This window comes from Amphibalanus amphitrite, unplaced genomic scaffold (genome assembly GCF_019059575.1).
Source record: "Amphibalanus amphitrite isolate SeventyFive unplaced genomic scaffold, NRLGWU_Aamphi_draft 000086F_arrow, whole genome shotgun sequence".
NCBI classification, from domain to species: domain Eukaryota; kingdom Metazoa; phylum Arthropoda; class Thecostraca; order Balanomorpha; family Balanidae; genus Amphibalanus; species Amphibalanus amphitrite.
In genome coordinates, this window is record NW_024881582.1 from 144,853 (window position 1) to 216,941 (window position 72,089).

The 72,089-nt window shown below is 47.5% G+C and overlaps 1 protein-coding gene across 1 annotated transcript; it reads left to right on the top strand.

Annotated features, from left to right (window-relative positions):
• The first annotated feature begins 13,794 nt into the window (after window positions 1–13,794).
• Window positions 13,795–34,237, top strand: LOC122379884. The gene is made up of 5 exons (XM_043362464.1): window positions 13,795–13,815; window positions 20,417–20,607; window positions 20,848–20,964; window positions 32,334–33,806; window positions 34,030–34,237. The coding sequence occupies exons 1-5, from the start codon at window positions 13,795–13,797 to the stop codon at window positions 34,235–34,237; spliced, it is 2,010 nt and encodes a 669-aa protein (XP_043218399.1).
• The last annotated feature ends 37,852 nt before the right edge of the window (window positions 34,238–72,089 follow it).

Here is a 72,089-nt window from a genome sequence, read left to right on the forward strand (position 1 = left end):
CTCGGAGTCAAAATACGAACAATTTCGAAGACTTCAAATCCGACTCTGGCCAAAACTCTCAACTCCGACTGACTCTGGCCCCGACCCCACAGTTCAACAGTCACACTACACTAAATTTCCAGGTTCTAAAAATAAGCTATACCTACCTACGGGAGACTTGACAGGACCGCAAAACTTTGAGGCGACTTGACTACTTGACTTGGTGACCTGACCTAATGTTTTCTGGTATCAGCTTGGTACATGGGCTGCAAAATTTGTACTTTGGAGCAGTTTTGCCAGATGTTTTTTGCCAATTTTGCGGCGCTTCGCGCCGCCGATTCATACGCAAGTAAAAAAGAGACAGTAGGTACCTACTTCAGTTCAAAACCCAATGTTAAAAGTGACATATTTCCTTTTAAACATTAAATGCATCGGCCCGAAAAGGCACGGTAAGAATGCCTTCTTTTGGGTTTTCAGTCGGTCAGTCCGTCCCCCCCCCAGTCGAAAATCCGTGGCGGCGCCCCTGCCTAAACTAATGCAAATTCATAGGCGTAGGAACCGGGGGGGGGGGGGGGGGCAGGTGGGCTAGTGCCCACCCACTTTTTGAGGTGGGGGGGGGGCAACCATGTGTTTTGCCCCCCCCCCCCCCACTTTTTACTCGAGGCCCTCCCGACTCAAGTTGAGAGGACGTCGTCACCTTCCAGAATAAACAAACTCGGTAAAAATAAGTTCCACGAATCCCCACGCACGGAATCCAAGGGGCTCTAGTGGGTCCAAGGAGGCCCTCTATCCATACTTGTCAGCGGAGGCCTCTGAGACTTATGGCCTGAGGGGCCCTAGTGGATCTGAAGAGGCCCCAATATCCACACTGGTCTGGGGAAGCCCCTGACACTGGCGGTCTGGGAGGCCCCTCTATCCATACTAGTCAGAATAGGCCCCTGACACTGGCGGTCTGGGAGGCCCCCTAGTCCCTACCCTCACTAGTCAGAGGAGGCCCCTCCATCCTCAAAAGTCAGAAGAGGCCCCTGAGACTGATGGTCTGGGAGGCCCCTCCATCTACACTGTAGTCAGAGGAGGCCCCTGAGACTGATGGTCTGAGAGGCCCTTATAATCACACCAGGCAGAGGAAGCCCATGAGACTGATAAACTGAGAGGCCCTTCTATTCATACTGACCACAGGAGGCCCCTGAGGCTTGTGGTCTGGGAGGGCCCTCTATCCACACTAGTCAGAAGTCACCTGAGACTGATGGCCTGGGAAGCCCTTATATTCACACTAGGCAGAGGAGGCCCCTGAGACTGATGGTCTGAGAGGCCCTCATATTCACACCAGGCAGAAGAGGCCCCTGAGACTGATGGGCTGTGAGGCCCTTCTGTTCCTACTGGCCACAGGAGGCCCCTGAAACCGGTGGTCTGGGAGGGCCCTCTATCCACACTAGTCAGAAGAGGCCCCTGAGACTGATGGTCAGAGAGGCTCTTATATTCATACTGGCCACAGGAGGCCCCTGAGACTGGTGGTCATAGAGGTCCTATAGTTAATCTGAGGAGGCCCCTCTATCCACACTGTTCTAAGGAGGCCCCGAGACTGATGGTCTGAGAGGCCCTTTTATTTACACTGGCCACAAAAGCCCACTGAGATCAATGGTCTGAGAGGCTCTTCTATTTATACTAACCAGTGGAGGCCCCTGGAATTGATGGTCTAACAGGCCCTTCTATTTATACTAGCCTGAGGAGGCCCATGTGACTGATGGTCTGAGAGGCATTTCTTTTCATACTGACCAGAGGAGGCACCTGAGACTGGTGGTTTGAGAGGCCCTACTATTCATAATCGGCAGAAGAGGTCCCTGAAATTGAGGGTCTGAGACTATTCATAAGTAGCCAAGAGACGACCCTGAAATTAATTATATGAGAGGCTCTTCTGTTTACACTAGCCAGAGCAAGCCCCTGGGATTGATAATCTGAGAGGCCCTTCTATCAATACTTGCCAAAGGAGGCCCCTGAGACTGATGGTGGCCAGAATAGGCCTCCGAGACTGATGGTCTGAGAGGTCCTTCTATTCAAACTAGGCAGAGGAGGCGCCTGAGAATAATAGCCCGAAGAGCCATGTGGCGGCAACTGGCCGTTGAAAAAAAACTCGGGCCATATTTCGGCTTGTTAGGGCCCCACAGAGCTCATGAGAGCACCTCAAGGGCTCCTAAGTAGACACGCTTATCTCCATAAGGGTGCCACGCCGGCTTCTGAAGGCTCCTTGTAGGCATCTAAGGGCCCTTTCCGGCCTCTAACGGCTCCACCCGCCCGTGATGGCTCCACACCAGTGTTTATGAGCGCCACACATCGGCGCCTTTGAGGGTCATACCAGTGTCTCTTAAGGCCCTATATCGGTGGCTCTGGGGGCCCCACACCGGCGCCTCAATGGGCCACACACCTATGCATCTCAAGGCTCTATAGGTGCATCAGAAGGACCCACACCGACACCTCTGAGGGCCCCACACCAGTATCTCTGAGCTCTGAAGGCCCCACACCGTTGACTCTGGGGACTCACCGGCGCCTGAGAGCACCATGTTGATGTTTAACGGCTTCAAAGGCCACTGAAGGCACCACACAAGCTCTCACTGAGCTCTTATGTCCCATACCGGCGTTCGTGAGGGTCCACATCTGTCGGGCACTCATCGGCGACTCTGAAGGTCCCACACTGACACTGTCGACTCCGAGGGCCCCACCTGCGTCTGAGAGCATTATGCGGTCTCTAAGAACCACACAGGGCTTCTGAAGGCGCCTGGCAAGCTCTATCGCCTTAGCTCTGATAAGTCTCATGCCACGCTCTGCATATAAGAGTCCAACGCCGGCGCTTAGGTGATAAGGGCGCCTATGTACATGCGAAATAGAGTTGATAATTGATATGAATTCATAGGAAAAAGGGCGCCCGCCTGTATGCAAGAGAAGGGCGCCTGCCAGGGTCGTCGCCATGGATTTTTGACTGGGGGGGGGGGGATATATCGGCAGACTTAAAACCCAAAAGTAGGTATTGTCGCCGCACTCTTAGCCCAATACACTATCTGTGTTAAAGGTAGTGTGCCACCTTCCAATGATTTCCCATTTTATTTTTCCTAGGATAAGAAGCTTCTGTTTTTACCTAATATCGCAAAAAAAAATCAAAAATGGGCCTGGAATAGTGCCTTTTTTGCCTAAAAGTTTATCGGTTTTTCGATATGTATAACAACTGTAGTGGGCTGACCTGCAAACAGGCGTCGGCAACAATCGCGAATGCGGCGCACATGTGACAATAAGCAAAGGTCATTATAGAGTTACGACGTACGGGAATGAGTTATCAGCTGTCTAATCGTAGACAACACAATGTCGAACTTAAACTGTACGCCTGTATTGGTATTGTTTCTTTAATTTGGCTGTCGAACATTAATTTATGGTTTGAGATATGATTTTATATAAAATAATTGATATGAAACAGCCGTCTCTTAAGTTATGACCCCATTTCACCACACGCAAGTGGCAGAAATGACAATGATCAGCTGACGCATTTTTCTTGGCCGAAGTCAGAGCGCGCGGCCCGACGCACCACGCGTATTTGGAAATTCCGACCTCGACGAGCATCAGAAGCCACCTAACAGGCGTGTTCGAAACCGCAGGAGATGATGATGAACGGGTTTATCGAAACTTGATTGGATGAGCCTATCGGTAATAGCGACTTTAGTGTGTGCATTTATTGTTCATAGTGGTGTGAAATGTGGTTGGGGTACGACCGACAACCCGTCGGGGCGAATTTCGCACTGGGGTACTCAAAATTTGAAGAATTTAAGACGTTTCCATGAGTTTTGAAGGCATGGGTAAGTTCTAAAAATCCGGTTCTCCTTATCCGGGTCATTAACTCCATATGGTCCAAGAAAGCTGGCACACTACCTTTAAAGGTCGTACAAGCCGGATTTTTTACAGTACACATCTGAAGTCCGATTCAATTTGACAAAATTAGGGACAAAGCCGCACTCTTCTTTTAGGGTGTACCAATTGTTGACGCATGCCACCAATCTGAATCTGATACATAATGCATTCATGCCCGTGTAGGAGGAGGGGAGATTTTACAGCCACAATCTCTCTATTTGACTGCTGTAGGAATCGGCGGCGCGAAGCGTCGCGAAAAATGGCAAAAAACATTTGTCAAAATACAGCCCCAAAACACAGACTTTGCAAGCCTTGTAGCATGTAAGAGGTCAGAGCACCTAAGGTCGGGTCACCGAGTCAAGCAGCCTCTAAGTTTTGTGGTCCTGCATCAACCGTGCAGCTTGTTTCCTAGAAGTTGGGGATGCACGCCTGCATGCGTAAGAGGGACGCACTGCATTCGAAAGAGAAGCACCTGTGAGGCCGGTAGGGGCGCCGCTGATGCCCATTGGGGCGCCTGCATGCAAAAGAGGGACGCCTATGAAGCTAATAGCGAGAGAGTCGTTTGTGAAACGTTTCTCACGGGTGGTGCGCTGTGTGCAGCAAATATAAAGGTACTGAAAAGAGGACGGAGAGGAGGGGAGCCTTCGGCGCCCGTAAAAAAAAAATGGTGCGGACTTTCCGCAGTGTCCGCTTAGGTGGTTACGCCCCTGACTGGCTGATGAGAGATTCAATTTCTTGACTGATTCAGTATTTAGATTCCTATTCCCTAGTTTGGCAAACTGTTTTAGGGGCTCCTTAGAGGGACCCTCACTTTCCTAAAATCTAGGTAGGTACTCATTTTTCACCAATCACCCACTTCATTTCGGAAGGGTCAAGTTTTGTCAAAATGAATCAAAAGACAAAGTCTCGGGTCAAACTCCAACGCCCTCAGAAAACCGATCCGACCAAGAGACCTACTAAATCCTCGGACGAAATTACCTACCTGAGTCTCCCATACATATGTAGATGATAGCATTTCGGGCAAAATCGAGAGCATTGTCAAAAAGTCAAAGCTACCAATTCGGATTGCTTGGGAGAGTGGTCAGATGCTCTGCAGTAAACTCAGTCGATCCGCACTAGAGAAGCCTCCATGCCCAGCAGGCGGCCGGAAATGCAACTCCTGCTTGTCGGGATTAGAAGGCAGGTGCCACACAAAAAAATGCCGTTTACCTGATCAAGTGTAACCTATGTCCAGACCAAAAAAGCACCTACATAGGAGAAAGCAAGCGAAGTGTAAGGCTCAGATACAATGAACATCTTCGGGACGCCAAAAACAACACCAAAAACACACCATTTGGAGAACATTTCAAACAGTGTCACTCAGACGCCAACACGGATCATTCTTCGCTCACCATCAGCATTCTTCAGGTGTGCATAGATGACGCTGAACTCAAAATTGCTGAGTCAATAGAAATTCGAAACCAAAAACCCTCACTCAACATCATGAACTCCTCATGGTCCCTGATAAAGCCAGTGCCATACTCTGAAATTTAGCTTAACCCGCGCCCTGCTGGGGGGTGTTTGAACACCTCCCCTTGTGGTTTTTCGCGAATATCTCAAAAACGGCGGCGCGGAGCGCCGCCGTTTTTGGTACACCTTATCATACATCAATTCTACACATGTTGTAAAAATTTCAGACCAAGGTCATTCAAGGTCAGGTCACCAGGTCACTTGAAGTGACCTCACCTCATAACAAGTTTCAATGTCTGCCATAGCTACACCGAGTGACCGATGGCTTTGAAACTTTTAGCGATTGCTAAGAGCAATAGCATGTACAAAATGTATATCTCAGAATTTTGATATCGATGACCTAAGGTCAGGTCAATTTTGCGACCTCCCCATTATAAGTCAATGGGAGAAAATTGAAATGCGTCTCTTTAGGACAAATGACATCATAAACACTCCCAAACACTGAATTACAAGTGGTTTAGACACACTGAACATGAAAATGGTGTCTGTGACCCCTGTTTATGCCCCTGAGGTCATCTTAGGTCACGAATGGTATCTAACAGTTTTTCGCAAATAACTTTTGATAGCGGCATGCTAGAGCGATGAAAACGCCTTAGATGTGTTCAGCTCGACGATACGGATCGACTGATATGCAACATGACCCTTTCCGGTCAGGTCATGACCTTGACCTGAGGTCAAATTTTCAAGTTGACCTTTCAAGGTCAAATTATAGTTCATTTGATGCGTCTTGACGAGAGGAACACGATGCCGGTAAAAGTAAGCTCGTACAAGGCTTGGGTCAAAAGTTATTGCAGAAAAACTGTTTCCGAAAAATCGTCTATTTTTGCAGTTTTTGCCCCCTGCAGGCAAAACCGTTGACGTTAGGTCAAATCTGAGAGAATTATTCAGAAAGGGCGTTAATAGGGCTATCGAATGCGCTTTTCCGCGGCGCTGTAGCTCTATTGGTTCCCGAGTTATGCGTTGGCTTCTTGCTGAGCATGAAACTCAACTGTAAATGAACTAGACAGCACCTGCTGTCATCCTAAAACATCTAAGTACACTTCCAACTAGTTTCTGACCAATAATCGGCCCTTTATATTCGGTCTTATATATCGGATATATCGTGAGGAAACTGAGAGTCGCAAACCTATTATTTGACTTCTGACGTCACTGTGACGTCATTTTGAATGGAATCGACACCAAATTTAGTCACAACCTCGGCTAGGTATTCAGGAAGATGGGTGCAAAGTTTCGCGTCTCTATCTCTTCGCGTTGCGACGATATCGTCGCAGAAGTAAAGGGGGGGCAACTACATATATGCCCCCCAGCGGCCGGCGGGTGGCGCGGAGGCCCAGCGCACAGTGTGGCCAAACACCAGTTTAGCACGAATTTAATCCCAGCGCTGCTCGGATCCGTTGAAAATGGTTCCCTGGTTTCAAAATTGACACTTAAACCTATGTGAGACCTTTTACGATGCATTATAAATGCTTGCTGACATATTATGGCATAGTTCCGCCTCTAAAAGTAAGGAGAACTAGCTTACGACGGGTGATGTGCTTACTGCTTACCAGGGCTGTGAAGTCGATGGAGTTACTCCGACTCCGACTACGGCTTTCAAAAGTCAATTTCAACTCTGACTCCGGGCAAAATTGTCGAGTTATACGATCGACTCGGACTCTGACTCCGCAGCCATGGCAAGTCCACGCAGTCGATGGATTTTCGGTGACTCAGACTACGAGTCTTGGTCCGGATTCCAAAATCGATTCCGATTCCGACTCTGACTGGGGTCAGAACTGTTGACTCCGAACGACTCCGACTCTGATTACGAAATCCTGGAATTTAACCGCAAATAAGAGGCATAAAATTGTGAGTCCCAGCAATGATGGGCATATTAGGAGGAGGAATCGTTTACGAAATTCCCATCATTTCTCTGGTAAATTCTTATGATTGTCCAAAGTTTGCTTGAAAAAAATCAACATCTAATTATGTTTCTGTGTGAATGTTCCTGGTGGAACACATGAATCGGGAGACAGTTGCTGAAATACACGCACCGATAGGACTTAAACTCAGCAATGGGAGTAAAAACAAAGACTTACACCATAAGCACCTTCATGTCATTGACCCTCGCCCGTAGGTATTGGTGTTTTGCTATCCGCGAACGTAGGTCGGGTCAGGTCAGGTCAGGCCAACCAGTAGGCGTCCTGCCGGGTATTCATAATTAATAGGTGTCAACCGCCAGTGACAGCTTCGTTGCATGTTACGAAGGCACCAAAACTTCTTCCTAAATGTTCAAATGGCTACTAAATTCGAAATCAGGTCCAAAAAATAGCCCGGAAGCATGTAAAACTAAAAAAGGTGAACCGAGGTCATCAAAGGTCATTGAACTGACCTGACCTTCAAGTGATCTTGACACCGACCATAATGCATGGGACCAACATCATAATATCACATGTTTAGACGCTTGAAACCACGAAAAGACTGCAAACGCGCGGCTAATGCAAACAAACATACGCCCAATCGCGATTCCGGCCAAACATGGTCTCGAGAAATAGGTCACAGGTCAAAGGTCATTGGGGTCAGGGTCGTAAAATTTAAAGGGTAGGTGTAAAATTGATAAACTCGAGGGTACTGAAAGTTTCGTCGCGATCGGCCGCTTTTTACATGAGCTTTTTGCGAAAAACCGAAAGGGGTCCTTTCGACCCCCACCCTCACCCCCTATATGGGCGAGGGTTAAAAAATTGCCAAGATTTATTCATTGGCGACCGTATTCTGCAATATAACAAGTCAGAAATACAGCGGTTGAGCCATACACGTAACGTTACGGAGCCGCCGCCGCGCCCACCCTGTAGCCGGACCTCCCCGGGCGGGCCAACCCGATACGTTCAAAGCTGAGCCAAAGGCCGGGGGGCAGGTTGGGGCAGGGTTTCTTGAATGGATCATGTCCAGAAAAGTGTGGCGAATTTTCTCATGGTAGATTTGGCGTGGAGTTTTTTGGCCATTTTCTTATATCTCTACGTTTTTAAGATAGACAGTGTTTTCAGGGGATGTCTGAAAAGGTCATTTTCAAATGAGCATAACTCATCGGTTAGTCCAAGGATACCTATAGAATTCGGGTATACTATCAAATATAGGCTCAGTAGTCATATGCCACTCCAATTATTTCCAAACCTCTCCGACAATTACGCCAAAATGTGTTGTAAACGTGACACGGGTTTTCGACGATTTCAGCACAGCCGGGACCGGCATTGCGTATGTCCACTTTAGCTAACGTTTTGGACACCGAAAGGAAGACATTGAACCAAAGTATTTTGATATTGACATACTTTGGACAATTTCCTATCGACTGATAGGTGTAAAAATTCAAAATTCCAAAATTCGTTTTTTGATTAAATTCGCGCTAATCTGGCATTTGGCCACACTGTGCAGCGGCCGCCGGGTTAAGTCCTGGGGTTAAGTAGCATCTGGCCAGCCGGCAAATGTCGTGAGGGCTAATGTTCGTATCTAAGTAGCATTTGGCCAGTCGGCAACTGCCGTGAGGGCTGTACATATTTACGCGTGTTAGATTAGGTCAGGTCACGTCAGGTCAGGCTAGGTTTGCTTTGGTTTGGGGTAGAAAGAAGCATCTCCGGGCAGCGCCTCTCCTTGATTGCTAAAACGAAACACGCGAGTGCCAGATATTACGAAGTCCAAAAGACAGTTACGTAGACGTCGGCCCATTCTGGATTTTTTATATGATATAGCTAATGTATGGGAGAATAGAATATGTAGAAATCAGCGAAATCGAAGGTAAAATCAAAATTTATTTTTTGAATTTTGATTAAGTTCACTAAATAGTTAATTACGTCAATATTGTTATCCTCAAATTAAAGCCTGATCTATTCCCTCCATTTCACACTTTGCCTCGTGGTGATATGTCTAAAACTTCACTTGGTTATGACGCTTTAAAGATGATAATATGCCTTTCTTAAAGGGACCCTCCCACCTTCAAAAAAGTTAATGAATTAGCATAAAAGTGATCTCACGTGGTTCGGAAAGAGAAAAAATCAATATCTACAAAATTTCACCGAAAAATATTCACTGGTTTTCAAGATAATAGGCTTTTACTTTTGTTTACTTTTTGGGATCCCCGCTATTCCTAGCGACTTTATTTGAAAGTGCGGCACTTGTTGCGCGCAAAACAGCATATACCGCCGCGTGCTACCAAACGTTTTAGTAAAACATTTAAAATCGTTAGATCTCCGCTGACGTCACAAATTCTAAGGAGGCATTCCAATGCATTAGCCCCTTAGAATCCGAAAACTGCAAGTTTGAAATTCCATATCTCCGAATTAAAGCATTTTTCGATGTTGTGACTTGTGAGTGCCCAAACCGGTATTTGCAGGCCATGGCCACCAATTTGGCTACCTCAACTCAAAAGTAATGTTAAGGTGGGATGGTCACTTTAAGTCAATGTTTGATGACGTGTATCTCGGAAACGTGACGTCATATCTTGACAAGAAATGTCTCCTTTCTTTTCACATATAGATAATACCGGTTTATACCGGTATCTGCAAATACCGGTTTGGGCACTCACAAGTCACAACATCGAAAAATGCTTTAATTCGGAGATATGGAATTTCAAACTTGCAGTTTTCGGATTCTAAGGGGCTAATGCATTGGAATGCCTCCTTAGAATTTGTGACGTCAGCGGAGATCTAACGATTTTAAATGTTTTACTAAAACGTTTGGTAGCACGCGGCGGCGTGATGATGATGATGATGATGATGATAAGTAGTTTCACAAAGTTTCGCAAAAATAGGAGGAGGTGGGGTTCAAAATGATCATTTTTTGTCACACTTGACGTGGAATGAATGCCCCCTCAGCTTCTTGGAGTCCGATTGACACGGGGCAAGCACCGATTGATCCCAGCTGCTAAAGAGATGTTTTTTTCTAGTACACAGGCTTGTCCATTAGGAGCCACATTTCTTTGGTAGAAAATTTGGTCAGAGCCACCGAAATCATTTGTACCAGCCATATCCCGGCGTTCATTACGGTTTACGGCGCATTTGTATCCATCGACGTTGGCCTTTACGAAAGAATCGCTGCAGTGCCATGCTGCGCCGGATGGCGGCCCATGGACTTGGAGTGACCAGCGGCTCCCCGCCGGGCTGCGCTCGTCTGACAACCGTTCTGCTGCCAGTGCTGCCAGCATCAGGGTATATAGAACAACGGGTACACCAACGACGCGGAAAGCGCCCATTTTACCTGGATGAGTTACATGGTAGGTGATATATTTTTTTTAATATGGAAAAAATAGAATATTCTATTCTGACGAGTAAAGCCAAATTCATAAAGCAGTTATTTTTAAATTATATGTACCAGAAATAACATACTAACCATAGTTTAAAACTTGGTCTTAAGTTAGCTGAAAAGTGTATAGTTGATACTAAGATGGAAGGAATCAATGACAGGCAAAAATGGCGCAGCTGTTCCCGATTCTCAAAACGTGTTCGCAAGCAGGATTTACGTGATGCTAGCGACATCATTTAATAAAAGCTGGGACGCTGATTGGCTGATCAAGTCCGTGAGCAGTATCACTAACTTACGCCAGTACAAGATGGAGGCAATGTGCGCATGCGCAGGAACTTGTGCTCTCATGGAGGGGCTTTTGGTACCTCGGGCAGCGCCCAATGCTTTTTGGACCTGTTATGGCCTCGGCATCGAAAAACGCTTGATAAAAAAGTTGTAGAGGAAGCTTGAGGCTACCTTTCCCCACAATAACATTGGCACCTTATCTTTTGTATTGTATTGTATTGTATTGCATGTCTTAGTGGGATCCAACAATGTTGGCTTTTACCGCCACAGTGTCAAAGTACATAAAGGACACGTATATCACACAGTCGTTGAAGCAGATTTCAGAGAACATGAGATAAAAATAGGTATGCCCACGCGAGTGTGATAAAACGTATAAAATCATATAAAAGTACACACATGGCACAGCTTGGCTAGAAATCACAGACAAAAAAAAAGAAGAAAAAAACGGATGATAGGTAGCGCGTCTATGACTGGCTCTCGTATGCTGCTCTTACGCTGGCTCGGAAAGTGGTCGGGTTGATGTTTTGTCCCTGCTCGTTTCTTTTTTAACTTGTGTTTTGTAACTAATGTTTTGTCGCACCTTATATTTTAACTTACGTGTGAGGCTCGCTTGAAAAAGGTCGATTTAACATGGAAACCCTATGGGGTAGTAGTTTTTGAGCGCCCATTTGGCCTAATGCTACCAACTGTTACTGGCTACCCCTGGCCAGCATGGCCGAGCGCACGCCCATAAACGCCCAAGCAGCGGGTCAGCGTGAATTAGATGATGTTACAGGGTGTCTGACAGGCGTATTTGGAATTTCCGACCTCGACGAGCGTCTGTAGTAGAAACCACTACTTTGGTAGGGGAAACTACTGCTGTCTGCTACCATTTGCGCTGCCTTGTCGCTACAGTTGCGACATCTATGCACAGCACACACATATGATAAACATAATATAGGTAGTAGGTACATATTAAAGATGTCAATCGGATACCAACTTTTTGGTATACCGATACCAAACCGATACCAACTTGGTATTTGGTATTTCAATCGTAATGCGTTTGGTATTGCGTTGGTATCATAAACCCTCACGTATGTATAAGAGGCTAAGAAATCGGTACAAAGTAGGTATTTCCCTCATTTTCCCAAGTTGGTTTGGTTTCGGTATTTTCCCGTGGTTTTGGTTGGTATTTGGTTTGGTATCGGTATTCCGATTTTCCGTGATTGACATCACTAGTACATATAACTACGATAAGGTGCAACTGGTCTGGAAGGTCGTAACGTGATGTATAAGTAGTAACGACAGCGTTCCGCGTCGTTTTTTTAACTTTAAGAACTTGGGTCTGAAATTTTAACAGCATGTGCGGAAAATATGTAAGTTTTCAGTTTTCTTATAAATTTAGTCCACTGCTGCGGATCTTTTGAATGGTAGGATTCACAAGGAACTAAGCAGATCTTGTTGCATTGGCCGGCCCCTGCCCTCCATCTTCCGATCGCGCAATTCTTGATATATGACAGAATTTAGAGTCCGAAGTCGTACGAACATATAGCCGCACACGGCCGGTCCCCTCACTGACTTAAGCTGGCTACGGCCTGCCACCAACCGCAGCCATACCTGTCAGGAGGCTCATAAACATCGAGTGTCCCTGGCGCTTCAAACCCGGACTGTTTTATGTTATGACCGGGACGCGAGATCTCACCTCGCGGAGTCCAAGGCTCTACCGACTGAGCTACGGGACCGGCTCAGTCGGTTCCGGAAGTTGAGGTTAACAAAGTTAAAATTGTCAGGCCACCAGGTCAGTCCAACTGACCTCACCTCGAAAAAAACTTAAAATGTTCGGCTATAGCTACACCGACGGCACGATCGCCTTGAAACCTTCAGCGATTGATATGAATAATGTTAGGATTAGTATGCATAATATATTATTATTTCTTAAGTTTAGCACTTTCAGGCACTTCGTATTCCAAAATTATCAAGCATGGGGTCACTGGCGGGCTCCTGGGGGCCTACACCATTCTCTGGGAGCCCTAGGCGGGCTCCTTTGGGTCTTTCCAGTTGACTAGCATATAGGGCTTCACGCGCGACTCAACTTCTGAGTTATTAAACTGCAGCTACAATGGCCTCTGAGGAGTCCTACCTGTCTATTTTTGGAAGAAAACGTTTCATTGGTTTTTATGTTTTCTTGGATGATAGGCACTTTGAGAAAGGTATCCTCAAATCGTCAACTCGATGAATCGATAAAAATCACGAACATCTCAGGAGGCACACTGCTAAATGCTAATACCAATGCATGCGTACCTATATAGCTATAGCCAAGAGGCATGTCTTTTGTGGCATCATATTGGACCTTCCTCCTCCCCCCCCACCCCCACCGCTCAGCAACTTTGACTGCCGGGGATCGGGCCGGCCATGAAATCAGAGGGTGCGACTCGCTCGTCTCAGTTTACCGGCTGCGCGCGCCACAAACACGGCCCATCGAGATCTCCGCCATCGGACGGCTCGTGCTGCACCAGATCGAGTCCCAGCACCTGGCCCCGGAGCTGCCGTCGGCCACACTGCGGCGTCCCCTCCCCCTGCCCTGCCAGCGAGAGCGACAGCCGGAGCCGGCGCGGCGGCCGGTGCTCCGAATCGACACGGGCGCCGCCTGCTGGCCGGCGGCGCCGGCTCGGTGAGCGGTCAGGCCGGCCAGTGCTGACAGACGTGCCGGCGCCGCGCACTGCACAGGCTGGCCGCCGCCCCGCTCGGCGGCGCGCGCTCGTTGGTGGCCATGCTCGGGTGCCGTGCGGCCTAGCCGTGCTACGAGAGCAGTAGGCTGCTATGTTGTGCCTCTCGGTGACGGACGAGCTGACATATTCGCAACCAGCGTCCAATCACGCCAGGATGGCGTTCTTCCAGGACTTTGTAAGTACACGCAAGCCGCTTGGCGCCGACCGCGGCCCCTGCTGCCGCCTCTGTTCAATGATAGCTCGGGTGATAGAGTGCTGCGATTAGAGTGCGAGCTATATGTGATCGTCATTCACTGTCTCTTAATTATTAGTCACCCGTAAAGGTCTTACACAGATTAATTTATTTATATACGATCATAAGGGCCTCCACGTGGTGGGTTTTAAAGCTTGAGTCATTGTACATTGGGGTGTCATGCATACATAGGTGCAAACCATGGTCACAAGTTCATCGGTACAAAAATCACCGCCTATATAACGCACTATGCCTATTGATTATATACCTCACGTCGTACACTTTAAATGCAGTCAACACTGATCGCAGTCTAGCACGACTGACGTGGCGACAACTACTGGCTGCCTGACAGATTCCAAGGTCTCCAATTCCAGCTCTTGGCGTCGTTATATAAATAAGACATCGTTATAAGATATGTCAGATTTGAAACGAAAAATGGCTTATTATACATGTCGTTGAGCTGGGACGTATTCGTATTTGATGTGAAATTCTTTACACACCAGCTTAAAGCTTTTTTATCGGGAACTTTCAGAACCATTACAGCTTCCTCTCCCTTCCCGCTTTTCCGCAATATCTTCGCTGTATATCAACATGAAGCTCGGATACATCAGTTTGAGTTGGACACATTGTATCAAAACAACAATGCCGTATGCTATCGGAAATAATTTCGTAGCTCGGACGGAATTGGTGTCAGAGTGATGTCTTGTCCAATCGATTTGCATTTATTTCAAGGGCTTATGGAAATCGTTCAAGAGCCTAGTTTTCAAGCTAGCACCAATAATCACCACGCCATGTGTGCACAGAAATAAAAAATGACACCCTTTCTGGTTTCTCGGCTCTGGCAAAAATACTACCATTTTTGGGGGCCAAAATAACATCCAATATGGGCGTCCAATATGCTACGAAGACACCAAAACCACTTCGTAAATGTTCATATGGCTGCTAAATTCGAATTCAGCTCCAAACACTTGCCTAGAAACATGTAAAACTCGAAAAAGTGAAACGAGGTCATTAACGGCCAATGACCTGACCTGGCCTTCATGTGACCTTGACACCCACCCTAATGATCTCGAAAAGTAGATCACAGGTTAACCCTCGCCGGCCGAGGGGGGGGGGGCGGGTGCCGCCCCCCCCCATAGGGTTTTTTCGCGATAGCTCCGAACACGCTGGCGATAGAGAGCTGAAACTTGGCATACCTGACCTTTGATCCAAGCCGGATCTTTTGACACCAACCAAATTTTTGGGTCAGGTCAGGTCACTGACCTATGACGTCATAAGTGAACCTCTGCACGGTCTTCAGATGTCGCAACTTCGCAACGCCCTCACTGCCAGAGTAGATGTCACAGGGAAATGAAACTTGCAGGATCTAGTATCCATTATGAGTCCCACAACTTGTATATCTCGGATTTTTCCTAAAGGTCATATGAGGTCAGGTCATTTTCGTGACCTCACCATTATAAGTCAATGGGGAAAAAATGAAAACTGCTATCCTGGCGCCGGGAAGATCTCCAACTATCTCAAGCACACAGAATCGTGATTTGATGCACTCCTTGCAAGGTTAGATGCGTCACTTTTGCAATGTTGACCTTGCGTGACGTCATTTATGACGTCATCAAGGTCATATTAGTTTTTCGTCAATAACTCTTGATCAAATTGAGCTAGCGAGTCGGGAAAGCCACCAATGGACTCAGGAAGGCCTGCCGAATCGAATGATATGCGACATGACCTCTTTCGACCAACTTTGTGACCTGGGGGTGCTGACCTGACCTTGACCTGAGGTCAACACCCCAAGTTGACCTGACCCGGACAAAAAGTATATCATTCGACGCGCCTGAGCGAGGCGAACACGATGCTGCCAAAATCGGCGCTCTGCGGCCGTTTTTTGCGAAGTTATTCACCAAAAACTGAACCGTACCTTGGGGCACTTGACCTGACCTCAGAGGTCACCGGTTGACCTAGGACCTTAAAATCGGGTACCAATCTCTGCGTCTCGTAACGGCGCACACGCTCGTTTTTTCCGCGACGCGCTAGCTCCACCAGGGGCGAAACGGCGAGGGGGGGGGGTCGTACCCGCCCCCCCCCTCGGCCGGCGCGTATGTAGAAAACCAATAGGTCCGGCGAGGGTTAAAGGTCATGTGGGTCAGGGTCATTAAATTTTCAGGGTAGGTGCAAAATTGATTAACGCGAGGGTACTGAAAGTTTCGTCGCGATCGGCCGCTTTTAGTTACGCGAGTTATTCGCGAAAATCGAGAGTGGGGGGGGGGGGGTGTCCGTTCGATCCCCCCCTATACAGGCGAGAGCTTAATTAGTGATCTGTTTATTGGTTTATTAATCATGACACCCTTACAGCATTCGAATTTGACCCATTAAACGTGTTTTCTAGAAAATGTTCGCCGGCAGCGTATCATAAGTTGTATTGTTCACTGTATGGTATTAGTTATAACATAAAAAATATGTTTACAAAAAATACCCATCTCCGATTTTTGGCATACTTGTCAGCAATTCCATAGGCCAAAAACAACATCTTTTAAGTGGCCACCTTAAAAAATTGAAAAATAAGTTTGTACTTAAAATTTTGAAAATCAAGAAACAAAATTTTCGAGAAAAAAACTAACTATACGAAAATAATGCTTGGGATGTTGCGATTCCAATTATATACAATTTTCTACTTCAGATTTAGCTTTATGGGAGTAATAAATGCTCAAAATAAAGCAGTTTTTCAACTTTGCAAAATTGCCCGAGGTTATAACTCGATCACCGTTACTCTGACGTACCTGAACTTTTCAGAATCGGCTTCTGCGCACGGGAGTACTACATGTACCAATTTTCAAGAACATCCGAGATGAAATTAATGGTGTGAGTGCGAGGAACATAGCGAGAATAATTATGTGAACTATGGCAAGAATCATTTGGCATCATTTGGCATTTCGCATTGTTTTTACTTCTTCGAGGTCAATGATTCTTAACATCCGAGATGGTCGGGTTTTAATTTGCACCCCCGAGCTGCTGAATCGTCCTGGAATGCCCCACCTGTGAATGTGCATAATCAACATAGTTATCAGGTCATTTGGACCTCCGGCCCAACTGTTTGGCCCCTGATCAAGCTAGAGCTTCGCGGAAAAATTGAGCGTGTTGCGTATGACGAGAGAGGGCCGAAAATATCCAATTTCTATGTTTGAGGTTATTAGTTGACTTTCCAAGTCAGGTCAATGACCCAAAAGCTTGGGAAAATCGGGACCTGTTAGAACTTCGTAAAAGGACGGTGGTATGGGGTATTTCGGGGTGCTGATCGTGAATTTCATGTTAATTTTGATCACAGACGATGTCTTCATGCATTTAGGCCAGGTCAAGTCAGGTAAAGTCAGGTCAATCATAAACATGTGCATGGATCCGAGAAAATGGATCTGGGATCTGATCCCACGGATCCTCATCTTGGATCCAACGGGATCATAGATCCAGCTCTCTCATTTATCGAGAGATCCGTAGGGATCACAGATCCGAGCCCTACAGAGCGCCCTTCCTATTTGAACATTTACGAAGTAGTTTTGGTGCCTTTGTAACATGCTACGAGGCTGTCAGAGGCGGTTGACAGCTACTACGAAGACCCGGCAGGACCCCTACTGGTTGACCTGACCTGACCTGACCTGACCCGACCTGGCCTAAATGAATGAAGACATCATCCGGGATCAAAACTACCATGATATTCGTGATCATACGGCGACAAAACTATTCATATCGGCAATACAAAATGCCGCCAACGCCTCGATCCTCAAAAAGTACAAAACAATATATCAACGAGAAAAACCATGGATGACCTCTATGCTAAAACAAAACATGAGAAAACGGGAAAGACTTTTCATGATTGCAAAAAAGACGCAGACAACATTCAATTGGGACAGATGGAAATACCAAAGAAACCTAGTTACATCATTAAATAGAAAACTTAAAAACAAACATTTGCAAAATCAGATAAATAAACTTATTTATAGTCACCGTGAATAAACTGTTGACTCATCAACTAAGCACTCATAAATACCACTCAATACTTCGCAGCACATTAGGACGAACTCGCAACGACGAAATTCCGCCTTTAGAGTCAGAGCACGGAGAAATTATCAACGATGACAAAGAAAAAGCAACTCTTTTAAATGAAGACTGCCACATAATCGTTACTCAACATTCCCGAAGCACAAGAACCCCCACCATTTGAGCCACCAAATGTGCCCAGGCCAACATTAGAAAAGAGTCAGTCAGTCACGTCAGAACGAAACGTACTGATAATGTTAAATTCACTTAACCCGCGCCCGGCTGGGGGTCCTGGATTTCCACGCCCTGCTGGGGGGGGGGGGGTGTTTGAACACCCCCCCCTTGTAACTCGGCTCCTGGGCCACGTAGCGATACGCGGAAGGCGGCGTTCGAAAGAGCGTCAAAAATAATGACGAAATCACTTCGGTCAATTTTTTTAATAAGGTCAAAGGTAAGGTCACCAGGGGTCATTGAAGGCAAAATTTCGCCGATTTCCAGGTCGAATGTCGAAAATTTCCAAGAAGCCAACGCATAACTCGGGAACCAATAGAGCTACAGCGCCGCGGAAAAGTGCATTCGATAGCCCTATTAACGCCCTTTCTGAGTGATTTTCTCAGATTTGACCTAACGTCAACGGTTTTGCCTGCAGGGGGCAAAAACTGCAAAAATAGCCGATTTTTTCGGAAACAGTTTTTCTGCAATAACTTTTGACCCAAGCCTTGTACGAGCTTACTTCACCGGCATCGTGTTCCTCTCGTCAAGACGCATCGAATGAACTATAACTTGACCTTGAAAGGTCAACTTGAAAATTTGACCTCTGGTCAAGGTCATGACCTGACCGGAAAGGGTCATGTTGCATATCAGTCGATCCGTATCGTCGAGCTGAACACATATAAGGCGTTTTCATCGCTGTAGCATGCCTCTATCAAAAGTTATTTGCGAAAAACTGTTAGATACCATTCGTGACCTAAGATGACCTCAGGGCACAAACAAGGGTCACGGACACCATTTTCATGTTCAGTGTGTCTAAACCACTTGTAATTCGGTGTTTGGGAGTGTTTATAATGTCTTTCGTCCAAAAGAGGCGCATTTCAATTTTCTCGCATTGACTTATAATGGGGAGGTCGCAAAATTGACCTGACCTTAGGTCATCGGTATCAAAATTCTAAGACATACATTTTGTACATGCTATTGCTCTTAGCAATCGCTGAAAGTTTCAAAGCGATCGGTCACTCGGTGTAGCTATGACAGACATTGAAACTTTGTATGAGGTGAGGTCACTTCAAGTGACCTGGTGACCTGACCTTGAATGACCTTCGTCTGAAATTTTCACAACATGTGTAGAATTGATGTATGATAATGTGTACCAAACACGGCGGCGCTCCGCGCCGCCGTTTTTGAGATATTCGCGAAAAACCACAAGGGGGGGTGTTCAAACACCCCCCAGCAGGGCGCGGGTTAATGAAAACATATCGACAGGACCGGATGAAATTCCAGTAAAATTAGTGAAGCTTATTGCAATATTGATCCCAAACCGTTGTCAGACTCATACAATAAATCGCAAGTAGAAGGACGTTACCCGAGTAAACTTAAAGAAGCCAAAAAAGCATACATTCAGTTCTCTCTAAAGTCTTTGAAAAAAAAATCGTGTACAAACACTTATATAAACACATCGCAGAAAATGCAATGTTATCAGACAAACAAAGCGGCCATGCAGACAATATCACAGCACTCAACAGCAACTACTTTACCTGACACATAACCTGTACAAAACATTAGACCAAAAAGAAGACTTAACCACAATATATCTTGACATATCAAAGGATTTCGATAAAATTTGGCACTTTACAAATGTTAACATGAATTCGGTATCACAACCACTACTTAAAGAGTGGTTCGCTTTGCCCCGGTGGTCCCCGCTATACCCCACTTTCCCCTATCTACCGCCAGTGGTTTCAGAGGGGCGCCAGCCATCGGTCTTGGATGGTGCGACTGTAGTCTCCTTTCAGGTGGGCGCCAGTGGCTCTTGAGGGGCGTCAGCGACTTTGGATGGGGCGACTGTGATCTTCAGAAGGGCGCCATCGATCTTGAATGGGGTCACTGTTGCCTTCAGCAGGACGCCGGACGCTCCGGAGGGGCGCCATTGAGCTTTGATGGGGTGGCTGTAGTCTCAAGGGGTCGCCAGTGGCGCTTGAGGGTGTTACGTCAATAACATGTTAACGATTGTTCTTGCCGGGTATTGTAAAAGGGACCAGTTACTTTAAATGACTGTATTCGAAATTCGTAAAACTATTAGCCAAGTGTCGATACAAATTCACCTCTTTTCACATCATCCATCGTTCACCCAGACTGTTCTACATTTTCATAATTTTCCATCATTGTTGGATTTCATGTGAAATCTGCACGGATCCTCCTCATAAGGATAATTAATTGGCACTTTCAGAAATAACACCCTCCCCCCGCCAACGGAGCGGACCAGGCGCACACGAGCTCATGACCCGGGCGCCTCCTCCAGCAGGCAGAGCCGCCGGGCGGGGCGGTGCACTTCTCCTCCACGGACCAGTACGTGCGCCGACCGGACGCGGCCATCAGGCCCAGGAACTGTCTCGGTCACGCGTCCCAGGGGCCACTGGCCGCGCGGGCTGCCGTTCTCCACGATGAGGACGAGATCCCCCACTGCCAGGATGCGACTTTCCGATCTCCACTTCGGTCGGCATGCCAGTCCTGGTAGATACTCTCGAAGCCATCTCCGCCAGAACTGGTCTGTTAGCGCCTGGCTCTGCCGCCAAACTCGTGTAGAGCAGCTCTCTTCGTCTCGGAACAATCCTGGAGGCAGACGCCTGACCGGACGCCCCAACAGCAGATGATTGGGCGTCAGTGCCTCCAAACTGTTCGGGTCTGTCGACACGTGCGTGAGTGGGCGGCTGTTGACGACTGCTTCCACTTCAGTCAGAACAGTGTGCAGTACTTCCTCGGAGACAAGCAGCCGCCCGAGGACAGCTCTCAGCGCGCGTTTGACAGTCCCCATCATCCGTTCCCAGGCGCCGCCCATATCACAGGCAGCCGGTGGGTTAAAATGCCACCGGATGTCGCGTTGAGTGAGCTCATCGCTGATAGTGTGCTGGTTCCATTGTCGCAGCAGCTGGCGTAGCTCTTTCTCTCCAGCCCGCAGACACGATCCGTTGTCACAGAAGACGTCTGATGGCGGTCCACGTCGTGCGATATACCTGCGGAAGGCCATCAGGAAGCTGTCGGTACTCAGGGAGGATGTCAGCTCCAGATGGACCCCGCGCGTGGAGAGGCACGTGACCAGCATACACCACTTCTTCTCGATTCGTCCTCCATGCACCTTGATCTTTAGAGGACCGAAGAAGTCGAGCCCAATTGAACTGAAGGCGTACTTCGTGTCGAAACGTGCGGTCGGCAAGTCGGCCATGCGGGGCTGACACGGCTTAGCTCGGCGTCGTCGGCAAAGAGGGCAGTCAGCCACTACCTTCTTGACTTCTTGCCGGGCGCGCGGCACCCAGTAGGCCTGACGGAGCTCATTTAGGACATGTTCGGTTCCCGCGTGCATCAGTCGTCGATGAACTGCGTCGATGATGAGCCTCGAGATGCAGCTACTTCTCGGGAGGATCACAGGGTGGCGGGTCTCTTCTGGCACAGGAGCATTGGATAGCCGCCCGCCGACTCGTAGCAGCCCCTCTGAGTCTAGCATTGGAGTCAGCTGCAGAAGACTGCTTGACGAAGGGAGCTCCTTACCTTCGTTTAGTGCCTCAATCTCTTGAGCAAATGCCTCCCGTTGGGCACATCGCACCGCCAGGTTTTCTGCTTCATGTAGCTCCTCGGCGGATAGTGGCTCCCGCTCGAGAGCGTTTGGCTGTGCGACTTGAGGCTTCAGCGCTCCCAACATGTTCCTCGTGAATCGCAAAATCCAGGCGACAGTTCTCTTGTAGCGGACCCATTTACAGAACCGTTGTGGGTCAGGCAGGACAAGGATGGTCTGCCGGGCGCTGTGTTGTGTGACCATCACAGTCTTAAGCTCTGGATCCTCATCTTTCAGTGACAGCTGCTGGTCTGGTGGCCAGGCACCTTCTGACTGCCACAAGAAGTCGGGTCCCCTTATCCATCGGCTGTCTCTCTTCAGGTCGGAGGCTTTCGATCCCCGCGAGCAGTCGTCTGCTGGGTTGAGCTCGGACGGCACATGACGCCACTGTCTGGGATCAGACACGTCACGGATCTCGGCCACACGATTAGCAACGAACGTGTGGAAGCGCCTGCTGTTGTTCTCGATGTAGCTGAGGACGACTTTGCTGTCGCTCCAAAAGACCGTGTCACTTTGATTCAAGTTCAGCTCCTGAGCTACTTGGGCCGCCAAGCGCACAGCCAGCACCGCCGCTTGCATCTCTAGACGGACGATCGTCAACCTTTTTAGCGGTGCCACCCTACATCGGCTCATAATCAAGGAGCAGTGGATGGCACCGTCTGCATATTCGTGCCTGAGGTAAGCGACTGCCCCAAAGGCTCGCTCAGAGGCGTCACAGAAGACGTGTAACGTCTTCGTGACTGTTTTCTTGGTGTGTTGCTGATACGCGTAGCATCTTGGGACTCGAATCTTCTCTATTGACTGCAACTCTGAGATCCAAGCTGCCACTTCGCTGCACTCCTCGTTAGAGAGAGGGCTGTCCCAGGTGTGTTCAGTCGACCAGAGTGTCTGCAGTATCATCTTCCCCATGACCAGGAAAGGGCTCGCCAGCCCCAGTGGGTCAAAAATACCAGCGATAACCCGTAGGATCTCGCGCTTTGTAGTTGGTGTTGTCGGCCCGACATTCGTGACTGACGGAGCACTGGGACTCAGCTCATCTAGCTCTGCATCCCACTGCACACCCAGGACCTTCTGTGTCGGGAGTGACGCGCTTAGATCTACGGCACCAACTGCTCTGTCTTCCATCGAAATTCTCGCAAGCACCTCCCTGGAGTTGCTGTTCCATTTGCAGAGTCTGAAGCCTCCCCTGGAGAGCAGCGCTGTCACCTCTGCCGCCGTCTCTTGTGCTGTATCGCTGTCTGGTTCAGAGGTGGCCAAATCGTCCATATAGAAGTCTCTTTCGACAATTTCACGTGCTCTGCGTCCAGCTACAGTGTCATCACTCTTCTCCTGGGCTGTTCGGCGTAGTACATAGCTGGCTGATGCTGGAGAGCTCCGAGCGCCGAATATTACCCTGTCCATTTGGTATATATCTGGCGGACGGGTGCTATCCAGATCGCGCCAGAGATAGCGGAGTGAGGCCTGGTCCTCAGCTCTCACAGCCACCTGCATGAACATCTTCTCTATGTCGGCGCAGAGACCAACGGACCCTAGACGGAAACGTAGCAGCACCCCTGGGAGTGATCTTAGGAGGTCCGGTCCAGACAGCAGATGTCCGTTAAGAGAGCTACCTCCATAGCTGCTCGCTGCGTCGAAGACCACGCGGAATTTGCCTGGCGTGCTGGCGACTGCGTGATGAGGCAAATACCAGGTGCGGTCATGTTGTACCAGCAGTTCCTCATCATCAAGCTGCCGCGCATACCCTTTCTTCACATTTTCCTCCATACTCTGTTGGTACGCTGTCGCCTTCTCAGGAGCTCGACGCAGAGCCCTCTCTGTGTTTTCCAGCCGGCGCATGGCCATGGGGTAGTTGTCAGGCAGCTTGACATTCTCATCACACCACAGCAGCCCTGTCTCGTAGCGATCGCCGCGCCACGTGGTAGTCCGTGCCATGATGTCTTCAGCTCGCCGGTCTTCCTGAGATGTCGGCTCTTTCATGTTGTACGCAGTACCAAATGCCTCCGTTGAGCACCAGTCCTTCAGCATAGTCACCAGCTCGTCATCAGCTGAGCGGTGCTTGGAAATGTGCATCACCTCTCGCTGGCCATGAGTCACCAGCTGAGCCACATTTCCGGTCAGACACCAGCCAAAGTGGGTTCGTACTGCCACTGGTTGTCCTGGCTTGCCGACTCTGACCTCCTGCTGCAGCATGGCCTCCAGAACATTGGCCCCCAGCAGCAATTCAACGGCCTTTCCATTGTTGTCTGGAATCACTATGTCATCCAGATGCTTCCAGGCCTTCCTTTGCTTCCAGTCCACGCTTTGAGGACGCACATTCAGTCGGGCGACGGAGAACACCTCTGGTACTGTGACCGTCTTGGCGTTACTTCCTGGGAACAAGGAGGACACTTGCAGACTCGTTCTGAGCGCGAGTCTGTTGTCTCCGCTTCCTTCAACATTGGCCAGTTGTAGCTCCCTTCTGTCTCCATCAATCCCCAGTTCCTTTAGCACGTGCTCCTCGCACAGACTCGTATCGGCACCGGAGTCCAACAGTGCGAGGGTATCCTTGTAGCGTCCTTCAGTTCCATGAATCCGGATTGGAACAATTTGTAGCAAGGTGCGCTGGCTTGTATGCGTCTCGGTCTCCGTCTGCGTCATTGCCATTACGTCACGGGCGTCTGTCGTCGCCGTCGGTCTTGTTTGTGCGGGATGAGGAGATTGCGCCGACGGTATGTGGAGAAGGCGATGATGTCTCCCCTTGCAGCCCCGCTCTCCACAGACTGTCCTGCTCGAACATTTGCTCAACCAGTGGCCAGTACTGAGACATCGGAAACAGCGGCGGCCACTGCGCACGATGTGACCGCGCTCCTCTGGTGTTTTCTCCAGAAAAGATGGGCATTCGGCGAGTGCGTGGGCGCCACTTTGGCACACAACACATTCAGCACTGACAGCCGCTCCTGAAGCAGTCGCTAAAGTTGTGCGCTGAGCTGAACACTAGAGTTCCCTCTTGTGTCGCCCCGGCGCCTGTTAAGCGGTGCCGGTGTATGCGCTGGTCTGGCGACACTGTCCTGTACCTTTGAGCAGAGCGCAGGCTGAACGCGGCGACCCGCCAGCACTACTTTCCCAAGCCAAGAATCAATATCCTCCAGAGTGGGTACGTGTGGCATCATTTCTACTTCTAGCTGGCCCCACTGCCAGGCCAGCGCGCTTGGTAGCTTGGATATCACCTGCTGCATTGAAGAGGTCGCGGCCAAATCCGCTCGGTAGCCCATGCTCTTTAGCACGCACACGGCCGTGTGCAGGGCTCGTGACAGACTTGTCAGGCCAGCGATATCGTTGTGCTTGACTACCGGGTGCTGAAGAATGCTGCTGAGTGTGCTCTGGACGACAGCAGTCGGGTTTCCAAATTGAGTCTCCAGCTCGCTCAGCGCCACTTCATAGAGCGACATGTCACAGAGCAGACCACGCACGGCTTCACCAGCGTCTCCCGTCAGGAACGACTGGAGGTGAATCATGCGCTCTGTGTCAGTCAGTGACGCATTATCATGAACCAGGGCTCGAAAGAGCGAGATCCACCGGGGATCCAGATCCACTCTAACGGAGACCCATCAAACATCCCAAGCTGTATCTTGGGCAGCGAGGCATGAACAGGAGCGAAATTTGTGTTGGCTTCAACCCATCGTCTTGTGCGATGGCTTCGATCGGGCGATCTGTTTGCCGGGTTGTTCTCTTGATCGGGTGGACGAGTCGGGTTACTTCCTCCCGCATTTCCAGACTGCGCTCCGGCAATACTTTGACACGCTGCAGCCTGCGTGTCACCAAGCAGTTGACACTGGACCCGCTGATCAGACTGCTCGTTCTGAGCGCGAGCCATCGGGGTCGGCGGCACAGGGCTCAACTTGTCAACAGCGCGATCCATGGGCGGCGGCTGGTGGTGCATGGACACCGGTCGCATTCCATCTTCATCTGCAGTGCCGACCGAATTTCGCAATCCAACCTCTTCTTCCATTATTTGAAGCTCCAGCGCGTCTACCTCCGCTTGGTCAGCTGCCTGTCGTGCTTCAGCTAAAGCCTCATCTCTTGCTAGCCTCGCACGAACCTCAGCTGCCTTAATCTTCTCGTCTGCCACTCGCTTCGCCTGTTCGGCTTTGAGCTGTGATACGAGCGCTCGCCTCCTTACCGAACTGCGAGTGGTGGACGTAGAGCTCATTTCAGCCTCACTTCGGGTTTTGAGACTTGCAAATGCAGACCTATCACCGCAAGCCGATCGTACACTCATAGTTACGTTACCTATCGAATCGCAGTCAATCAATTCCTTAACTGGCTACAGTTATTTTACGGTACCCTATCCGGCCCGGAGGACCATAATGTTACGTCAATAACATTTTAACGATTGTTCTTGCCGGGTATCGTAAAAGGGACCAGTTACTTTAAATGACTGTATTCGAAATTCGTAAAACTATTAGCCAAGTGTCGATACAAATTCACCTCTTTTCACATCATCCATCGTTCACCCAGACTGTTCTACATTTTCATAATTTTCCATCATTGTTGGATTTCATGTGAAATCTGCACGGATCCTCCTCATAAGGATAATTAATTGGCACTTTCAGAAATAACAGAGGGTTCCATCGATCTCGGATTGGGCGACTATGAATTATGATCTTCAGAAGGGCGTCGGGTGCTCGAGGGGCGCCAGTGGTTTCAAAGGGGCGCTATCGACCTCGGATGGGGCGACTGTGATCTTCAGAAAGGTGTGGGTGTTCTGGAGCAGCACCAGTAGCTGCATAAGGGGCGCCATTGATCTCGGATGTGGCGACTGTGATCTTCAAAAAAAGGGCGCAGGTGCTCTAGAGGGGCGCCAGTGGTTTCAGAGGGACGCCATTGATCTTGGATGGGACGGCTGTAGTCTCCTTACAGGTGGGCGTTACTGACCCTTGAGAGCGCCAGCGACTTCGGATGGGGCAACTGTGATCTTCAGAAGTGCGCCAGGTGCTCTAGAGGGGCGCCATCGATCTTGGGTGAGGCGACTGTAGTCACTGGCGGATCCAGGGGGGCATTTAGGGCCATGCCCCCCCCAAAGGCCTAAAGTGGCCTGTTTGCCCCCCCCCCCCAAAACGTCAGAAGAGCATGGGCGCAAATTGCTAAGAAAATATACCTTGATGGAGGTTTTTAGCCACTTGGTGAAGTAAGGCTTTGCGCAGCATAATATGGAAGCAATGTGGTAGCAGTGAGGGTCAGTCAAAAGTTGCGCGAACGGAGTCGACCTTCAAAAAAAGACTGGTGTTGGCACAGTCTTTTGCACGTGTTTGTGGCGCGGCAGCTGGCAGTTGGCGGTGTTTCGCGTGGTGTCGAATTGCTGGTGATTACTGGCCAGGGGTGTCGATTTGTGAAAATGGTTGGGGGTGCCCAGAGCTTTAACCCTCGCCCGTATGCATTGGAGGGGGGGGGGGTCGAACGGACCCCCCCCTCGTTTTTTTTTCGCGAATAACTCGCGTAAAAAGCGGCCGATCACGACGAAACTTTCAGTAGTGACCTCGAGTTGATCAATTTTACACCTACCCTTGAAATTTCATGACCCTGACCCAAATGACCTTTGACCTGTGACCTACTTTTCGAGACCATGCTTGGCCGGAATCATGATTTGGCGTATGTCGGCTCGCATTAGCCGCGCGTTTGCAGTCTTTTCGTGGTTTCAAGCGTTCAAACATGTGATATGATGCTGCTCCCATGCATTAGGGTGGGTGTCAAGGTCACCTGAAGGACAGGTCAGGTCATTGAACTTTGATGACCATTGACCTTTGATGACCTCGGTTCACTTTTTTCGAGTTTTACATGTATCTAGGCTAGTTTTTTTAGCTAAATTCGAATTTAGCAACCATATGAACATTTACAAAGTAGTTTAGGTGCCTTCGTAACATGTTACGAAGCTGTCAGAGGCGGTTGACACCTAATACGAATACCCGGCAGGACCCCTACTGGTTGACCTGACCCGTCCTGACCCCACCTGGCCTAAATGCATGACGACATCTTTGTGATCAAAACTAACATAATATTCGTGATCAGCACCCCGAAAACCCCATAGCAGCCACACTTTATGACGTTCTAACAGGTCCCGATTTTCCTTTTTTGGGTCATTGACCTGACCTGGAAGGTCAACCAATGACCTAGGACCATAAAATTGGGTATCATCGGCTTCCTCTCGTCACGGGAAACACGCTCGTTTTTTCCCGCGCTCTAGCTCGATCAGGGGCAAAACGGCAAGGGGGGGGGGTCAACAGACCCCCCCCCCTCTTATACGTTCGCGGCTGGAAAAACACCAATACGGGCGAGGGTTAAGGCAGACCTCAGATGCTATTCTTTTAGATAAAGCTGCATTGTGTTAGTATCAGGGCTTCGGATAACATGTTAACTGGGTGGGCAATCGCCCACCCAGTAGCGATTTTTGCCCACCCAGTGGAGTGTGTTTGCCCACCCAGTAAAGACGGTGACGGAGCAGTTTTACCGGCGCTGGGCCGGTGCTCGGCGCCTTCTGCGCCGGGCCGGGGGTGTGTGTCTGAACACCCCCGTCTAACTCGGCTCCTGGGCCGCGTAGCGACATGCGGTAGGCGGCATTGGAAAGACAGTTAAAATGACGAGAATACTTGGTCTTTATAAGGTCAGGTCAAAGCTCAGGTGGCCAGAGGTCATAAAGGGTCAAGTTTGGATTGTTTGAAACATTTTCGAAAACCTGGCGCATAATTTGGGAACTAATAGAGCTGCAGCGCCGCGCAAAGGCGCATTCGATAGCTCTTTCAACGCTCTTTCGGCAAAGTAGTCCTCAGATTTGACCTCAGGTCAACGGCTTAGCATAAACTCTCCAGAGGGCAAAAACTCCAATAATAGCCACTTTTGAAAAAGTTTTTTTTCTGCCATAGCTTTTTACTCGAGAAAGTCATGACATTTATTTTGCCAGCCATCATGTTCTTCTTACCAAGACGCGTCGAATACCTAATCTATAGTTTGACCTTGAAATTTCATTTTGAAATTTGACCCCGAGTCAAGGTCAGGACCTGACCGGAAAAGGTTATGTTGCATGTCAGTCGATCCGTTCAGTCGATCATCGCTCTAACATGCGCCTACCAGAAGTTATTAACGAAAAACTGTTAGGCTCCCTTTTGTGACCTGAGATGACCTCAGGAATATAAGGAAGGGTCACGTCATTTTCACGTCGGGTGTCATTTTCCAGCTCAGTGCGTCATGTTGAATTGTTAATAGGTGTTTGGAAGTGTTCAGAAATGGTGTCCGTCCAGAAAAGAACGCATTTTAATTTCCTTCCATTGACACTGATGATAGATGTCGGACTTTCGCCCCCTGAGGTCATTTTCAGTGAAACTAACATCTCAACTCAAGACGGGAACGAAAGTCCGATAACTAACATCCATGATACTAATGCCTCGTCTCAAGCATTCCAAAAAATTATCCCATTGACTTATAGGTTATGGGGAGGTGGCAAAATTGACCTGACCCTAGGTCACCGGTACCGAAGTTTCGAGATATACATTTTGTACAAACTGTTGGCCTTATCAATCGGTGAAATTTTCAAAGTAATCAGCCACTCGGTGTGGGTATGACAGACATTGGTACTTCAATCGTTATTCGTGAAAAACTGTCTAACAAGCGCCGCTATTTTGACTTGTTGACCCCTGTGACGTCATTTTTTACCTGACCTGAAAATGACCTCAGTAAAAATTGTAGACTTTGTCCGTCTGTATCCCATGCCATTTACTGCTTGTTTCTGTCTTGCTTCGTTCTCGAGATATCACGGGGAGCAGGTATCCGCCCCCCGTCGGCCGTCGGTGTGAAGTTGGCGCGGAATGCGGATCCCCGTTGGTGCGCGGGTTAAACCATGATATTTCGGACCAAAAGACTATCTCGCCACTCAAAGCAAAACTTCAGGACGTCCGGAACCGAAACCCATTGACGCGAGTCACGAATGCGTCGATGGCTACCAAATGCTGCTGTCTGGTAGGTATAAATAAAGCGAAAAATTGTGTCCATTTTTTACAACGCATTCTGATGTACGGTAATAAGAGCAGGGGCGCGGTAACTACTTTCAGACTGGGGGGTGGGAGGGGGGGGGGGCACACCATAATTGAAATCAACCTAGGGTACCCCCAAACCTAGTTTTCTCGCCGGTTTTAGGCCACTTATTTTTCATCCCTTGGCGTTTTCATAAAAAGAAAAGATTTGCAAGAAAAGTGCAATATTTCGTCTTAAAGCTGTGGGGCACCACCCTCACGGCCCCAGAGTTGGGGGGGGGGGGGGGGTAGACTGTCCCCCCTGCCCTCCCCCCGTTCCCGCGCCTATGAATTTAGAATTAGAGAAAACAATGCGTTCAAAGAATCGTAACAGTGATGCCAGTACCAACTTTGGTTGGGGGTGCCCAGAGCCCCTTGGGGGGTGCCCAACTCAGCATTGGGGGTGCCCGGGCACACCCAAAAGTATACAAATCGACACCTATGTCACCGGCCCATGGCAAACACTGGCCCCAACCCCTGGGTACGTCCTTGGGACCCACGCCGGTCTCCAAAGGTCGAAATTGCCCATTGAGTCCCATACTGGCCAGTGGCCCGATGGTCTTATGATGGCCTTTGAGGTTTTTCACCGGCTTCAGAGGGCTCACATGGCACTATGGTTGGAACGGCTTTACGGATGGCCGGGGGTCAACGCGAAAAAAATGTTTTGCCCATAACTTGTTAATGCGTAGACCGACTGCGATGAAACTTTGCATAGGTATACCAGTGTCCTTCGTGCATCATACAGTAACTCAGAAACGACGAGGTCACGTCACGTCACGCGCGTGTGACGTCATCATTGCAAGCATGTTATAAGTCGCCTATGTCTTTCGTAATGTTATCGATATCGCGAGGCATTTTGAACATGTTTTGAATACTGCTATACTGAATGGATATTGTTGTTATGCTTTAGGGCGAGAAATATCAACGTAGTGACGCACAGTGTCCTACTATTTGTCATATTGGGTACACAATTTGGAGAAAAAGTATTAATGATTTTTTTTTTAGATTGGGCAAAAAGGTAAGAAATAAAATGACGATCAAAATGACAAAAAATGCGTCTGATTAACCCGGCAGTTGCTGGGGTATTTCCCCACCCGCCGTTTGCCGGGGGGGGGGGCGTTCAACGCCCCCAGCCGATAACTCGAGAACCAATAGGCGCAGCGAAACGCACGAGGCGGCAAACGAAAGAACGCGACGAGACGATTCAGATGAATACTTGAAAGTTGAATTTCGAGGTCAAAGGTCGGGTGAAGGTCAGGTCAAACACTTGAAATCAGGCTTTCAGTAGCATGGTTTTTAGAACCTCCCAATCGGTGCCCCTCGTCATAAACTCTAACACAACTGTGCACAACCCTTCATATAAGTGCTAAAAGAGTGTCAGATCCATGTAGGGGTCAGTCAAACATAGGCCAGGGTCAAAGTCAGGTCAATCAGGTAAGCACATAACCCCGAAAATTAAAACTGGTACCTATTCGCAGCCCACGACACATGTGTTATGGGTACTTTTGGGCGTAGAACACGATGGTGACATTCATTTTATCATACGAGTACGTGGTTAGTTGATAAAAGATCAATTTCAGAAATGCATGCATCATGGTCGTGAAGTAGTCACGAGAAATTGCCAAGATTCAGGTCAAGATTTTGGAAAATGTAGAACGATGATCAAAAATCATAGATAGCCATTGGATTTGCTATGGTATTGGCAGTGTAATGACGTTTACAGCATGTCTGTATGTCTGTTCTGTCAGTGGATATCCATATCCATACTCCAGGATATCCATACACGTTTGCACGATATCCATACTCCAGGTGCAGGAGCGAGCAGTTACTTCTTACGAGGGGTGCTGAGTCGAGGTCAGAGTCGGAGTCAGAGTCGTAGTCGGAGTCAGAGTCGCCCAGAGTCGTGGCAACGAGCCAGGAGTCGGAGTCGGAGTCAGAGTCGGTCAGGAGCCCGCAGTGGAAGTCGGAGTCGGTCGGAATCGGAACAGCTCCATCACGACTCCGAAACACTGGCAGGGGTCCGGAGTCGGAGACGGAGTCGCCCGGAGTCATGGCAACGAGCCAGGAGTCGGAGTCGGAGTAGGAGTCGGATTTGGCGCCACCACGACTCCGCAGCCCTGCTTCTTACCATCATTTATTAGGATAAGCCTTTGCACGACTGACGAGCCGACCTGCTGCTTGAAGGCCGGCAAAGACCCCAAACAAGTGGGCAGCTACCGCCCGATCGCGCTCACGAGTCACATCGCCAAGCTAGCGGAGCGGATGATCGCGGCCCGGACGACCTACCTCATCGAACGAGACCGACTGGTGCCCCCCGAACAGGTGGGGTTCCGCCGCGGGAGGTCGGCGGAGGACAGTCTGGCCCGCTTGGTCCAAACGGTTCAAGATGGCTGGAATCGCCCCAAGCCGAGACGAGGCCCGGAGGATGGCGTGACGGCGGACCGCTTTGTCCTCCTGGCGTTCGACTTCTCCCGTGCCTATGACACGATCGATCACCGGATGTTGCACCTGAAGCTCCTCAAGCTCCTCCCCAGATGTCTCGCGACCTGGATATTCCGGTTCCTTCGCGACAGGCGGGCCCGCGTAGAGGTCAACGGCGCGCACAGCAGCGAGCGCGTGTTCCGCGCGGGCCTGCCGCAGGGCTCGGTCCTGGCACCGACCATCTACACGCTCTGGGCGGCGGACCTAATCGAGACCCTGCGGGACGCCTCGGACCGCACGGACGTCCTGATGTATGCGGACGACACGGCCACACTGAGCGCTGGAGCCACCGTAGAGCTCGCGGTGGCTCGCGCCCAGAAGTCGGCCGACGCCCTGGCCCGATGGGCAAGGCACTGGAAGATGTCCATCGTCGGACAGAAGACCCAGGCGCTGCTGCTGACTCAGCGGAGCAGGGACGAGCGCGGCGTGCAACTCCTGGTGAACGGCACGCAGGTCACCGGTGGCACCAGCCTACATCTTCTGGGGGTGACCTTCGACAGACTTCTACACTTTAAAGACCACTGCGACTCTCTGCGGCGGAAGGTCCGGCCGCGGACGGCACAGCTGCGGAGGATGACCGGCCGGACCTGGGGTCTCCGCGAGGCGCAGCTCAGGACAGTCGCGAACGGGTATGTCCGGGGAGCCCTTGAATACGCAGCGGGTGCCTGGCTCCCGGCCGCGTCCCCGTCACACGTTCAGCTGGTGGAGCGCGAGCTGCTGGCGGCCGCCCGGGTGGTGACCGGATGCCCACGGTCCACCCCCAGGGATCCCCTGCTGGCCGAGGCAGGCATCCCTTCAGCATGGTCCACCAGGAAGACGCTGGCCGCGCGAACGCTCTGCCGAGCACTCGCCCTGCCGGAGGACGACCCTCTTCGCCGCGTCGCGGAGGCCGACCCACCCACTCAACTGCGGTCTACCACCGGCTGGCGACAACTGGGGCGATCGGCGCTGATCGAGGCGGGCGCCGAGGGAGTGACGGTGGAGCCACGCCTCGAGGTTCCCCTCCTCCCGTGGACAACCTGCCGCCCGATCGCCTTCAATCTGGACGTGGGACCCGGCGGTCGCCGAGCCTCCTCCAACGAGACGCGACGAGAGGCCGCACGGCAGCACCTGGCGGCGCTCCCAGCCCAGGCCACGTGGATTTGGTCCGACGGCTCTGCGGACGCTGGGGTCAGGCGAGGAGGGGGCGGCGCCATCATCTTTACCGCGTCGGGGGAGACTCTCAAGGTTGAGGTGGCGGCGGGAGACCTCTGCTCCAGCACCCGTGCGGAGCTGTTCGCCCTGAGGGCGGCGCTGGAGCGGGTCCGGGATGAGCCGTCCCCCGCCCCGCTGGTGGCGTGCTCTGACTCACGAGCCGCCCTGAGCCTCCTCAGCGCGGGAGCGGCCGCCCAGACCTCCACTATCGGCGCGGCGATCTGGAGGACGCTGCTGGACATTGCCGAGCGCCGGCAGGTGACCCTGCAGTGGGTCCCTGCTCACTGCGGGCTGGCGGAGAACGAGCGCGCTGACGCCCTGGCCAAGCAAGCGGCCACCCTGCCCCAGGGCGCCGTGCCCTCGGACGCTCGGTCCCTGACACGGGCAGTTCATCGGACGGCCACACGTCAGTGGCGCGAAAACTGGCCCGACTCCTTTTTCAAGACTATCTTCGGGAGCACCCTGCCGCTCCCCATCCCCGGAGAGGACCGAAAGGCCGCCATCTCGGTGCACCAGTTGAGGGCGGGCCACTGGGGCCGCTCGCTCCAATACCTGCACCGGATCGGCCGACACCCCTCCGTGGCATGCCTGCAGTGCCCCGATAAGCGGCGCCGTGTGCCGGGAAGAGGCGGACGTGCCGGAGCACGTGTTGCTCCGCTGCCCGGCCCTCGCTGGCGCCCGCCTGCGGCTAACTGGCAGCATTCACGTCGGCCCGTCGCGGCTGCGGGACGCCGACCTGGTGGCTGCCTTGGAGGCCGGCTACCTTCGCCATAGGGAGCCTCTCGGCTATGGTCCTCCGTAAGGAGGTCCCAGGGGGAACAACAACAACAACAACGTGCTGCTAACGAAGCGACGGGTAGGTACGCCTCGGGAGATGAAGCTTCACAGAAGATTTTGCGCACAAGTGCGCAGTTTGCTTTTAGGGTCCCCTTATGCAGAATTGAACAGATATTTATTCTGCCAAAAAGCTCAATGGAGGTTGATGGAGAACTTTTTGTATGTCCAATGAAACATAAACTTAATTTTGCAAATGTTGCTGTGGTGACACTGCAAACAGAATGCAATGCCGTTCCTGATTTTGAACACCCATGGGAAAAAAGAGTCACTCCACTCGATAGCCAACATAAGGATTATTTTGATATATAATAATCCAGTTTTACAACGTCATTGAGGTACTCCACATGCTATCACCAGCGTTGTTGTTTAAACCTTTGACGGCGCACCAAAAAAGCCACTATCAGAAACTCCCGATTCCACGTACGATAATGAAGACTAAATGCGCAACTAAATAGGGAGAGTGGGGAAAGATGCCCAGGTGTTTTCAATGTCGTAAATTATTCGAAAATGACAATCGGAAAGCATAAACTTGGAGTTTCAACGGAACCCGACATCATTTTTCTCCACAAAATAACACACTTTTGTGCTTGAAATATGGTAACTTTTTTGCTATTTATCATTTTCCTGAAGAAATGCAAGGGGGCATCTTACCCCAGAGGGTGGAAAAGACGCCCCCTGCGGTTGGGTAAGATGCCCCTCCGCACTATAAGTGACAAAAATGGGCACGTGAATTGCCTGAAGGAATCAGTTACATTCGAGTCTGCGGTAGACAATTAAACGCCATCATAAGGGCAAAAAAAAAGTCGTCGCAAGGGGCTTCAGAAGTCATCGTGGGGGCCATCATAGTCCAGCGCGGCCAAACAAGCCTCCGTGGTGACGTTCGGAGACCGTTGTGGGGCCCTTATAGGTCTTCATGAGACTTGAAGGCCCTCAAGACCATCGTGGGGACCTCACATGCCAGCGCGGCCCGTGGGGCCAGCGCGGGAGCTCTCAAAGAGTGTCGTGAGGGCCTCGGAGCCAATAATGGGGCCCACAGAGGCCGTCGTGAGGGCTCTCAGAGTCAGATATCGCCCAAAAAGTAGGCATATGGGCCAAGAGACCGACATGGCGAGCACCTGACCGTATTGGACGTTCAATAGTCCCAAATCGATTTTTGTCTTTCTTCACAAGTATGTACTAAATGATTCGACGAGTTCCTTGAAGGGCAGCCCACGGATTTAGGGGGGCGTCTTTCCCTATCAGGTCAGGGGGCATCTTTCCCCAAGGTACCGAATTAACATTTAATCAGTACATTTTGTTAGCACTAAAACTACACCCCGAAACAAACTAGTCGAGGCAAAGTACAGGCATATAAATGCATCACGACAATAGCAAGGGGCTTAATTTTTTTTTTTACAATTTCTTTGATATTCACAATGTTTTGACACTAAAATATTTTTTTGAAAGCAGCACATATAAAACAACCAGCCACCAGCCCACCGTTGCCCAACTGAGCTTGTCAAATTTTTGTGCAGTAAACAAGGAAGGTTTTCGCTTTACGCTATGAACATTAATTTCCAGGTTTGATTTTTTGTTTTGCCGGTAGAGGGGGTGGGGCGTCTTTCCCACCCTGGGCATCTTACCCCACTCTCACCTATTTTTCTGCGCAATTCAAAACATTTCATCAATTTCCGACAGAATGACACCCCAAATATACATATATTCCGAAATTGCCCATGGCCATCCGTGAGGCCGTTTCCAACCATAGTGCATGGGTTCGCGCTGGCCTCTGAGGGCGCAAAATGGGTGTATTTCGGCATCTGGGGGACTCTGACTGTTTTTTGGGTGCCTACTGCCTCAGGCCTGTGAGGTGAGGGTCCCTACCTGTCTCTAAGGTCCCATTTCGACATTCGAGATAGGTACTTATTTTAGGTCACAGCAGAGGCCCATGCAGTTTCCTTAACCCGGCAGTTGCTGGGGTATTTCGCCACCCACCGTTTGCTGGGGGGGGGGGGGGCGTTAAACGCCCCCAGCCGATAACTCGAGAACCAATAGGCGCAGCGGAACGCACGAGGCGGCAAACGAAAGAACGCGACGAGACGCTTCAGATGAGTACTTTAAAGTTGAATTTTGAGGTCACAGGTCGGGTCAAGGTCAGGTCAAACACCTGAAATCGGGCTTTCAGTAGCATGGACTTCAGGACTTCGCAATGGGCGCCTCTCGTCATAAACTCCGTCAAAACGGTGCACAATCCATCATATAAGGCCTACAAGAGTGTCAGCTCCATGTAGGGGTCAGTCAAGCATAGGTCAGGGTCAAGGTCAGGTCAACCGGGTAGGCACATACCCCCGAAAATCAAAACTGATATTCGCAGCCTGTGACACATGTTTTATGGGTAATTTGGGGCGTAGAACACGATGGTGACACTCATTTTATCATATGTGTACGTGTTTGGCTCAAAAAGTTGAATTTAAGAAATGCATGTATCATGGTCGTGAAGTAGTCACGAGAAATTGCCGAGATTCTGTTCGAGATTTTGGAAAATGCGGAACGATAATCAATAATCCAAGATAGCCATTTGATTGTTCATGGTATTGGCAGTCTAATGGCGTTTACGGCATGTCTGTATGTCTATTCTGTGATTTTATATGATTTTTTGAACATATGCCGTTTTTGGTCGTAAACTCAGAAATCATGACGTCATTAAAACCTCGATATCTCAAAAATTTTCCGATTGATTTTTTTTGAAACTTTGTCACAATAAACTTCAATCAATTCCCTACAGGTACCCAAAATTTGGCGCGCCTGCGGCGCGCCGTTTTTATGCTATGGCCCGGCGAAAAAAGTGGGGGCGTTTAACGCCCCCCCCAGCAACTCGCGGGTTAAGGCCCAATGCCGACGCCCGACGGTCATATAGCCGCTTATGATGGCCCCACGTCCTCTTTTGAAGGCACCTCAGGGGTCACCAGAGGCCTGCCAGGGGCACCACCGGCCTCGCAGGGGCACCATGGGCCTGTCAGGGGCACCACAGGGCACGGGCCTGTCGGAGCGGAGACACTTCAGGCTTGTCAGGGGCACAACAGTCTTGTCAGGACCCAGGGGCCCACTGGCGGATCCAGTGGGGGCGGCAAGGGCTAAAGCCCCCCCATCATTCGAAAGTCGACAGGGGTGGCAATATAAATTAGCCCCCCCCCCCAAATACACCGGGATTGGTCATTAAAATGATTGATTGCTGGTAAGTTCCAGCCTTCGATAGTGAAGTTCCTTTAGAAATTCCTTTCCGCTGTTAAGTTGGTAGCGATTTGGCAGTTATTCAAGGATGGGAAAGTGGCGCCCAACTGACTTTCAGCGTCGGAGATTTATCCTAGGTAAACTTTTTTGGGACACCCTGTACAATTGTGACAGATTGCAGGTGTAAAACGACCATCGACGCAAATGCTTACTGTCAGGAAAATTGCAAGATATAGGTCTTAAAAAATGGGGATGAGAGGGCAAAATAATTTTCATTTTGATGTCAGTTTGCACCCAAATCGACAAATTTTGGGATACTGCTGTGACCTGGACTGGAAGGTCAACCAATTACCAAGAACCCTAAAATCGGGTACCATCGGCTTCCTCTCGTTACTCACGGGCGACACGCTTGTTTTTCCGCGAAGTTCTAGCTTGATCAGGGGCCGAACGGCAGGGGTGTCCAACTGTCCACCAACCGACACCTCCCGGCCCGCGAAGGCTGCGCCAAGCACCGACCCGGAGTCGTTTAACTGGTCAACAAAAGCAATTTTAAGTGTTTTTAAAGTAATATTAAAGGCACGGGTCGGGTGGGCTACCATTTCTATATTTTTTAGTTTATTTTTAGTTTAGAAAAATATCGTTTCAAGGCTGTGACGAAAAATAAGTGGCCTAAATCCGATGAGAACACAGGATTTGGGGTTACCCTAGGTTTGGCTCCTGGCATGAGTTGCCCCCCCCCCCCCCAAACGCAGGTCTGGATCAGCCAGTGACTGTAGTCTCCGTTCAGGTGGGCGCCAGTGGCTCTTGAGGGGCGCCACCGACTTCGGATGGGGCGACTGTGATCTTCAGAAGGGCGCCATCGATCTTGGATGGGGTCACAGTTGTCTTCAGCAGGGCGCCTGACGCTCCAGAGGATCACCATTGGGCTTGGGTGGGGCGAGGGAAGTCTCAAGCGGGGCGACTGCAATCTCAAGGGGCGCCAGTGGCTCTTGAGGGGCGCCATCGATCTCAGTTTGGGGTTATAGAGTGGTTTGTGGCGACTGTGATATTTCAGAAAGGTGCGGGTGCTCTGGAAAGGCGCCAGTGGTTTTAGAGGGGCGCCATCGATCTTTGATGAGGCGACTGTAGTCTCCTTGAGGTGGGCGCCAGCGACTACGGCTGTGATCTTCAGAAGGGCGCCAGATTCCCCACAGGGGCGCCATCGATCTCGGATGGGGCGACTGTGATTTTCAGAAGGGCGCCGGGTGCTCTAGTGGGGCGTCATCGACCTTGGATGGGGCGACTGTAGTTTTCATTCAAGTTGGCGCCGGTGGCTCTTGATGGACTCCATCGAATCATCGATCTTGGGGACTCGGAATATTCTGGTCTCCGGAGGGGCGCCTTTAAACGTTGGGGGGGGCTCAAGTATTCATTGGGGATCCTGGAGAACATTGGGGGGGGGGGCGGGTCCCCCAAAGAGATTTTAAGTTCCACCCCCGAGTCCAATTCCAGTTGAATAATCAAGTAGCTACTAAATTTTCCAGGTGTGACACATATTGCACACTTCAGACAAATACGTTGCTAGGGCGCTGCTAAGGACTCTTTCGCATGTTTTGCTGCTTGGTTTGTGTTAAGAAGTGAGGGAAGTAAGATGGACAGGTTTTTCTGGTTTTCTAGGACCGTCTCAATTATTTAACCCGCGCCCTGGTGGGGTCTGTTTATAACGCGACCTGGTGGTGGTGGGGGGGGGGGCTATTTTTTGCCCCCTCGTATCTCCGAAACTACTTGACGGATCCGCAAATTTGAAACGTTGTTCGAAAGCCCTGTCAAATTCGTTGACGGAACTCCAATTTTATTGACTTCGGGGTCACCGATGACCTCACAGGTCAGGTCAAATATAAAATGTTTTGCCGGTGACGGGTCTTCTAGGGAATGCGCTATAACATCGAGTAAAACGCATTTTATCGAAAATCAGCGATAGCATGTCAGTTGCTTAGTACATATGTTGCTATTAGAGGTCACTGATAATACCAGGTCAGGTCACAGGTCAGGTCACCAAGGGTCAGCACATTAACCCAATTTCACTAGGGCTGTGTGATGCATGTTTTATGGCAAATTTTCATTTCAAGCTCAATGGTGTTGGTTATAAGAACATCAGGAACGGTTTAGGTCACTTCCTGGTAGAGGTCAGGTCAATGTCAGGTCAAAAAAGGTCACTTTTTAAAGTTGATATTTTTTGCATAAAATGGGTATCGAATCGATGCAGCTCGTCACGGCGAGTCTAATGGTGGTCTTTGTTTTGCGCTACGTGGTCTAAAATTGCTAAAAATTGAGTTTAAAATATTCCGTTTTTTGACGTCACCAATTTTGAACAGTTTTTTTCGCTATAACTTGGCCAAAAAAGAGTTATCGATCCAACATTTTTTATGTGAATAGAAGTCGGTAGGGGCTATCACATATATTCCGTTTTTTTTTTCGAAAATCGATAAACTTTTGGGATTTGTCGGCAATTATAATCATTTTTCCCCATTTTTTTTGTCAAAATTTGAAAAATTCAAATTTGACATGGCAGTTTTGTAGCCCTACTAATTCTACACCTTTTATGTTTGAACGCTTATCTGTATCTTCAAAGCTATAGGCCTGACAGCTCTTCCCGCAAAACCTTTTTTTGGGCCAAAAACGGCAGAACATGACGTCACTCTGACGTCATTTGCGGACAACCTATCATAGCCTTTGGAAAATTTTTGGTCACAATGTGTAAAATTGATGCCCGGGAGGGTACTCAAAGTTTGGTGACGATCGGCGCAGCGGTTCTGGAGATATATCGAAAAGTCTGGAGGGGGGGGGGCAAAAAAGCCCCCCCCCCACCAGGACGCGGGTTAACTTGACATACCTACTTTCCTTGCTTTGTCACCCGAAGCATTTTCAATAATTGGCGGATTCTAGCGTGGAAGTAAAAGGGCGAACAGGCCACAGGGCTACATGCAAGTCGACTGATGGTAAAATAAAAAGTAGAAGTGTCTGTTCCATTAAAAATTTAATGTGATGTGATGGAACATGAAGCTACATAGGATCAGACGCAAGAACCACCAATTAAAATTCCAGAACCAGCAAACGCCATGCAATCGAGAGCAGCTATGGTAACGTTTGATAAGCTTTCAGAAAATTTTGGAAGGCGCCAGACAGTGAGCAAGCAAGAGATCTTAGAAGACCAGTAGTTACTTGAAAACAGGAGCCGCCAGGAAAATCAGTAGGTTCTTCACTGGCAACATATTTCAACATCTATCTAGCAATGATTTGCGCCAGCGAGGCGCTATCACTGTGTTTTGTATCTGGGGCATTCCATGTCAACCGGGACAGCCAAAATCGGTCACCTCTGCGATTTTGTTCAAACTTGGTATACTTATTGGCTATTGGGTGAAACCTCTGAGGGTGAACGGATTTTGTCATATGCCCTCGGGCTACAGAGATACAAGCCGCTTAACTTCTGCTTTTTTAGCAGAATTGGACGTGTATTGCAATCTTGAAAGATCTATAGCTTCAACATTTTTGAAGCTATTAATTTCAAACAAACTGAAACGTGTACATAAGGAGTTATGCTAGTTAAGTTTGGCAAGTTTTACATTTTTTGGTGATTTTGAATTTATTTTATTTTGATTTAATTTCTTAAAATCTAATTTGTGAAAAATGGGTACCCTTCGATTTTGCTCAAATTTAGATATTGTCTTCCACTACACGTAACGCACACGTGCTGAGAAAATTAGAGTGGGCCAACAATAACTTTGGATGATATAGCAACAAGTAGTGCAACGTAGCACGGCCGGTGGAAGGGGCCGATTTCGGCAATCCCACCTGTTTTTCGCCAATAACTCACGCCATATTTATTATATTAACGTCAAACTCTCAGTATCTGTCCAGAATTGAATTGCAAATCCTTCCGTGCAAGCAATACGTAAATCGGTCCACAACTTTTCTAGTAATAGCGGTGTAAAGACGTCAAACATCTTGCCGGAGCGGCGCGGCGGCCGGCGCCGGCCGTTGCCGCCTGAATGGTAGACTGTGCCGGCGTGGGACTGTTCCATCTTTGCACTGCGCTTCTTACCGCTGATTATGATCGATTCGTGTCAAATTTTGTGTGAAGGCTTAAAAATGTACACGCAATCTAATGGTCAAATGAATACGAAAATCAACTGGTAAAAATTGAGTTATTAGGGTGCAAACACAATCTTTGACTGAAACGTTTACCGCGTTGGCCAATCCCCGCCTCTGCCGGCGACATCTTACTCTTATCAGGCCACTAACTACCAAATTTATGGTTAGATTAACTAGAGATTCTCATAACACTACAAATGTCGTATAAAGGAAGAAATAGGAAAATCGGCCAGTAACTCTTAGAGCTATGGGCGTATAAACGCAAAATAGTCACTATAGCAAATTTGATCACGTTTAACCTCATTTGATCTTGAAGATATTGATCTAGGGCCATGAAATTGGCACACGATAAAGTTCCCCACCGCCCTACTTACAATTCAAATTCCGTTTTTTTAAGTACCTTTTTTGGCTAAACCGGGCCTTTCTCCCCTAACGCTGGGAGAGTCATGCGTATTTCCTTTTTGCAACCAAAGAGAGGCGCTGCCCGGAGAATGCCCAATGGCATCATTAAAAAAAACTGGCTAACATCTCCGCGATGACCATCTATCTTCATGGCTTAGTAGTTAGTGTGCCGAGTGTACCCACTTCGTATTCTAAAGGTCGCTGCCTCGCAGCCGGTCACCCTCAAGTGTTTTAACACGCATTCGTTTTTTAAGTAGCATATGGCCAGCCGGCAAATGTCGTGAGGGCTAATGTTCGTATCTAAGTAGCATTTGGCCAGTCGGCAACTGCCGTGAGGGCTGTATATATTTACGCGTGTTAAATTAGGTCAGGTCACGTCAGGTCAGGTTAGGTTTGCTTTGGTTTGGGGTAGAAAGAAGCATCTTCGGATAGCGCCTCTTCTTGGTTGCTAAAACGAAACACGCGAGTGCCAGACATTACGAAGTCCAAAAGACAGTTACGTAGACGTCGGCCCATTCTGATTTTTTATATGATGTAGCTAATGTATAGGAGAATAAAATATGTAAAAATCAGCAAAATCGAAGGGTACCCATTTTTCAGAAAATCAAAATTTATTTTTTGAATTTTAATTAAGTTCACTAATTTGTTAATTAAGTCAATATTGTTATCCTCAAATTAAAGCCTGATCTATTCCCTCCATTTCAAACTTTGTCTCGTGGTGATATGTCTAAAACTTCAATGGTTATGACGCTTTAAAGATGATGATGTGCCTTGCCTAAGTCAATGTTTGATGACGTGTATCTCGGAAACGTGACGTCATATCTTGACAAAAAAATGTCTCCTTTCTTTTCACATATAGATGAGTAGTTTCACCAAGTTTCGCAAAAATCGGAGGAGGTGAGGTTCAAAATGGTCATTTTTTGTCCCACTTGACGTGGAATGCCCCATCTGTATCCTTCACTGCTGAAAAATATTTGTCAATAAATAAAACCTAAAACAAATAATGCGTCTTTTTCTACTAAAAGTAAGTCCTCGTGGCAGGGGATGAATAATGGAAGGTAACCTAATGAATTGCCATCTAGTCATTCAATTCACAGGCAATTCGGGGCATCGAGGCAGCACCCTAACTGCATGGTACTGCGGATCGTCGTTGAGTTTCTCGATGACTCCGACTCTGACTCAGACTTTCAAAAATCAACTTCGACTTCGATTTCAAATTCGACTCTGACCGACTCCGACTCCACAGCCCTAGCAGGTCTGCGGAGGCAATAGATTGTCGGTGACTCCGACTCCGACTCTGGCTTTCAAAATCGACTCTGACTCTGAGTCTGGTCAGAAGTGTCGACTCCGACCGACTACAACTCCGACTACGGAATCCCGGCAGGTCTGCGAAGGGGATCGAATTTCGGTGACTCTGATTCAGACTCCAGCTTTCATAATCGACTCTAACTCCGACTCGACGACTCAGGTCAAAGCTGTCAACTCCGACCGACTTCATGACCCCGACTCCGGAGCCCTACTACCAGCTATCACGCCAGGAGCTGCAAATCGTATGTTCCTTCGTTGGACTTAAGATGAGAATGAAACCTGATCAAAAGGCACAGAGCTGTATTGATCATTAGGTAACATTTTCAAACGTTTCTTCTCTTAACAGAGACATCATCAGTGATTCGCTACATTTCGATACATAAAAGTAACAAGCAATCAGCGCAGTGAGCGAGTCGGCACAGTATTGCGAGTCTAATTAAAAAATTCACAAACACACTAAACAAATCATACTCATCACTTCATAACGATCCCCTAGGTGACAGTATTAAGTTTAAAGGGATATGTTCACCTTGAAAAAGTGGAGTGGATGGTTCCAAAACACTTGAAAATAGTCGATAATACCTAAATGGGTGGCTACACGCCATTAATTGGCGGAATTTTGATGAAAATGATGAAAAACTAAATTTAAAGTAATGACGTAATTTATGGATATGACGTCATACACGACACAAGGCCACCTTGTGGAAATGTAGCGAACTACAAGTCGCTTCAAGTTATGGTGAATCAATGTGCTACAGACATTGCGCGCAAGTTTCGATAATTACGCAAGTGTTTATGGCTATTTGTGTGCATTTTTTTCGATGTTGCTTCATTTGAACAATGACTAAGCTCATTTTAAGATTATTGATGGCACTCTACATATACCCCTCAACCGTTGATGTCAAGGGAAAGCCCAACTAATTTTCCAGCGACAAAAAAAGAGCAGCAATATGCTAAGAAATGGCCGGTTTTGAAGATATAGACGATTTAAAAGCCCTCTGCAGCAGCAGGAAAGCAACGTGAAAACGCATCGAGCTTACATTTTACTATGAATGAATCACATTTCAGTAAGTTTTTAGATATGGTATAGATTTAACTTTATTACAATATTTTCATTATTTGAAGCTTCATTTCAAAATAATATTTTCAAAAATGGCAGATGTTGGCAAGTAGCTTGGGAGTGATTGTGGCGCACCACGCCATGAATTGTCCTAAGGCCCCCTTATGATGTCATCAAAAGTGGAGTGACATGGGCCTGTTGTTGCGTAGCACCAGCGTCCAGCCTGTTGTCTTTCTTCATTTTGGTTCATTGTACATACTTGCTTATTCTTTCTTTTTTTTATGCGTTTGGCACTTTTTTTACATTTAATGAGAAAAGCCTTGGGTATTTGAGCCGTACAAATACCTCAAAATTGTGCTTCGTCTCATCTGCGATGTATGTACTTACTCTGCTGCCAATGCGGTGTGCGCGCAGGAAAAAGCTCATGACGGCCCCTGACTTTGTTCTCATGCTATGTGCAGAGTAAAAATAGAAAGCCAACAGGTTCTCCTCACCTGTTTGTTTTCTATAGACCGCAAACTTTACATTAACATTATTTCTAATAATCTTAACGTCTAAGAAATTAAGTGATTGTTCCCTTTGTTCTTCCAGTGTAAATTAATTGTTCCCACGTACATGATTCAGTTCTTGTAGCTTCACGTTTAGATCCATTTCTTCTGGTGCATTAACCAAAATTTCATCCACATAACGATACCATTTTGTAATATTTCCCATCACCATGCTGAATTTCTCTTCTTAACATTTCCATGAAAAGGCACGCAGCCACTGGGCTGAGAGGTGAGCCCATGGCAAGCCCCTCGTTTTGTGCACATTCTTTGTTGAAGATGAAAGGGTGAAATTTGAGGCAGAGCTTTACTAAGGACAGATAATCCTTTCGATAGCAGCCGTCTTTGACCTGCCGGATGGGTCCAAACCCCACTTGGTAAAGGAGAGCCTAAGGGCTCTAGCGAGGCGCTGTTAGAAATGTGTTTGCTCTATTAGTGGTTACTTGGATAAATGAGCATTTTAGTCTGATAGTTGATGTCGTATCTCTGCTTCTTCATGGTCGGACGGGAAACTTTTTGAACGCCCCTCGTAGAACGCTGGTTAATCTGACACGGGCACCTCGATGCCATGAATCTCTTTTTTTTTAATGCTTGGCCGTTAAAAAAGATTCGAATGAACTGGATACTAACCCAATCAACACAGGATAAACCCAATACCCACCAATGGAAAATAATAACACTTCCTCACGTGCAGCGGGTAGGTAAGCGGGTCACCCTAGTTAACATATAAAAAGAACAGACGGCGCGACATGCCGCGATTATTGGGGGCGGCAGCGCGGCACCTGGGCGGCCCTGCGTGGTGTCACTTAGAGATGTCAATCGGATACCAACTTTTTGGTATACCGATACCAAACCGATACCAACTTGGTATTTGGTATTTTAAGGCGAATGCATTTGGTATTTTGTCGGTATTATGAATCCTCACTAATGTAAAAGAGGCTGAGAATTTGGTAAAAAGTTGGTATTTCCCTCATATTCCCAAGTCGGTTCGGTTTCGGTATTTTTCCATGGGTATTGTTGGCATTTGGTTTGGTATCGGTATCACGATTTTCCATAATTGACATCACTAGTGTCACTACACGGCGCCGCCCCCGCCCCCGCCCACCACCGCAGGGCGGCTGGAGCCGAGCGAAAACCGGGCGCGGCCCGGTGAGCGCCAACCGGTCGGCGCTCGAGCCCACCCCCGAGAAAGTGGACGGCCGCCGACGCAACCGGTGCAGCTCGGCGTTCGGGGGTGGCCGCCGGCGGGGCGGGGCAGTGTGGCTCCACTCCGTCGCTGACCGGGCTCTGCTACCCAGTCCCACCAAGATACGCCTAATACCTTTGTTTCCGACCGAGCGAAGGCGCTACTCGGGGAAAACCCCGTTGCGTCATCAAAAACCAGCTTACCACCAGATCCCGACCAGCTGGCTGCGTGGCGTAGTGGTTGGGTACTTGCTTCGTGATCTAAAGGTCTCGGGTTCGCAGTCGGCCGCACGCAGAAATCGTTAGCCCGTTATTGGTTTCTAGGCTGTAGGTTTGTAGGGTGTAGTTTGTAGGTCAGGTCAGGTTAGGTTAGATTAGGTTAGGTTAGGTTGGGTTAGGCTAGGTTGGATTTGGCTTGGTGAGAAATAAGCATATCCGGGTATAGCGTCTCTCCTTGGCTGCAAAAACGAAACACGTTACCGATAGAGCTGCCGCTCCGGCTGGGTCGGGCGGTGCCCAGTTCCGTGCATTCGCTAACGACAGACCAGTCGACAACCTTCAGCGTGGATGCCGGCGGCCGCCCTCGGCTGAACCGCTTCCGGCTCCCACCCAAGGACCTTGGCAGCGCCAGGCGGATGAAAGTGTGTGCCGCTCCACTGAGCGGCGGACAGGGCCGGCGGCGGCCGCGGCGGCCAGCCGCGCCCTCAGCCGGCGCGCTCCCCCACCATACACCGTCCTCCACGGAGCGTGCCGGCCGCTGCCGCAGGGTTTGACCACTTAATCATGACCATTACAGGGTGTCCCAAAATTAATGTCACACCCTCCCACAACCTTTGTTTTGCCTTCTACTGCGCAATATCAATATAATTTCACCGGTACTGGCTCCCAGACCATACACGCTACATTCTAGTCACGTGACCTTCGAATTTTTGTGACCCTGACCGGTCAAGGGGTGTACGGAGGTCATTTCCAGGGCAGTACCCAGCGCGCGCGGACCAGGTGTCCAGGATGGCGAAACTGCAGAGCAAATCGTCCCGCAGCGGGGCAGTCGGCATGGTTGCCGGCCAGGTCGCCGAGATACTGGGCATGAGTTGTCGCACGATTTGGCGCTGGTTATCACGCGACAGAAGCGGATAGACGCCTGGGAACAAGCTAGGTCGCGGCAGGAAGACTTCCGCCAGCCGGGTATAGCGCAGATCGTCATCGCGAGGTGTGGAGCTAAAGACGGGCTTATCCACAAGGAAACTGGCAAGGAGGCTGATTGCCAACAGTCATCCAGTCTTCAAATTGATAATCCATCGGTACCGGAGGATGTCTCTAAAGCTAAAGCCCAACAAGCCACGTTTCCAGCCGAAAACTTCTGCTGAACATGTCCAGGGCCATCTTTCAACAAGTCGGCGCCCCGGCTCATCGAGCTAGAACGACGAAGGACTGGTACAGATCGAACTTCCCAGCATTCTTGAAGAAGGACAAATGGCCGGTGAATAGCCCCGACCTGTCGCCGATAGAAAATCTTTGGGCGATTGTCCTGTAAGAGGTGAGCAAAACGGCGCCAGGATAACCTGAAAGCACGCTGACCAGGAACGTTCGATCTGTCTGGTCCAAGATCAGTCCACAGAAGCTAGACATGTTGATGTCTGATGTCCCGGACCGTATGCTTGCCTGCATCAGGGAGAAGGTGGGATGCATATGTAAGAAAAGCGCGCCTCTCATGTTTGTTATTTTCATGAAACTGACGATGGAATTTAGGGACAGCCTGTATGCACGCATTTCTTAAATAGATCTATTTCGGCTAAACACGTATTCGTATGCTAAACTGAATGTCACCATCGTATTCTACGCCCAAAGGTCATCGACATAGCTTTATTCGTGCGCCACCTGCGGGCTGCTGTCGCCGAAATCAGCTGCTGGGCGTCTGTAGCAGAAGCTTGCGATGCTCGGTGAGCACGCTTGTATCTTGTATCTTGTTATCTTGTATTAACCCGCGCCCTGGTGGGGTCTGTTTATAACGCGACCTGGTGGGGGGGGGGGGCTATTTTTTGCCCCCCTCGTATCTCCGAAACTTCTGGACGGATCCGCAAAATTCAAACGGCGTTCGAAAGGCCTGTCAAATTTGTCGAAGAAAACCAAATTTAATTGACCTCGGGGTCACCGATGACGTCACAGGTCAGGTCAAAGATGAAATGTTTCACCGTTCACGGGTCTTCTAGGGAATGCGCTATAACACCGAAGAAAACGCATTTTGTCGAGAATCAGCGATAGGGCGTCAGTTGCCTAGTACATATGTTGCTATAAGAGGTCACTGACAATACCAGGTCAGGTCACAGGTCAGGTCACCAAGGGTCACAGGTCAGGTCACATGAACCTAACTTTAGGTACTAAGGTTGTGCGATGCATGTTTTATGGCCAATTTCTCATTTCCAACTCAATGGTGTTGGTTATAGGACAATCAGGTACGGCTTAGGTCACTTTCTGGTGAAGGTCAGGTCAAGGTCAGGTCAAAAAAGGTCAAATTTTAAAGTTGATAGTTCTGCATAAAATGGGTATTGATTCGATGCAGCTTGTCACGGGGAGTCTAATGGTGGTCTTTGTTTTGCGCTACGGGGTCTAGAACTGCTAAAAATTGAGTTTGAAAATTTGACGTCATCAATTTTGAACAGTTTTTTCGCTATAACTTCGCCAAAAAAGAGGTATCAATCTCAAATTCGGTATGTGGATAGAAGGCGGTAAGGACTATCACATTTGTTCCGGTTTCTGCGAAATTCAAAAAACTTTTTGGATTTTTCGGCAATAATATTTAAAAAAAATCTATTCTTTGATTTTTGGGGGTTAAAATCCAAAAATTTGAAAAATCCGAGATAACAGTTTTATAGCCCTGTCAATTCTACAGCTTTTATGTCTTTATCGTTTTTCTGTATTTGCAAAGCTATAGGCCTGACAGCTCTTCCCGCAAAACCCTTTTTTGGGTCGAAAACGGCAGAACATGACGTCACTCTGACGTCAACCTATTCCGGCCAACCTATCATAGCCTTTGGAAAAAGTTTTGGTCACAATGTGTAAAATTGATGTCCGGGAGGGTACTGAAAGTTTGGTGACGATCGGCGCAGCGGTTCTGGAGATATATCGAAAAGTCTGGAGGGGGGGGGGCTAAAAATAGCACCCCCCACCAGTAGCCTTTCTCATAAAGCTTTTTCTAGTAAAAAGTAATAGTAAAAAGCACGATTTTACTGTTGACCAGTAAAATTTTGTTTCATAAAGCAAAAATTACTTTTACCTAGAGTTGCAAATCTACTAGGTTACTTTAGCGCAGTTTTACTGGTGACCAGTAGGAAGATCCTTGGTTGTGTTTCATAAAAGCACGTGCCGTAGTAAAAAAGTCGAATGACGTTTGCTTTCGTGCTGTCAATTTCACCCTTCAGTAGCCTTTCTCATAAAGCTTTGTCTAGTAAAAAGTAATAGTAAAAAGCACGATTATACTGTTGACCAGTTAAATTCTGTTTCATAAAGCAAAAATTACTTTTACCTGGAATTGCAAATTTACTAGATTACTATAGCACAGTTTTACTGGTGACCAGTAGGAAGATCCTGGGTTGTGTTTCATAAAAGCACGTGCCGTAGTAAAAAGTCGAATGACGTTTGCTTTCATGCTGTCAATTTCACCCTTGCTCTACCTTGCAGTAAAACAGCTTACGAGTTTTGCTTTTAGCTTTAATTGTACTTTATGTCTTAATGCATGTCCTGAGTTTTCGGCATAAGTCTTTTATAAACAAACAACAAACTTCATTTTTTCTTTTAAAACATCTATTGTTGCTAAAACCTCACGTTAAATCATATGAAAAGTTGGCTCTCCATCCTGGCAAACTGAACGAGGTCAAGCGTGTTTCTAGCAAGCTAATGTGAAGTGGAGATATGTTTGAAACGTTCAAAATGTGAACTGCGATGGATTTTCATTGAAGGAGAGACATTAATTGAAAAAGGACAAGACACACGGACAACGGGCTATCAACTGAAACATAATAAAGGAAGACCCAGTAACCGAAGCATTTTCGATGTTGGCATAGAATAAACGCAAGTCCAACATTAGCCTACTACTTGAACCTGAACCTGAACTGAAAAAAACATAATTGGTCTTGTGAGCACAAAACAAATACGATGCTGAAAAGTGAAATGAATACTTTGTGGGTGCTGAACACTTAGATGCAACTTGAAGCAAAATAGCGCCCACCGCCGTGACCATTGATGGTTCGAGGGGCACGTTGAAGTATTTGTCCCCTCTGCAGCGCCCCAAAGGTACGAACTTACTCATTTTTCCTCGCATTGATAGGAAAACCAACAACTTTTATAAGAGGTTTGATTTAAACAGCACAAATAGTAAAATAGATATCACAATCCGAGAAATTTTTGAAAAAGCAAAAACGAAGCACATTATTGGGGAGCATGCCTCCCCCAACATATCAAATAACTTCTGGATCTTCTAATGAATGTACCGGTTGGTCGGACGGAGTCATGCATTACATATACAGTGATGCCATCCACTGGGGCTATTGTGTGCGACGTTCTCGTATGCCCACCTACAAGCAGCGTTGTAGGTGACGGTCAGCTACAACGAGTAGGATCTGCCGGCTATCGAAGTCATGTGCTCAAATAACCAACCGTGCACACTGCACAGTGTGAAGGAGAAGGCCGACGAGCAAATAGCAACTTAGACGGCGGCGCGGGAGCGCCCGTACGAGCTCATATTGGGCCGTACTGGCGGCACGTGGGAGATCTCTTTTCTCGCCCATGTGTTGTAGATGCGTAAGTGTCTGTGCGGTTGTGGCTTGTGCGTTTGTAATCTTTGATATAACCATGTGAATATGTAGCTACAACAAAATACATGCAACTGAAATGTGATGGGCATTTTTTAAAGCCACGTACAGATGTGGTACGGACTCGGGACTAGGCTAGCCGAGGCAGGGAAATCCAACCCAGGAAAAGTCTAGTCCAATCCAGTGCCCAGGTCCGGGAGTGTTTCCCTTTCCTTTGCATTGCTCTGTAAATGAAGCAGCTACCGAAAATGAAATGTTAGTGACCAGACGAAAGGTCGCAACAAAATAAATCTACACCTTAAAAATTGAGCTCGAGCCAATTTAGGTCAAAAGTCAAAACCAACTTGCTTGCAGGGATCCTTAACTTAATGGCAAGAAGCGCACGGAATACCGAAATATTTTAAAAGTGGGTGTGCCGTGGGGGCCTGCTTTAAAAACTCTGACCCCCTTCCATCGAAAACAATATCTAATTGGGCCAGCTATCTCCAAATCGCATGATTCATCAAACATTCGCCGGTTCCTTCATGGCATAAATCGATGTTATTTGATAGCTCGTTCAATTGTCGATACGTGGATGCTGGTCCCGTGCCGATCATTGGTATAGCTACCAAAATATATAGCCAGAACTGCAACGATGTCTACCGCATTTCGACGATTAAAATAAAATTAAAAAGATATCTTCCACACGGAGGTCCCATGACTCGTTTTCAAGCGTTACTGAGCTCCGAAATCTTACTCTTTTACTAATTACTTTTCACTATTGTTTATGAGACAGAGGGCAACAGTGATTAGTAAACTTGAAATCACTATTCTACTATACACCAGTAATAGTAAAAAATGTTTATGAGAAAGGCTACTGGCCTGGCTACACTATGCGTTTTATGCGTGCGTTTTTTGCGTGTTTGCGGGTTTTGCGTAATATCGTTCTAGAAAAAAGGTTATTAATTAAACTTCTTTGATATTTATATAAAAGTTAATAAAACGTTTATGCTAATTAAAAGTTTATATGAAAAACATATAACAAAAACGTACCGTAAAGTGGGGCTATTTGAGACAGTGGGGCTATTTGAGACAGTATTTAAAATCGCTATAAAATGAAGAGCGTTTGATTTTTATGTGATATTTTTGCTGAGGAAGGTGTGGAATCGAGCAGTAAATCGCCTGAGCAAAAATTAAGCATAAATTTCAAACGGTTTTTATTTTATAACAATTTTAGATACTGTCTCAAATAGCCCCACTGTCTCAACTAGCCCCACCTTACGGTAATGTCGTTTCTTTCTAGAACGATATTCCGCAAATCACGCAAACTCGCAAAAAACGCACGCAGAAAACGCCTAGTGTAGCCACTGCATTACTCTACTTTGCAGTAAAACAGCTTACGAGTTTTGCTTTTAGCTTTAATTGTACTTTATGTCTTAATGCATCTCCTGAGTTTTTGGCATTAGCCTTTTATTGACAAATAACAAACTTCATTTTTTCTCTAAAAACATCTATTGTTGCTGAAACCTCACGTTAAAAAAAAGTTGGCTCTCCATCCTGGAAACCGAACGAGGTCAAGCGTGTTCCTGGCAGGCTAATGTGAAGTGGAGATATGTTCGAAACGTTCAAAATGTGAACTGCGATGGATTTTCATTGAAGGAGAGACATTAACCCGCGACCTGGTGGGGGGCTGTTTTTTGCCCCCCCCCTCCAGACTTTTCGATATATCTCCAGAACCGCTGCGCCGATCGTCACCAAACTTTCAGTACCCTCCCGGACATCAATTTTACACATTGTGACCAAATTTTTTCCAAAGGCTATGATAGGTTGGCCGGAAATGACGTCAGAGTGACGTCATGTTCTGCCGTTTTCGACCCAAAAAAGGGTTTCGCGGGAAGAGCTGTCAGGCCTATAGCTTTGCAAATACAGAAAAATGATAAAGACATAAAAGCTGTAGAATCAACAGGGCTACAAAACAGCTATCTCGGATTTTTGAAATTTTTGGATTTTGACCCCCAAAAATCAAAAAATATTTTTTTTGGATATAATAATCGAAAAATCCAAAAAGTTTTTTGAATTTCGCAAAAAACGGAATATATGTGATAGTCCTTACCGCCTTCCATCCACATACCAAATTTGAGATTGATACCTCTTTTTTTGGCGAAGTTATAGCGAAAAAAACTATTCAAAATTGATGACGTCAAATTTTCAAACTCAATTTTTAGCAATTCTAGACCCCGTAGCGCAAAACAAAGACCATCATTAGACTCCCCGTGACGAGCTGCATCGAATCAATACCCATTTTATGCAAAACTATCAACTTTAAAATTTGACCTTTTTTTGGCCTGACCTTGACCTGACCTTGACCTGAACTTCACCAGAAAGTGAACTAAGCCGTACCTGATAGTCTTATAACCAACACCAGAGTTGGAAATGAAAAATTGGCCATAAAACATGCATCACACAACCCTAGTAAAGTTGGGCTCATGTGACCTGACCTGTGACCCTTGGTGACCTGACCTGTGACCTGACCTGGTATTGTCAGTGACCTCTAATAGCAACATATCTACTACTATGCATTTCAGACCCCACGAGACCCTAATTTTTGGCGATAATTTGTTCAATATTTGTCCAATTTGCTTCAAATTTTCACAATGCACATTTCAGCTCAAGCGCCAATTTTCGCCAATATGGTCTCTTAACAAAATATCAAATTTTAGGGTACTTGTCGTTGCCTCGTAATGTTAAAATCGGCTCCGTAAATCCGTCAGTGGAGTAGAGGCTATCCGTGCGTAGGTGTGACGTCACAAACACGTGACCATTAAGCTCCGCCCTCCCGGCGGACGGGGTAGTGACCTTGGCCGGTCAGTCGACTGCGTGGGGCGGGCGGGGCAGTAGCTGTCGCACCGGGGCGGCTCGCATGGACCGTAGCTGCTGCCGTGCAGTTGTCGTTGCAGCCGTAATTTCATCGAATGAGCTAAATAGCGCGCATAAGTAACGCACCAGCTGAAGCCCTCGACTAATTGTATCTATCACAAATGTACGTACACCTTGTTCAGTCACAAAAAAATATATATTTCCACACAAGATTCGGGGCTTGTGAAAAACGCGCATAAAAGACGCTGTTGATTTCAAATGATTGCGTAAGATTATGTATCGCGTCAGACTACGTCAAAATTGCAAAACAGAATCACCATTAACATGATGCAATTTATGTGTTTGATATATGAAATTTGATTAGGAGTGTATGCCGGCGTGATCGATTTATATCATCCCGGTGCAACTAAGCATTGAACACCTTCAGGACTAATCCATTTGATCATCTACTTAGGTTGAGGAGGTCGCCAGACTAACTTTGCCCCCAGAGCTTGTGTGTTGAAATGCAAACATGAAAAGTAAAAGCCTAGAGATAGTTTCCTCACCATTGAGGACATACCTACTGTTACTTAACCCGCGCCCCAGTGGCGGTCTCAGCCAACTTCGCCCTAGTGGGGGGGGGGGGGAGCATATGTTACCACCCACCTCTAACTCAAAAACTAAGAGGACTAGAAAGACGCGGTAAAAAGCAGTCGATAGCTCTCAATGCGTACGTTTGAAAGTATTTCGGTCATTTTTCACCTTAGAGCAATATTGGGGTCACCAGAGGTCATCAAAGGTCAAAATTTGCCAATTGTCCTTATATTTTTCAGAAAACAAACATGCCGCTATCTCAGGAACTATGGTAGCTAGAAAAACGCGTGGTACAGCAAACGATAGCTTTTGAACTCTTCTTTTGAAAAGGTTATTATCAATATTGACCTCAGGTCAACGGTTTAGCCTCCAGAGGGCAAAAACTCCAAAAATAGCTGTTTTCACGAAAATGTTTTTCGACAATAACTTTCGACTACAAAAAGCCACGACATTTCTATTGCCAGAATCGTGTTCCCCTCGTCGAGACGCGTCGAATGAACTATAATTTGACCTTGAAAGGTCAACTTGAAAATTTGACCTCAGGTCAAGGTCATGACCTTACCAGAAAAGGTCATGTTGCATATCAGTCGATGCGTCTCAACAAGACAAACACAATGAGACCATCCCCAGCGTTCTATCTCTTTCCAATCGCGAGTTATTGGCAAAAAACTGTTTGTAGCCTCAAGTGACCTCGGATGACCTGTCTAGAGGCTATCAGCAAAAATGACACCTTGGTCATCACGAGTGGACTAAATCATTGTGATTCTGAAATATTTGGACTGTTCCGATGCGTACACACGGATCTAGAGGCATTTTCATTTTTCTCCATTGATTTGTAATGGAAAGGTCACGCCACTGACCTGACCTTAGGTCACGGATATAAAAAATCCGAGATATACAAATTGTAGGCGCCCATAACAGCATGCAATCCACCAAGTTTAAAACCTTTCTGACAAACACTGCAGGCTGGACATGATTGCAAACTTTTTTTAGGCTTGGTCAGTTAACTTGACCTGATGACCTGACCTGACATGACCTGGGGTCAAAAATTTCACACATTGTCCAAAATTGATGTACAAAAAGCTACCCCAAGCGGCGCGGCGCTACGCGCCGCGGTTTTTTATTCACACGCAAAAAACGCGACAGGGAGGTAACATATGCCCCCCCCCCACTGGGGCGAAGGTTAAGTTTTACAAAAAAGATACGAGTTTATTGATGATCGTTCTCGTGTAGTGCCCAACGTCCGCCTGCCACATTGCTATTTCTTTTTGTGCACGTCTTAACAATATATCACACACATGACACCGCGATAAAGGCCATTTCTACCATACGACACATTACGCTTCTGCCCCACCCGGCGCCCCGCACCGCTTCACGAATCACGAATACAGTCTTTTCGCTGGAGCGATGCCCCAGGCAATCGGCCGTGCCCGAGACTCTTCATCCTACTTTGTTGCTTTCTGCGCCTTCCTCAGAAACATTTATTGGCACTGCCAAATATATCAATATTTTTGGGTTAAGCACAGGCTTACACATGATCTTATAGGTAATCGGGTAGTGACCTGACCCAACCTGAAGATGAGATAGGTGCAACTCCGGCTTAAATAAATGTTCAGAGTTTAAGAGTCTATCCATCTTTCCTTCTACGGCCGGTTCCGTTCCAATAGATCCTACCTTGATTCTGATCATTCTGAATATTCTGAGCTGGTTCGACGTTTAAATACCAAAATAAGGTGAAGAGGATACCAAATGCCCTCAAACGGATAATTTTTTTGGCTTTCGTCCCGAAACAACTTTGCCAGCTTCACTTGTCTCCAGTATGTGGTCCCGCTCCGACCTCTCCGCGGTGCTGACACCGACTGAAGCGGCATAGACCCATCCCGGTCACGGCCAGTGGGCGGAGTTTAGTTGGGCCCGGCGCAACGTGATTGGCCAGCGCTCCTATCCAATCCGGTGCGGTAGCGAGCGAGCCTCTATCCGGGTGCAAAAACTGATTAACATTACGAGCCAACGACAAGTGCTCTAAATTTTGATATTTTGTTAAGAGACCATATTGACAAAAATTGGCGCTTGAGCTGAAATATCGTTTGCCAAAATTTCAAGCTAATTGGACAAAAATTGAAGAAATTATCGCCGAAAAGTAGGGTCTCATGGGGTCTGAAATGCATAGTAGGCAACTGACGCCCTATCGCTGATTCTCGACAAAATGCGTTTTCCTCGGTGTTATAGCGCATTCCCTAGAAGACCCGTGAACGGTGAAACATTTCATCTTTGACCTGACCTGTGACGTCATCGGTGACCCCGAGGTCAATGAAATTTGGTTTCCCCCGACAAATTTGACAGGCCTTTCGAACGCCGTTTGAATTTTGTGGATCCGTCCAGTAGTTTCGGAGATATGAGGGGGGGCAAAAAATAGCCCCCCCCCCTCCAGGTTGCGTTATAAACAGACCCCACCAGGGCGCGGGTTAATTGAAAAAGGACAAGACACACGGACAGCGGGCTATCAACTGAAACATAATAAAGGAAGACCCAGTAACCGAAGCATTTTCGATGTCGGCATAGAATAAACGCAAGTCCAATATTAGCCTACTACTTGAACCTGAACCTGAACTGAATAAAAAAAACATAATTGAATTGGTCTTGTGAGTACAAAGCAAATACGATGCTGAATACTTTGTGGGTGCTGAACACTTAGATGCAACTTGACGCAAAATAGCGCTCACCGCCGTGACCATTGATGGTTCGAGGGGCACGTTGGAGTATTTGTCCCCCTCTGCAGCGCCCCAAAGGTACGAACTTACGCATTTTTCCTCGCATTGAGAGGAAAGCCAACAACTTTTTTAAGAAGTTTGAATTAAACAGCACAAATAGGCATAATATATCACAATCCGAGAAATTTTTGAAAAGGCAAAAATGAAGCACATTATTGGGGAGCATGCCTCCCCCAGCATATCAAATAACTTCTGGATTTTCTAATGACTGTACCGGCTGGTCGGACGGAGTCATGCACTACATATACAGTGATGCCATCCACTGGGGCTATTGTGTGCGACGTTCTCGTATGCCCACCTACAAGCAGCGTCGCACATAGGTGACGGTCAGCTACGACGAGTGGGATATGCCGGCTATCGAAGCCATGTGCTCAAATAACCAACCGTGCACACTGCACAGTGTGAAGAAGGCCGACGAGCAAATAGCAACTTTGACCGCGGCGCGAGAGCGCCCGTACGAGCTCACATTGGGCCGTACTGGCGGCACGTGGGAGATCTCTTTTCTCGCCCATGTGTTGTAGATAAGTAAGTGTCTGTGCAGTTCTGCGTTTGTAATCTTTGATATAACCATGTGAATATGTAACTACAACGAAATACATGCAGCTGAAATGTGATGTGCATTTTTTTAAAGCCACGTACAGATGTGGTACGGACTAGGCTAGCCGAGCCAGGGAAATCTAACCCAGGGAAAGTCTAGTCCAATCCAGTGCCCAGGTCCGGGGGTATTTCCCTTTCCTTTGCATTGCTCTGTAAATGAAGCAGTTACATAAAATGAAATGTTAGTGACCAGAGGAAAGGTCTCAGCAAAATAAATCTCGACCTTAAAAATTGAGCTCGAGCCAATTTAGGTCAAAAGTCAAAACCAACATGCTTGCAGGGATCCTTAACTTAATGGCAAGAAGCGCACGGAATACCGAAATATTTTAAAAGTGGGTGTGCCGTAGGGGCCTGCTTTAAAAACTCTGACCCCGTTCCATCGAAAACAAAATCTAGTTGCGCCAGCTATCTCCAAATCGCATGATTCATCAAACATTCGCCGGTGCCTTCATGGCATAAATCGATGTTATTTGATAGCTCGTTCAATTATCGATACGTGGATGCTGGTCCCGTGCCGATCATTGGTCTAGCTACCAAGATATATAGCCAGAACTACAACGGTGTCTACCGCATTTCGACGATCAAAATAAAATTAAAAAGATATCTTCCACACGGAGGTCCCATGACTCGTTTTCAAGCGTTACTGAGCTCCGAAATCTTACTCTTTTACTAATTACTTCTCACTATTATTTATGTGACAGGGCAACAGTGATTAGTAAACTTGAAATCACTATTCTACTATACAACAGTAATAGTAAAAAATGTTTATGAGAAAGGCTACAGGGCATGGGTTAAACCTCGCCCGTATTGGTATTTTCCAGCCGCGAACGCTCGTTGGACCCCCCCCCCCCCCTTGCCATTTCGTCCCTGATCGAGCTATAGCTACGCGGAAAAAAAAACGAGCGTGTTGCCCCTGACGAGAGGAAGCCGATAATACCCAATTTTAAGGTCCTAGGTCATTGGTTGACCTACCAGGTCAACCAATGACCCAAAAGTCGGGAAATCGGGACCTGTTAGAACGTTGTAAAGTGTGACTACTAGGGGGGTTTTCGGGGTGCTGATCACGAATATCATGTTAGTTTTGATCACAGATGATGTCTTCATGCATTTAGGCCAGATCGGGTCAGGTCAGGTCAGGTCAACCAGTAGGGGTCCTGCCGAGCATTACTAGTAGGTGGGGCATTCCACGATAGATCGTACCACTTTTTTCCAATTTGACACCCTCATCTCTCGGAATTTGACGAGAATTGGTCTCAGGGGTAATCAGGGGCTCTGAATCCACCTGTAACAATTTCAGGCTTATCTGATAAGTACATATTTTTTTAGTTATGGTGTATAACATTTTTTTTGGACCTTGCTTTGCAGCGCTAAGTTTGGCGGGCTGTAACTCTAAGACGGATTATTCAAATGCCAAATGTTATATAACATTGAACTTGCAATGAAACAGAGATTAATATGTATTTTTGAAATTTCGAAAAACACGCTATTTTTGATATATGACATATCGAGTTTTCTTTCATTTGTATTTTTTGGACTTTGGGACCAAATTTGTTTGAATTTTTATTTCTTTAAAAAAATATTGGCTCATTGTTAAGAAGTATGCAAAAAATTAGGAAGGTGTTCTTTCTATAAATGTATTTATTTTACGTCACGGTAACGATTTCGAATAGTGATTTCGGGAGGGGAGCTTACAAATGGCGTGGTAAAGCTGCCTAGTGACTTCACGGGTTACTGAAATTTCAATTGAAGTCTGAGTCGTCTGAAAAAAGTGAAAAGAGGGTTCATCCAACCCTCTTTCCTATAAGCGCGAGGGTGAAAAAGGCTGTTTGGTTCTGACATTGTTTTGGACGCCAATGACCATAGCTGTCCGAGATGAAAGTTACAGGACGCATACATGGTGTCCTCCAGAGGTCTCACAACTTGTATATCTGGGAATTTCTTAAGGTTACATGGTTACATGAGGTCAGGTCGGTCACGTGACATCACTGTTATACATCAATGGGGAAATATAAAAACTGTTATATTGGCGCCGAGAATAATCTAAAACTATCTCACGTACATGGTATCGTGATTTCATGCACTTCTTGCAAAGTCCAATGCCTCACTTTTGCATTGTTAACCTTGCGTGACGTCATTTATGACGTCATTAGGGTCGTACGAGTTTTTCGTCAATAACTCCCGATCAAATGGAGCTAGAGAGTCGGGAAAGCCACCAATGGACTCGGGAAGACATTCAAATCGAATGATATGCCATATGATACCCTTTGCCCAGCTTCGTGACCTGAGGGGCTCTGACCTGACCTTGACCCAAGGTCAACTACTTAAGTTGACCTCACCCTAGCAAAAAGTATACCATTCTATGCACCTGAGCTAGGCGAACACAATTATGCCAAAATCGCGGCTCTATGGCCATTTTTGCGACGTTATTTACTAAAAACCGAACCCGTAACTTAAGTCACTTGACCTAACCTCAGACGCTACCGGTTAACCCGAGACCTTAAAATCGGGTACCAATCGCTGCGACTTGTATTGGCACACACGCTCGTTTTTTCCGCGAGGCTCTAGCTCTATTAGAAGCGAAACGGCATGCTGGGGTCGTATCAACCCCTCCGAAACCCAAGTTGTTTGCGGGAAAATGAGGAACTTTTAGAAAGAACACCTTTCTAATTTTTTCATATCGATTTGCAATGACATGAAGTTTATTTTGAAAAAATAAAAATGTAGAAAATTTTGGTCCCAAAAGTCATTAGAGGCAAATGAAAAAAGATTAAGGTTTTAATCACAAGCTTAGTGTTGTTTACTTTTTGTTGGTTGCTTAACCCGTTCTTGAGTTATAGGCCATCAAACTCACCGTTACAAACCGAAGTTAAAAAATGTAATGCAATATAACTCAAAAAGTTTTGATCTGAGAAGTCTGATATTTTGCCAGGCGTCTTTGGGGCATATGATTACCCCTAGGACCGATTTTCATTAAAATCTGAGAGATGAGGGTGACGGACCTGGTACGATTTATCGTGGAATGCCCCAGGTGTCAACCGCCTCTGACAGCCTCGTAACATGTTACGAAGGCACCAAAACTACTTCATATATGTTCATATGGTTGCTAAATTCGAATTCAGCAAAAAAAAAAACTAGCCTAGAAACATGAAAAACTCGAAAAAGGAACCGAGGTCATCAAAGGTCAATGACCTGACCTGACCTTCAGGTGACCTTGACACCCACCCTAATGCATGGGGGCAACATCATATTACATGTTTCAACGCTTGAAACCACGAAAAGACTGCAAACGCGCGGCTAATGCGAGCCGACATCCGCCGAATCGCGATTCCGGCTAAACATGGTCTCGAAAAGTAGGTCACAGGTCAAAGGTCATTTGGGCCAGGGTCATGAAATTTTAGGCTAGGTGTAAAATTGATTAACGCGAGGGTACTGAAAGTTTCGTCGCGATTGGCCGCTTTTTACGCGAGTTATTCGCGAAAAACCGAGGGGAGGGGTCTGTTCGACCCCCCCCCCCCCCCTCCCTTTACGGGCAAGGGCCAATCACCAAACAGGCACAGCCCAATAACAAGTGAAGTCACATAGTTATACAGTACACACTTGACTAAAAAACACAATACATATATAGTGCACACACTAAAACACACACTAAATATACAGTGCACACACATACGCGCGCGCACACACATAGCCAGGGCCCAGGTGATCATAAAACATAAGAAAGTGATGATATGAACGTGACGGTATGACGCTTGAGTCATACCGTCAAGGTAAGGTCAGGTCATGACCTCATGATGAGGTCAAGTTGCACATTATTCAATTGGGCAGGTCTTTCTGAGTCCATTTGTGTCTTTTCCGTCTAAGATCACTGTCAGCGCCAAAATAACTGTCTCTATATTCCCCCATTGGCTTATAATGGCCAGATCACCTGACTGACCTGACGTTAGGTGACCCTTAGGAGAAATCCGACTTTTGAGAATTAGGGAGTTTGATAAGCTCTGTAAGTTTCATCTACCTGTGATAGATCTCCTTGCATTGATGGAGCTGCAATGTTACGACGTTTTCGTGACCGTGCAGAGGGTCACTTATGACGTCATAGGTCAGTGACCTGACCTGACCTGAAAATGAGGTTGGTGCCACAAAATCCGACTTGAATCAAAGGTCAGGTATGCCAAGTTACAACTCTCCATCACCAGCGCACTCACCCCTACTTTACTTTGCAGCCATGGTTTGCCGCACATTAACGATAAAAGTTTTGGTCAGGCCGAGATTCGAACACAGGACCTTCCGATGTATCAAAAACATGGGGTCATATATGGACGAATATCTCGAAAACGGTTGGATGGGCTTGAGCTTTTCATCCCAAAAATGGAAATAAAAATGTTGTAGCTATCTTTTAACATACTTTATATGTGGATGCCCACACTACGAGACCTTGAAAACGGAGTGCGAAAAGTCGCATTTTAACACGCAACCCTATGGGCTAGTAGGAAAAGTCACGCCCATGCTGCCATATGACTTAGGAGGGGGCTGCTTTCGACATAGGACATGTAGGCTTGGGCAAACAGAACGCCTAGTGGGGATCCCATTGCGACCCCGTCCACCTGTACATAGAGTTTGCCTTCAGGGCAGCGCCTCCGTTGTGTATGATAGCAGCAACTGCCCCAGGACGCGTTTGGGTAGTCTCGGTGGTGGAAGGGTCTCATGATTGTAGACATACCTACTCAAGAATGATCTCAATAGTCTGCTGAACAGGCACAATAGTGAACAGACTCAGGACTCTCCACATCTAGAGAGGCTAGAGAACCTTTTGGTTTCTGGGACCTAAGAATGTCGACAAATTCATCGGTCGATTGAACAGAGTGCTCGGACGGAATATACGGCGAGATAATCGCATTCAGCTGTTTAGCTATCTGGTAAGTGGGAGTCGGGATCTGGGATATGAAAAGGCGAATAGGCTGGTCTGGCTTGTGCGTCTTAACATTCCCATACAAGTAGCCGGGGCTACACTCACCTGTGACTTTTTGCAAGTGAACCCCATCACCACAGCGTTGGCAGCATCGACCAGTTTGTTAACCCGTGTCTTTAGCGCGGCGGTAGTGTCTCTAGTGATGCGCTTAAACTTAGCAATGTCTTGTAGCACAGAGCGCACTTTGCTGTAGTAGTCCTCCTTATCGAGAATCACAAAGATCGAACTCTTATCAGCACGTCTAATCACGATGTCATCATTATTGCGCAGCTCTTGTGCGGCTTTTCTTAGATTTGGAGTCAGAACACTGTGTTGTGGCTTAATCCGTCTCTTGGCCGCTTCGGCTTGGAGTTGAGGTTGAATTTCTAGTTTAAGAGTGATCTGACCTTTATCATGCAGTTTGCAGAGGTCATCGAAGAGTAGAGCTATTTCAGTCTTCTTCTTGTGTGGGTCAAACTTTGGGTAAAAATGGCAATTCAACCCTCGGATTAGGAACTTTTCTTGATCAGAAGTCAGTTGGACGCTGGAAAGATTGATGAAGCCCGCAGGGTTACCAGGTAGAGCGACAGGGCCTTTGTAGAGATGAGATAGCTTCTTAAGGATGCGTGTTTTCACTACTTGTTCATATTCAATCAAGTCAAGATGTTGTCCAAAAGTTCACCTGTCTTGTTTCGTAAGTCCTGGCTTATTATGAACGTGTCATATCTTTTCTTCTCTTCCTCGATCTGTACCTCAAGGTCATTAATAAGATCTTCTTTGGCTTTAAGCTGTTCACCCGTCCAGCTCTGTCTAAACTTATAGACAAAGTCCTGCTGTACTGCTCGATCGTGTAATCGTAGATTCGAATAGTTCGGAAGCAGGTTCTCTTTTTACGAGCGAGCGAGCGCAGCGAGCGAAGCGAGTCTTTTCAATATAAGGGGAAAATCTCAGTATGAGCGGCCCGGCCCGGCCCGGCCCGGCCTGTAACGCTTTTGAGAGGCTTATATCTCAGCAACCGCTGGACCGATTGGCTTGCGATCTTTTTTGCTGGGTAGCCCCATCCCTTCTACCCCGTAATTGACTACTTTTGATACATCTCAGTGACCGTCGTGGCACGTGCCACGTGAAAAGTCAAGGGTGTTCAAGCTGTTTTGCAAAAGTAGTGATTTTGAGAGGCCCATATCTCAGCAGCCGCTTGGGCGATTGTCCTGCGGTAATTTTTGTAGGGTAGCTGCATCCCTTCTACCAAAGGTCGGATACTCTTGATCTATGTCAGTGACCCCCACTGCACGTGCAAAATGCAAAAAGAAGAGGTGCCAAATGTGTTCCCATTTCAATAACTCGGTAATTACTGTGGCGATTTCGCTGAAACTTGGCATACAGGTAGGCACCCACCAGGCAATGCATTCCCATGTGTTGCGGTTAGGGTGCTACTGCACGTGCGCACGTGCAGGGGGCGCTCCCAGATCTCGAGAACGGCTGGGCCGATTGCGCTCAAATTTGGTACACGGTTGGGGACCAGTTAGTAGGGTGCCGTGCAAAAGTCAGTTTGGACCCCGTTTGCACGTGCGCACGTGCAGAATGCCGCTTCCAGATCTCAGGAACGGCTGGGCCGATTGCGTTCAAATTTGGCACACCGCTAGCGACCGGTTAGAAGGGAGCTTTGCACAAGCCCGTTGGAAGTACCCTCTCGCCCTTCCGCACGTGCAGGGCTCACAATCTCGCTCGCTCGTTCTTCGCCCAAAAGGCGTTTTACTGGTATGCAAGTTTTTACGAGCGAGCGAGCGCAGCGAGCGAAGCGAGTCTTTTCAATATAACGGAAAAATCTCAGTATGAGCGGCCCGGCCCGGCCTGTAACGCTTTTGAGAGGCTTATATCTCAGCAACCGCTGGACCGATTGGCCTGCGGTCTTTTTTGCTGGGTAGCCCCATCCCTTCTACCCCGTAATTGACTACTTTTGATACACCTCAGTGACCGTCGTGGCACGTGCCACGTGAAAAGTCAAGGGTGTTCAAGCTGTTTTGCAAAAGTAGTGATTTTGAGAGGCTCATATCTCAGCAGCCGCTTGGGTGATTGACTTGCGGTAATTTTTGTAGGGTAGCAGCATCCCTTCTACCAAAAATAGGATACTCTCGATGCATGTGGGTCACCCCCAGTGCACGTGCAAAATACAACAATAAGAGGTGTCAAATTTGTTCCCATTTTAATAACTCGGTAATTACTGGGGCGATTTCGCTGAAACTTGGCATACAGGTAGGCACCCACCAGGCAATGCATTCCCATGTGTTGCGGTTAAGGTGCTACTGCACGTGCGCACGTGCAGGGGGCGCTTCCAGATCTCGAGAACGGCTGGGCCGATTGCGCTCAAATTTGGTACACGGTTGGGGACCAGTAAGTAGGATGCCGTGCAAAAGTCAGTTTGGACCCCGTTTGCACGTGCGCACGTGCAGAATGCCGCTTCCAGATCTCAGGAACGGCTGGGCCGATTGCGTTCAAATTTGGCACACCGCTAGCGACCGGTTAGAAGGGTGCTTTGCACAAGCCCGTTGGAAGTACCCTCTCGCCCTCCCGCACGTGCAGGGCTCACTATCTCGCTCGCTCGTTCTTCGCCCAGAAGGCGTTTTACTGGTGTTAAACACAACAGCATAATGGGCACTTATCTTCTTCTTATTAAGACTTTCGAGGCGGCGAATGCACTGTCGAGGTTCGGGTTCGTGAGAATGTAAAATATTACCAAAAGATGTCATAAATACAAAATATCATAGCCATATTGTTGTTCGACGTTTCGATCTATCAGAGATCATTTTCAAGAAAATTACAGTCACACAGTTTTAGAAGTCATACTTTGAGATAAATGGGTTCAATTACATTTTGGAACAAACATCGGACCCCGGTCAACAGAGATGGTAGCCCAAATTTAGTCGGATATGAAAATTCTACTAAACCCATAGACTTTAATGCTAAATTGACTATATTTGAGAAGTGTTTATGAAGAAACATGGCCCAACACGGAAAAAAGCGAGATGCTATCTTGTAGTTTAAATCATCTTCTATCTGCGCCTTTTGTAGTGTTTTTCAATCTGAGGTACGCAAATCGTGTTCCCAAGAGATTGAAAGCAACCATGCTTTACATTGTACCCAATGGCAAAAGTTCGGAATCCGACGAAATTGGCCATTTTAACGGCTGCTTTCTGAAAATTCTAGACAAGAAACATAACAACCCGAGATGCTATCAGATTGGAAATTTCATTGCCTATTGCCGCTTCTTGAAGTGTTTTTCGATCTAAGACCGGCAAATCGTGTTCCCAAGAGACTGAAAGTAACCCTGTTCTACATACAGCAAGACAATGGCAGAATTCTAATATTTGATGGAAACTTCTTTCGATGATTACGAGCGAGCGAGCGCAGCGAGCGAAGCGAAGTCTTTTCAATATAACGGAAAAATCTCAGTATGAGCGGCCCGGCCCGGCCCGGCCCGGCCTGTAACGCTTTTGAGAGGCTTATATCTCAGCAACCGCTGGACCGATTGGCCTGTGGTCTTTTTTGCTGGGTAGCCCCATCCCTTCTACCCCGTAATTGACTACTTTTGATACATCTCAGTGACCGTCGTCGCACGTGCCACGTGAAAAGTCAAGGGTGTTCAAGCAGTTTTGCAAAAGTAATGATTTTGACAGGCCCATATCTCAGCAGCGGCTTGAGCGATTGTCTTGCGGGAATTTTTATAGGGTAGCTGCATCCCTTCTACCAAAGGTCGAATACTCTTGATCTATGTGAGTTCTTTTTGTATTTTGCGCTGCACGTGCAAAATACAAAAAGAAGAGGTGCCAAATTTGTTCTCATTTCAGTAACTCGGTAATTACTGGGGCGATTTCGCTGAAAATTGGCATACAGGTAGGCACCCACCAGGCAATGCATTCCCATGTGTTGCTGTTAGGGTGCCACTGCACGTGCGCACGTGCAGGGGGCGTTTCCAGATCTCGAGAACGGCTGGGCCGATTGCGCTCAAATTTGGTACACGGTTGGGGACCGGCTAGTAGGGTGCCGTGCAAAAGTCAGTTTGGACCCCGTTTGCACGTGCGCACGTGCAGAATGCCGCTTCCAGATCTCAGGAACGGCTGGGCCGATTGCGTTCAAATTTGGCACACCGCTAGCGACCGGTTAGGAGGGTGCTTTGCACAAGCCCGTTGGAAGTACCCTCTCGCCCCTCCGCACGTGCAGGGCTCACTATCTCGCTCGCTCGTTCTTCGCCCAAAAGGCGTTTTACTGGTAATTATCTTACTACTAATTTGAATGCTTCATAAGAAAGCTCAATACTGGCACTATCATCGATCTCTGCATCGCTATTTCACAGAACAACAAGAAATAACGTTTTGAAGCCATTGAATATCGACTTACTTTTCATCGACGGGCTCGATCCTCATTACCACCAGCAATTTTCCCGAGAAGTCAGGATTTTGCAGATATGTAGGCAGAATTGCAGAGCTATGTTAATACTACGGCACTTAATACAAATTTTAAGAAAACTGCTTTTTTATGAGCATGATTTAGGTCTCAGAAACGGCAGCACGTCGATATGAGGAAAAATAAGTGCAAATGATCGCGCAGAGAGTACCCTTAGCTCCCTAGCAACCACCTAGCAACGTAAGGTGAAATAGTAAACAACTCGTGTTGATATCAGGTACTCAGCCTTGGAAGCACACTAGACGGTCACCATACTGGGCTTCATACTGAATTTTGCATACCAGAATGGATGTTTCCAACTAAAGTTATTTCTTCGCAAAATATATCTTTGTTGCTCTACTATTTTTTTGTAAAACCGAGATGTACAAACTTCATGATATCAAAAATAATATTGTGATAATGAAAACCGACATATAAAACAAGATAATTGTTGAGATCATGCCTGCTAAACTTGGTCCTACCCCCTAATTCAATATACCTTGACAAACATTACGGATATGATACTAAAACCATGGCTAAAACCATGTACCGGGGTTACATGAGCGATCCGTTCCAAATACGCACTACGCTAATGCGCATCAGCTCCCCACAAACGTATCTACGGCACCGGTTACATGAGACTAATTCGTTTTATCTACGTCAAACGGATCTTGTTTGGCTCACCCGGGCTGACTCCTCGACGGCCGGTAATTCGCATCACAAACGGAATAGGATTAGCGTACAGTCATGGCGCAGTTGCGGCATTTACCGGGACGACCGAACTAAATTTTAATTATTGAACGATATAACATCATTTGATATGCTCAAAAACATTACAAATAAACATGAAATCAAAAATTGAAAACAAAGTTTTCGTGTTTTAAATCACTGAGCACTGATTAGCCATGCAGCGACAGCAGGGTGGTCACTGGTCAGAATAAATTTATCCATCAAAATATTTCATTCATTTTATTTTTGCTATTTACCAAATTCACCTTCAAAGACTAAACCAAAATATCAACAATTTGTTTTTGCTATTTTCTACGAAGCATTCAATAAAAAATGCTTATTATTTTGCATTTTGACGCTTCCACTCAGCAAAGAATAGTTCTTGTGAAATACGTCCAGTTCCGGTCCGAGTCGTGCACCTCGGCTACATGAGCGATCCGTTCCAAATACGTACTACGCTAATTCGCATCAGCTCCCCTAGAACTTATTCACGGCACCGACTACATGAGCAAATTCGTTTTAGTGACGTCAAACGGATCTAGTTTGGCTCTCGGCCCGATGCGCATTACAAACGGAATAGCATACAAATGTGGCGCATTTCCGTAGCAATAGAGGTGACTGAATTGATAATTTAATATGTTATGTCTTTTTTTGCATTTCATCTGCTCATAACATCCTAAGTTAACTACAAAAAAAAAAGTTGAAAATAAAGTTGTATTGTTTTGACTTATTACTCACTTGCCTCTCTCGATTCGTCTGTAGTGCTGTCAGAAAAATGTTTCCACTGAAAGTTCTTAGGTATTTTCTTTTTTTGTTTTCATCATATTTATTTTGAAAACTTGACAAAATACCTAAATATTTTTCAAATTTTGATTTCAAGAGCAACAAATGACAAAACACCTTGTATTTTTCATTTTAAGGCTTCTTTTTGGGAAGTAATACAGGGTGGGGCGTAAGTTCTGTTACAAATCTTTAGGGCTGATGTTAATGACCTTTTGACCCAAATTAATTTATCGCAAGTACCTTGTTAAAATCGCCTGTAAATTGTGAGCATTTTTTGAAAGTATCTAATTCGTGCTATTGTTGTTCTCATTTTTATGCATATTTGAAACGCAGAGGGTATTTGTCTCTCCGGTGCTATCTGAGCTTATTTTCTTAAAGTGTTTTCCGGAATGAAGATTTCATATGATAAACTTAAGAGGGAATTCGTGATCAATCAATTTTTGAAGGGAAAGACAAACTCACAGATTCATCATGCAGGAAAGGAAATGAAACTCAACCGGATGTTCATAAAGCGAACGCTGGACAGGTTCCAGGAAACCAAGTCAGCGGAAGACCGACCGCGCTCTGGGAGGCCGCGATCTTGCCGCACTCCGGTGGCAATCAAAAAAATTAGGGACAAAATCCGCAGGAATCCACGCCAGTCTATGCGGAAGATGGCAAGAGAACAAGTGATGTCCTCAAGAACAATGAGACGGCTGGTGACTGGCGACTTACAGATGCGTCCCTTCAAGCTGCAGTCGAGACAGCTGCTCGGCGCAGCAACGAAGGCCAAACGGCTGGCACGAGCCAAACTCCTGCGCGGGAAGCTTCGTGAGGGCACTCTGAGAAACATTGTCTTCAGCGATGAGAAGCTGTTTACCGTCCAAGCTTCCTTTAAAGGGACCCTCCCACCTTCAAAAAAGTTAATGAATTGGCATGAAGGTGATGTCGCTCGGTTCAGAAAGAGCAAAAACGAATATCTACCAAATTTCATCGAAAAATATTCACCGGTTTTCAAGATATTAGACTTTTACTTTTGTTTACTTTTTGGGATCTCCGCTGTTCCTAGCGACTTTATTTGAAAGTGCGGCATTTGTTGCGCGCAAAGCAGCATATACCACCGCGTGCTACAAAACGTTTTAGTCAAACATTTAACAGACGTTCGAAAGCCTGATGACGTCATCAGATTCCCGTAATGGTTAAGAGATAGGGACCACGCTGGTCCCACCCTGCAAGTAAAGGGAAGAAATTTCTTGAACACCATAAAGCTGCGGGGGTTGCGACCAGGATAAATGGTGGTTTCTGAGCCTGGCCGCAAACTTGGCTATCTCAACTCAAAACTAATGTTAAGGTGGGAGGGTCCCTTTAACCAGCAAAATGACCGAGTCCTCTCATGTAACCGCCAGAGCATCCCGGAGGACCACGGAAGAGTCTTCCGAACACAGAAGCCGGCTTCAGTGATGGTCTGGGCTGCAGTGAGTGAATCGGGCAAGTCACCACTGGTTTTTGTCCCACAAGGAGTGAAGATCAACCGCGAAGTTTACATCCGGGACATCCTAGAGGCTAGTCTGAAACCGTGGGCCGCAAACCACTTCCGTAATCAACACTGGACGTTCCAGTAAGACGGCGCTACCAGTCACACTGCGCGAGAGACCCAACAGTGGTGCCAAAACAACTGCCCGGGGTTCATCACCAAGGAGGAATGGCCGCCCTCATCGCCTGACCTGAGCCCGCTCGACTACTCCCTGTGGTCTGTGCTTGAGAGCAAGGTGTGCTCAGTGCCTCACAGGAGTATTGACCATCTCAAGCGTGATCTCGTGCGCGCGTGGCAGAGGATCCCAGATGACGTCGTGTTCGCCGCCGTAGGGGACTTCCGCCGGAGACTGACGGCGACTGTGCAGGCCAAGGGTGGCCATTTCGAGTGAAACTCGGACAGTCTGGTGGCAGTGGTGCCATGAACCTGTGCTGAAAGTTTAATGCAAATATAAGCATTACTTTTGAAAATATTGAGGTTTTACTTTGTAACAGAACTTACGCCCCACCCTGTAGTTCCTGTAATACGTATCTTGGTCCTATTCGCTCCTAAGCCTGTTTCTCAGCGGATTTTGTTCGGACCGCCGATTCGTATTAGCAGGTGGATACATGAGTCGGTAGTACGTTCCTGATTCGCATTAGCGGTGAATCCGATCGTAATACGTATTTGCTTTGCTCATGTAACCGCGGTTCGGATCGCCGATTCGTACTAGCAGGTGGCTACATGAGTCGGTAATGCGTTCCTAATTCGCATTAGCGGCTAAATACGTATTTACTGTGCTCATGTAACCCCGATAATTGATGATATAACACTGGATTGGTGTCTCGTGGAAATTAACATTGGGATCCGCGACATTGGGATCAGGCCTGCCATCTAGCGAGAGAATTATCGTAAGTTAGGAGCAAGCCGAGTGAACGCCATCTCTCAGCATTATGACACACGTGGGTGTGGTGTGTTAGTTGGCTTGAAGTGCATATTCCCACGAGTTGGAGGTAATCTTACTGGACTTGAGACGATAAAAAATGTCTTAAATGCTTGAAAGCCAAAAATGTCAAGCAGCATTTAGGTAATAACGAAAATAAAATGCGTAAGACGGTGTGTATTGAAACGCCCAGTCCCATCGGCTTGTACGACCTTTTCAATGGTCATTTACTCACAATGGTACAGCAGTTTAACAATAGGTCATACATATTTGGTAGGCTTATTCCTTCTTCTCCGAATTTCGCTCGATTTTCTTCATCTTAGTTAATTGTTACGGCACGTGCCACGTGCCAACTTAGGGGTGTCGAAATTGTTCCACATAAAGTAACTCCGCAATGGCTTGGCCCATTACAGTTAAACTTCGTCAATAGTTAGGCACCCAGTGGCCAATGCATTTCCATGTGTCACTATGAGGGTGCTACTGCACGTGCGCACCTGCGGGGTGCCGCATCCATATCTCAAGAACGGCTGGGCGGATAACACTCAAACTTGGTACGCAAATGTCACATCGATGCTCGCACTGCATTGATCAGTGCTTACATTGGTGCAGAGTCGTTAGGAAACCGATGAAATGAGATGCGTGGTGTTTATGCCTTTCTGTTCCAGCAGCTGATTGATCCGCAACAGGAGATCCTTGTTTGTGAAGGCTTCGTCTCCCTTTTCCACCCCATGTTTAAAATAACATTAACAATGTACGAAGAAGATCACGCATCAAAGTTGTTTTAGGCGGCTATCTTGGGCCAGGGCTGCGGAGTTGTAGTCGGAGCCAGCGGTTCAGTTCCGACTCGGAGTCGGTTGATTTTTAAAAGCTGTAGTCGGAGTATGAGTCGAACGTCACCGAAAAGTCATCGACTCCACAGGCTTACCAGGGCTGCAGAGTCGGAGTCAGAGTCGGAGTCTGTGTGAATCGACAGTTCTGCCCGGAGGAGTCGGAGTCAATATTTGGATACCGGAATCGGAGTTGGAGCCAAAGTCACTGA

Coding starts and splice junctions, on each gene's coding strand:
- LOC122379884 (XM_043362464.1), top strand. CDS start 13,795: ATGGCGTTCTTCCAGGACTTT. Junction 13,816..20,416: donor TGGCGTTCTTCCAGGACTTT/GTAAGTACACGC, acceptor CTCCTCCAGCAG/GCAGAGCCGCCGGGCGGGGC. Junction 33,807..34,029: donor GCCGTGCCCTCGGACGCTCG/GTCCCTGACACG, acceptor GCATGCCTGCAG/TGCCCCGATAAGCGGCGCCG.